The following is a 72,089-nucleotide window of genomic DNA, read 5'->3' on the forward strand; positions in this document are numbered from 1 at the left end:
AGAACTCCTAGTGCTGGTAGGACTCTATGATTTGCTTCCCAACCCTTACCAACGAGCCCAGCACTTGAACCAACCACCTGTGCACTTCCCTAAGACCCTTAGGACTCGCCTAGCCCAGCCCCTGAGCATCAGACCGAGCCCTCCCCTCCCAGCAAGCACAGCTGCCACCCACGCGCAGAAACTGAGTTTGCTCTCGGGTAGGAGTCCTCGTGTATCAGGACTCCTCCCAGCCCTCAAACCCGAGTCCTAGCTTGGCTATGACTCTACCCTAGACTTAACCAAGCCCCTAGCCATCCCTGAACCCAAGCCAAGGCCAGCCCTCCCCCTTGTGCATGAAACCCGACCCCTCATTGCTTGACAGCAACTCACGGCTTTGCTTGTTCCCATGCTTCTGCCGTGAGTTTGGGAGTTGTGTGAGACTCTAATACCATAAAATCTTTGCTTGATCATCATTATATCATGGCAGCCCCCTTTTATGCATGAACAATTGGATGCAAAATCATGAATTTGAAACTCCTAGTGCCCTATTTCGACAATACAGAAAACGTGGGGTTCATGCTTCTTCATGCGTACAATATTTAGAAACAATAATATGATATGAATGGATGAGAAAGGAGATGTATGGCGTACCTTTGCGTTATATACGCATGAAAATATCCGTTGACGACGAAGAACGGGACGCAACCTAGGCTTGAATCTCCCTGTCCTTCTAACTTCCTTCCCCAAGTGTGTTGTGTGTGCCGTGAGCTGTTGAGAAAGAGTTTTCAGATTTTTTAAAAAGTGTGGCCGTGAGAATGTCTAGCTTGAGTAGGGTTTTGGTGATTTAAATATATTAATTACACTAATTACATTACTAAACTAGGCCTTAGGCCTATCAAGCCTTTAAATTAAGCCCATAGTTTTAATTAGGATTTAATAATATAAACAAGTTTTTGTTTAAATAAATTTGTGAATTAAATAGCCAGGTTCGCCAAAAAGCTCGCATTTTGTTGAAAAACCAACTACCGATAAATTTACCGTCTTGGCTTATAAAATCACCTCAAAACCCCTAATTTTCAAAAATAATAAAAAAAACCCACAATCATATTTTAAATAATTAAAAATAATTATTTAATAAAACATTTTCTATTTTTCAGTCATCGGTCTCCGTTCCTCGATCGCAACTTGAATATCCCTAAAAATGCAATTTTATGCATGATGATAATTATAAAATCATATTTAACATGTTAGCATGTATGTCACATAATCAAATAGCAATAAAAATCAGTTAATTACTCATTTTCCATTATTTCCTAGATTTGCATGTAGTTGGATTACGTCGTCTTAATTTTGGACCTTATAACTCCTCCCCCCTTAAATGAAATTTCGTACTCGAAATTAGAACTTACCGAATAGATCAGGATAGCGACTCTTCAAGTCCCTCTCGATTTCCCAAGTAGCTTCCTCTTCCGAGTGATTCAGCCACTTGACCTTGACCAGTGGAATGACTTTGTTTCACATCTTCTTTCTTGCCTTGCTAAGATCTGGACAGGTCTTTCCTCATAGGTCATGTTTTGGAGTTAGTTGGAGTGGTTCATAATTAAGCACATGTGACGGATTCGACATGTACTTTCGCAGCATTGAAATATGGAACACATTGTGAACTCCTGAAAGCGCTGGTGGCAACGCCACTCTATAGGCTAGTGTCCCAATTCTCTCCAAAATCTCGAATGGAAAAATAAATCTTGGACTTAGCTTGTCCTTCTTGCCAAAGCGCATAACACCCTTCATGGGTGCTATTTTCCCGAATACAAGATCACCCACTGCAAACTCTAAGTCCCTTCGTCTTTTATCCGCATAACTCTTTTGTCGGCTTTGTGCAGTCTTCATTCTCTCACGAATTTTGACTACAAGCGCGGCAGTCTCTTCAATCACATCCGACCAATATCTATTCTTTCCCCAACCTCGTCCCAATGAATAGGAGATCTACATTTCCTTCCATAGAGCGCCTCAAAGGAGCCATTCCGATTGATGATTGGAAACTATTATTGTAGGTGAACTCCACTAGAGGTAACTTTGGTTCCCAATTGCCTTGGAATCGATAACACATGCTCGCAGTAGATCTTCCAAAATCTGTATAACCTTTCTGACTGACCATCGGTTGAGGATGGAATGTGTACTGAACAATAACTTGTTCCCCATCGCTGCATGCAGACTTTTCCAAAAAGATGACGTGAATCTCGGATCCCTGTCAGAAACAATAGATACAGGAATCCCATGCAGACGAACTATCTCTCGAATATATAAGTCGGCGTACTGAATCATGGTGAACGTCGTCTTAATAGTTAGAAAATGCGCTGATTTGGTAAGACGATCAACTATCACCCATATAGCATTGAACCCTTTAACTGTCTTTGGCAATCCCACAACAAAGTCTATGGTGACATTTTCCCATTTCCACTCGGGAATAGGGAGTGGCTTCAATTTCCCCGCTGGTCTTTGATGCTCTGCTTTGACTTGCTGACAAGTCAAACACTCAGATCGAATCTCAAGATGTCCCTCTTCATCCCCGGCCACAATATAACAACTGCAAATCTTTGTACATCTTTGTACTTCCCGGATGGATGGAGTAAGGTGTGTCATGGGCTTCCTTCATAATAAGATCTCTCAAAGAGTCGTCACTTGGAACCCATAGACGATCTCGATAGCGAACTAAACCATCCACCACTGAATATAAATTCCGGCCCTTGGCTTCATCCCTAGCTCTCCACTTTTGTAACTGCTCATCAGTGGACTATCCATCTCGAATCCTATCTCTCAAAGTCGACTGGATTGATAATGTGGCAAGATTTTGGACCTCTCCCCTAGCATACACTGTAAGCTCAAACCGCTGTATCTCGGACTGCAACGATTTTTGGAGTGATATTTGAGTGATAACTGTTGTTTTTCTGCTCAACGCGTCTGCTACTACATTAGCTTTTCTCGGATGGTAGCTAATGTCACAATCATAGTCCTTCACTAACTCAAGCCATCTGTGCTGTCTCATATTCAACTCCTTTTGGGTGATGAAGTATTTCAAACTTTTATGATCGGTGAATATCTTGCACTTCTCCCCATAAAGATAGTGTCTCCAGATTTTTAGTGCAATAACTACTGTTGCAAGCTCAAGATCATGAGTAGAGTAGTTCTTTTCGTGAATTTTCAGTTTCCTTGACGCATAGGCAATAACTCGGTCGTTTTGCATCAGAACTGCGCCCAAAACAAGCTTAGAAGCGTCGGTATAAAGAACATACTCCCCTTGCCCAGATGGCATAGATAACACTGGCGCTGTAATCAAGGCCTGCTTCAGCTTATCGAAACTGTCTTTACACTCGGATCCCCAAATGAACTTTGCATTTTTCTTCGTCAAGGATGTCAAGGCACTGCAATAGATGAGAATCCCTTGATGAATTTGCGATAATAGCAGCTAGTCTCAAGAAACTGCGAATCTCGGTAACACTCTTCGATACTGGCCACTCTTTCACTGCCTCAACTTTACTTGGATCGACTTCCACTCCATCACTAGAAATGATGTGGCCTAAGAACGCCACTCTATCGAGCCAAAACTCGCACTTACTGAACTTTGCATAAAGCTTTCTGTCTTGCAGTACCTGCAGTGCTGTCCTCAAATGGCGACCATGCTCCTCTCTGCTCTTGGAATAAATCAATATGTCATCAATGAAGACAATAATAAACTGATCCAGATACGGCTGAAATACGCGATTCATGAGATCCATAATGATCGCTGGCGCATTGGTCAACCCGAAGGGCATGACCATAAACTCATAGTGCCCATATCTCGTGCGAAATGCCGTTTTGTGGACATATGACTCTTTTACTTTCAATTGATGGTATCCAGATCGCAGATCAATCTTAGAAAATACCGATTCTCCTTGCAACTGATCAAATAAATCTTCAATTTTTGGCAGTGGATACTTATTTTTTATAGTAACCCTATTAAGCTCTCGATAATCAATGCAAAGACGCATGCTACTATCTTTCTTTTTCACAAATAATACCGGTGCGCCCCATGGAGAGTAACTAGGGCGAATGAAACCCTTGTCTAGCAATTCTTGGATTTATCTTTTAGTTCTTTCATTTCAGTAGGTGCTAGACGATAAGGTGCTTTCGATATAGCAACTGTGCCCGGCATTAGATCAATAGAGAATTCCACTTCACGATCGGGCGGAATACCAGAAACATCCTCGGGAAAGACGCTAGGAAAATCTCTCACAATATCAACATCTTCTAACTTCTGACTGATAGATTCATGTGCAGTAGTGACACATGCTAGAAAATCTTGGCATCCCCGCTTCATAAGCTTCCTCGCACATAGACAAGAGATAATGTGCGGCATTTGATTGTTTCTTGCAGCCTCAAAGACAAAAGCTTTACCACTAGGTGGCCTAATAGATACTTGAAACGTCTGCTTATTCGTTTTCTTAAAAAGTACTAGAAAATTTTTTTTTAAACCTCACTTAGCATCGGCTGAACCATAAAATATTTTTGATATCATTTTAAAAATAAACATCCAACTGTCATTTAAAAATCCAAAGAAAAATATTTTCAAGCATAAAATCGTCAAACATTTATCAACCTAAAAACATTCTTTGAAAAATATAGCTCATACTATAACCTCTCAAAAATCTCTCATAACATAAATAAAAGACGTAAAAATATCTTTAACATTGCTTAAAATCATAAATAATAACTAGTGCGGAAAACTAGCATCGGTCCTCGGGTTATGTGCACCTTCAGTCCAGTCAAGTCAACCATCAAGACCTCCATAAACATATTCGTAATCACCTACATCAATCACACCTAGTGAGTTTAAAGACTCAACACGTCATATTCTTGATATCGAGTAATACGTAATACAGTTAACATATAACAGTGAAAAATACTTGTACTTAAAATATCGTTTTCATGAAGATGCATAAAAATAAACATTTTCGTAAACATTTTCATGATGCATAAAACATTTTCAAAAGACATAATCATATCACTTAAACATATTCTATTCATGACCATATTCGTATTCATATTCATGTTCGTGTTTGTTGAATTCAGATCGTGATTGTGACTCGTATTCTTAAACGTATTGGGCGATGGATCCATCTAAAGAAACCACAGTACTGGGCGGCGGGGGACACCAGCAACACGCTCACCGGTCAACTGGGCCTTGGCCAACGTATTAACATATTCGTATTCTTATCACGTATTCATATCCGTATCCGTATCCAAGGAAACACGATCGTCGGGCTCCCACTGGAACCATAACACTCACGATATCTCCAACATATTCAGTAGTCACAATCCCTTCACATCCTTCAACATGTCGTATTTCCATCACTTAATAAAAACATGCATATAATATCATTTTATTTTGAAACCAAGCATGCAACATATCTTCTAAATGTCCAATTTAAAACCATAAAATCCATAAACGTTTTTAAAATAACATTTTAACATATACATATCCATGAACATTTAAAAATAACATTTTAACATATAAAATTCATAAACATTCCAATAATCATATTAGCATATAAAACAGCATTCAGGACACTGCCATGACGTATACTAATTTCTAGGTGTAAAATGACCGTTTTACCCCTATACGTACAATTTCACGTTTTTGACATTTTCTTAATTCCATTGACTCTAACATATCCCAATAATTATTTAAGCCTACATGAATTTTTTCATATTTTTATTTCGCTTAAATCGAGGACTTTTAAATTAATCTTTAAATGTGACGTCTTAATGCGTTTTAATCCCGAATTAAATCAAACCTTAATATAAAATTCCCAAATTAAAAAATTAGACTTATAATAAATATTTAAGCTTAAACCTAATTTTTCATAATTTTATGAAGTTTAAAAATAGGCTTTCCAGTTAACTCGTTAATTAGCTTTTCGTGCGGCGATTAAATCCCGAATAAATCCAAAACTCGTTATTTGACCCCAAATTTTAAACATAACATTTCTAATATTTATTCTACCCTTCCAAGTCATGAGCCACTCCCATGGACCCATGGATTTAAGTTTAGTTTTATTATTTTCGTTTTTGACACCTTATCGAACACACCGAGCCATCTCCTAATTTACTCAAGCCATGCCCGAGCCACCTCAAGCCAAAACCAAGCCAACCCATCTAGGGACCCTACCGTGCAAGCCCAGCCCAAAAAACCCCGGCCCTGGCCCGCTCAAAACTTGCTAGACCGAACCCAACATTCTGCAGGTGTGTGTTACCTAGCAATAGTAGGACTCTTAACCCAACTAGGACACTTCCAGCCCTTAACCACTTGACCCCTCATGACCCTAACCACCCTGGACCACGCCCAGGCCAAGTCCAGACCAACCCCAAGCTTCAAAAACTGCACAGCGAGCCACCACACCAAGCACAGCAGCAGCGCTCTAACTTGCTTCTCACACTCCCTGCGTTTGGCTCGAGCCACGTCGAGCCACCACGCACCAACCCACAACCCAACCCTTGGCCAACCTCCCTTGACCCTTATGGACCAGCCTGGCTCGCGCCCAGGCCTGTCGCAAGCCTAACGTTCCCGCTGCGCACAGAAACTCACATGGGGGAGAGTCCTAGTTCACTAGGACTCTTCCCTAGCCACCACCTTGACCCCTAGCCGCCCTAGGACCCAACCCTGCCCTAGACCGAGACCAACACTGCCCCTGGTCGAGCCCTGGACGAGCCCCAACAGCCCATGCCAAGAAACGAGCCACTTGACTCTTGTGCAATCAAAAAACCCACGGTTCCTTCTTAATTGATGCCTACTGTTTTCCAGCTTTTGTTGCTCACGTTTTCAGCTTATTTGGTGTGTGTTTAGGACCCTAAATTTTTTTAAAACACCCTTAATCCATACCCTAACCATGGCAGCCCCTTAACACAAATTAAACATGATTTTTGAATCAACAAACAAGAGTTAAACCCATGCATATGAATAGTTGCGAAAATTATAATTTGAGTGTCTTGTTTTCTTTCAAAACATGTTCAAATAAATATTATGGTGTGATAGATGATTGAAAGAAAGAATATGGCGTGCCTTTGCGTTTTATACGCACGAAAAACCGTTGACAACATCGAAGAACGGAGCAAGACCTTGGCTTTGAATTCCCTTGAGCTTCTCGATTTTTCCCCTCAATTATTGTAGATGTGTGTGTCGTTTGTTGGGGTGGGGGAGAGTTTTCTGAATCTTTAATGAGTGTGGGGCGTGAGTTACGAGAGTTTTAGGGTTTTGGGGTGCTAATCATATATTATATATAGCTTAATTAAATACTAACTAGGCTTTAGGCCTATTAAGCCCCCAAATTAAGCCCATTAGTCTTAGTTAGAATTAAATAAAATATTAGCAAAGTTTTGGGTAAAAATAGTCTGTAAATTAAATAGCCAGTTTTGCTAAAAAGTTCGTATTTTTGTTCAAAAATCAACACCGATAAAAATTACGTCCCGGCGTATAAAATCACCTCAAACCCCTTATTTTCAAAAATAATGAAAAACATCACCCATATTTTAAATAATTAAAAACTATTATTTAATAAAAACATTTTCCGTTTTTCAGCCCTTGGTCTCCGTTCCTCGATCGCAACTCGAATAACCTTTAAAAATACATTTTAATGCAACCATGTAGAAAATATATTTTAAACATGTAAATATGCACAACAAAATTAATTAATTCAATTAAAACATTTAATAAAAATACACAAAGAATTTAATCACTCGTATGCATGTGGTTCGTGTGGATTCTAGAATTTTCTGGGCGTTACAATACTGATCGCTGACGAAAATTTATCGAAGCTCCATTCGCTGATAGCCAATCCATCCCAAGTATAATATCGAATTTGGGCATAGGAAGCACAATAAGATATGCCCGAACAACATCTTTGAATAACCGAAGCTCCAGATTCTTAACAATCTTAGACGTGAGCATCTGATCACCGGATGGAATAGAAATTTTGAAACCCAAACCCATATCTTGAGGAGTAATTTTCAGTTTTTTGATGAAGGTTTCAAATATAAAAGAATGTGTAGCTCCTGAATCTAGTAATGCATAGGTAGCCACACCTAGAATGATGATCCTCCCTGCGGTGAAAATATCTATTAAATCTTTTAAATCTTTTCGCGTTGAATCTTAAGGATTTGCTATCATTAATTCCCAAAGTTATGTGTAAATTGCGAGTCGAACCTAAACATTTCTTGAAAAATTGCTTTTTAGCCCTTGAGGATTTCGAAAATCACATTCATGGCCCTTTAAGAATTCGGTAATTGCGTTTTGGTCCCTTAACTTTCGAAAATTACAATTTAAATCCCAAAATTTCGAAGTTCTCCCAAATCCCTTTTATTATGTTTCTTTAAATTTTGGCCCTAAACCTTTTTATTTGGAATTAAGTCATCCTTTACATAAAATAAGACACAAAATCAATATCATTTTCCATGGTTTCAAAAATCATAACTTAAATTCAACTAAGTAGAACATGCAACCTACTTTCCACTAGGTTAGATCTTGTTCCCAAATCAATCTAATAACCATTTTAACATTTCATGCAATAATAAGCAATATAAAAATGTTAAATGACTTGGTTACCCGTGATGAGTGTAGTGTCTGCCTCTTCCTCAGCTTCCGCGGCATTCATAACATAGGCTCGGGCCGTAGTAGCTGCTTTCTTCTTTGGGCAGTCGATAGCTTTGTGTCCATCCTCCTTGCAGTAGAAACATTTAAATGATCCCCATTCACATGTGGACGGTTGCACTGTTTGCATGGTTGCCTTTCAGCAGGCTTTGGTGCTCCAGGATTCTGTGGCTTTGGTGGTGCTGGCTTCTTGATTGGACCTTGGGGCTTTTGACGCCCTTGAGGTCTAGAAGGACCCGTATATGGTTTCTTATTCGGATGATTATTATTCTGATGTTGTTGCCTCTTACGCTGTAACTCAAAGTCAATGTCCTTCAAGGATTGCTCAGCCTGGTATGCATAGGTAACTGCTGTAGCATGATCCACAGGATGCATCATCATAACCTTATCTCGAATGGTAGGTCGAAGGCCATCCATGAAATGTCTAAGCTTTTCTTCCGCATCCTTGGCAATAAGGGGTACCAAGTGACAACCCCTATCGAATTTCTTCACGAAATCAGCAACAAATACGTCTCCCTGACGGAGAGTCATAAATTCACTCTTTATTCGGTTTCTGACATCAGCAGTAAAGTATTTCTCATAGAATTTTGTCTTGAACTGAGCCCAAATGAGTGTAGCAAGGTCTACACCATGCTCGGCTCCTTCCCACCATAAGGAAGCATCATCCCTAAACAGATAAGTGGTACACCTCACACGATCCGCATCTCCCATATCCAGGTATCGAAAGTGTACCTCAAGTGAACGGATCCAACTTTCAGCAGCAAAGGGATCGGTAGTGCCAGAAAATTACTTCGGCCCTAGCCTCCGGAACTGGTCATATATATCATGCTGTGGCCTAGGTGCCTGCTGCATCTGCTGCTATAGTTGTTGCTGCTGTAATTGCTGTTGTTGTATCTGCTGCTCGAAGAGACGAGCCATCCCCTCAAGAGCACGAGTAGCAGCATCTGGTGGTGGTGGTGGTGGTGGCGCATTTTCTTGATTATTCCCTTGGTTATTCACGCTGTTCTCTGCCTGATTCTCAATAACAGGAGCACTTTTAGGAGGCATTTTATCTTAACGTTTTCCAAATTCTAACGTAACCAACATGCAGTTAAATCTAAGTTCTCTAATCATGCGACATATCATATCCCATAAAGCAATTTAAGCATGCAAAGCATAAATACTTAAAAAGTTCGTAAAAATGTACAATAAGCATAATATTCATGAAGTCATGCAGGTAACATCATACTGAATCATATAAAGCATGTAAAAACTTAAAACTTTGAGGCTTGATGAGTGATCTTTCCGGCGCAGATGGTGGCACAACCCTTTACAGGACCTTTGCTCTGATACCAACTGAAACGTCTACCCTTTTTATTGCTTAAAATGTACTAGAAATTTTTTTTTATATAAACACTCAATTTTTGGCCATACACATAAACCTCATGAAAATATTAAAATATTTTCCCCTTTAAAATAAAACATCATACAACTAGCATTTTAAAAATCAAGTGAAATAGTCATAAAAATGAAATCGTTGCATGTTTTACCAAACCTAAAAAGCAATAAATTTGAAAAGTATAGCCCATACTAAACCTCTCAAAAATCTCTCAAAGCATAAATAAATAGTCTTAAAATCTTTAGCATAAATCATAAGTCATAATCGTAAATGCCGAAAAATAAAAGCGTTGGTCCTCGGGTTGTGTGCAACTTCAGTCCAGTCAAATCACCCATCAAGACCTCCTTCAAACTCACCTGCATCCATCACACCTAGTGAGTCTAAAGACTCAACACACCATCATCTTTATAGCAAGTAATACGTAATATTGTCAACATATAACAGTGAAAAATATTTGTATGCATAAACTTCAAACATGAACATTTTCGTAAACCTTTTATGATGCATGAACTTTAAATATAAACATTTTCAAAATGATGCATCAACTTTAAGCATAAACATTTTCATGACATGCATCACATACACCTTAACATTTTCCTTTTTTTTTCCTCAACATGACATGACATAAAATATTTTTCATGATCATAAACATTTTTCATTTTCCTTTGTTGAATTCAGATCGTTAATTGTGACTTTTCTGACATGACATGAACATGAAAATTTGATGGATCTATCTACATGAAACCGCAGTACTGGGCGGCGGGGGATACCAGCAACACTCTCACCGATCAACTGGGCCCTGGCCTATCCTGATCGAATAGAAATAAGATCGTCGGGGTTCCCTCGAGGGCCTTTTCCCATAAATGGGTTCCCTCTGGGGCCTTTTCCCCTCACGATATTCCCATTCTTACCGTTACCACAAAACCGTTACCACATATTCGTAATGATGAAAATACGATCGTCGGGCTCCCACTGGGACCGTCACCCTCACGACATCCCCAACATTAACGAATTAGTCACAATTACTTCACTTCCTTCAACATTTACATTCTCATAACTTTATAAAAATCATGCATAACATAACATTTTTGTTTTTGAAACCAAGCATGCAACATGTCTTTTAAATGTCAACCTTAAATCATAAAAATTCGTGGACATTTAAAAATCATAATTTAATCATAAACATTACATAAACATTTTAAATGACATTTTAACCTCAAAATATTTAAAATAACAATTTGACATATTAAATCAAAAAATTATAAAATTCCCTAAACATTTAAAATATCATTTTAACATATAAAATCACATAAACATTTAAAATATCATTTTAACATAAAAAATTCCATAAACATCCATCACTATAGGAAATAATCATATTAGCACATAAAACAGCATTCAGGGCACTGCCATGACGTTTACTAATTTTTAGGTGTAAAAAGACCGTTTTACCCCTGAACGTAAAATTCCCCGTTTTTGAATTTTTCTTGAATTCATTGACTCTAACATGTTCAAAATAATTATTTAAGCTTACATGAATTTTCTCATATTTTTATTTGGCATAAATTTATAACTTTTAAATTAATCTTTAAATAAGACGTATTAATGCATTTTAATCCCGAATTAAAACAAACCTTAATATAAAATTCCTAAATTCCTAATTTAGTCTTTTTATATTATTTTAGCCCTTACAAACCATGACTCGACCCCCCGTGAGCCGTTTTTCAATTTTAATTAGTTAAAAACCCTATTTTGACACCTAAACTTCGATCCCGAGCCAACTTTCGATTTTCACGAGTCACCCCAGAACCATATTGATCCAACACTTGACCAACATCCTAAAGTACCCTACTGGACCCTTAGACCACTAAGAAACCCAAGCCAAAGCCAAAAACAAGCCACCCCAAGTCACCCCTATTCTGGCCGAGAACTCCTAGTGTGGTAGGACTCTATGATTTGCTTCCCAACCCTTGCCAACGAGCCCAGCACTTGCACCAACCACCCGTTCACTTCCCTAAGCCCTTAGGACTCGCCCTAGCCCAGCCCCTGAGCCTCGGACCGAGTCCTTCCCTCCCAGCAAGCTGCGCACCCCACGCGCAGAAACTGAATTTGCTCTCGGGTAGGAGTCCTCTTGTATCAGGACTCCTCCCAGCCCTCAAACCCGAGTCCTAGCTTGGCTAGGACTCTACCCTAGACTTAACCAAGCCCCTAGCCAGCCCTGAACCCAAGCCAAGGCCAGCCCTCCCCCTTGTGCATGAAACCCGACCCCTCATCGCTTGACAGCAACTCATGGATTTGCTTGTTCCCATGCTTCTGCCATGAGTTTGGGGGTTGTGTGAGACTCTAATACACATAAAAGCTTTGCTTGATCATCATTTACTATCATGGCAGCCCCCTTTTATGCATGAACAATTTATTGGATGCAAAATCATGAATTCGAAACTCCTATGTTCACTATTTCTAAAATACAGAAAAGTGGGTTCATGTTCTTCATGCGTACAATATTTAAACAATAATATGATATGATGGATGAGAAAAGAGATGTATGGCGTGCCTTTGCGTTATATTCGCACGAAAATCCGTTGACGACGAAGAACGGGACGCAACCTCGGCTTGAATCTCCCTTGCCCTTCTAACTTCCCTTCCCCAAAGTGTGTTGTGTGTGCCGTGAGCTTTGAGAAAGAGTTTTCAGATTTTTGAAAAGTGTGGCCGTGAGAATGTCTAGCTTGAGTAGGGTTTTGGTGATTTAAATATATTAATTACAATAATTAAATTACTAACTAGGCCTTAGGCCTATCAAGTCTTTAAATTAAGCCCATTAGTTTTAATTAGGATTTAATAAAATATAAATAAAGTTTTTGTTTAAATAAATTTGTGAATTAAATAGCCGGGTTGCCAAAAAAGCTCGCATTTTATTGAAAAACCAACACCGATAAAATTTACGTCCCGGCATATAAAATCACCTCAAAACCCCTTATTTTCAAAAATAATTAAAAAAACCCACAATCATATTTTAAATAATTAAAAACAATTATTTAATAAAAATATTTTCTATTTTTCAGCCATCGGTCTCCGTTCCTCGATCGCAACTTTAATATCCCTAAAAATGCAATTTTATGCATGATGATAATTATAAAATCATATTTAACATGTATGCATGTATGTCACATAATCAAATAGCAATTAAAATCAGTTATTACTCATTTTCCATTATTTCCTAGATTTGCATGAAATTGGATTACGTCGTCTTAATTTTGGACCTTACACATATAGATGTATATATATTACTTGTTACTATGATTAAGGCTTGCTGAGTCAATAGAGTCACTAGATGTGAATGATGCATGTGAGGATTTTGATGCTGAGACAGGAAGGTTGAATGACTTAACTGGCTGGGCGGATGGTGCAGTATCCCGAGGACCTATGCATGCAAGTTTTTCCGCACAGTTATAATTTTACATTACTTTAAAGATTTTGATGAATTTTGGAAGTAAAGAGTGGTTTTTGATAAGATTATGACATTATGCTTATATATTGTATAGTCAATAATGTACGTATATGTATGTATATATATATAGACCGTCTCCACCATAAAGTTGCAACAAACAATCAGATTACTGACTTGCTATCACCATTCTACAATGGCGGTGTCTCTCTCCAGAATGGTTCTCGCCTTATCAAACCCCCTTCTCCAGGCCCGGAGACAGCCCGATTACATTCAGAAACAAAATCCCTCGGACCTGGAAACTCGTATCAAACTTTCAGCAACGAGGCCGTTGAGGCCTGCTAGAGCCATATCCATGGACTCTCTAGCATCATCCAGTACTGCAACCGGGCTTCAACAAGAACTAGGATCAGAGGCCAAAACAGATTCTCAGGATACGAGGACAATCGCCGATTCCTGGCGTCAATTACAAGGTGAAAATAATTGGGACGGGTTGCTCGACCCGATGGACCCATTGCTGCGGCACGAGCTGCTCAAATACGGAAGCAAGGTCCAAGCTTGCTACGACTCTTTCGAGTTCGACCCAACTTCGAAATATTTTGGCAGCTCCAGGTACTCCAAGCGTGAGCTTTACAAAACTCTTGGCATGGCGGAGATTGGCTACGACATCACCCGATACCTCTACGTCACATCCAACGTGAAATTGCCCAAATTTTTCTTGAAAACAAGATTTCCTAGAGTCTGGAGTACGGATGCTTCTTGGATGGGCTATATTACTGTTTCGAATGACAAAATGACGAAGAAGCTAGGAAGACGGGACGTGTGTATCGTCTGGCGGGGAACTATCACTAGGCTGGAATGGATTGCCGACCTGTCGAATTACTTGAAACCACTATCTTCTGAAATCCCATGTCCCGACCCTTTAGTGAGAGTCGAAGCAGGTTTTCTCACTATCTACACCGATGCAAAAAAGAACTGCCAGTACTGTAACATTTCCGTCAGGGAACAGGTTCTCGCCGAAATCTACAAGCTGGTTAACGAAACGTACCCTGACGAAGAGCTTAGCATCACCATAGTAGGGCACAGCTTGGGCTCGGCGCTGGCATTGTTAACCGCATACGACGTCGCGGAGACAGTAATCACTAGACGTAAAAATGACAACAGGAAGATACCGGTGACGGCGTTTACCTTCGCCGGGCCGCGCGTTGGGAACAACAGATTCAAGCAGAGGGTGGAACAATTGGGGGTCAAAGTGCTGCGGATTGTCAATGTTCATGATATCGTACCCGATTCTCCAGGCTTCTTGTTCAATGAGAATACGCCCCCTGCCATTATGAATGTCGTGGAGCATTTTCCGTGGGGTGTTTATACGCATCTGGGAGTGGAGCTGGAGCTGGATCACAAGAATTCTCCATTCTTGAGGCCTGACGGGGACGTGGCTTGTGCCCATAACCTGGAAGGTTACCTCCACGTTCTCAATGGGTTAGTCCAGCTCCGAGATCTCAATCTATCACTTAATTTTCTAATCGAAGATATAATATACACACACAATTTGTTGTATATGCAGGTACCACGGTAAGGGCAAGAAATTTGAGCCGGCAATGGACAGGGATCCAGCATTAGTGAACAAATCCAGCGATTTCTTGAAAGATGAACTTGAAGTCATGATAAACTGGATGCAGAATCACAACAAGGGAATGGTGTTGAAGAACGGGCGTTATGTGCAGATTGAACGTAGCATGGAGGATCACATTACTGAAAATAACCATCATCACATCCAACAGATACGCACCCATGGACCATAATTTATATGTCAGAATATAAAAAAAATTCGATGCGCAGTTAAGCATCCATGTCGACTTTTTCGTTCAGAATGGCCATATGTGCTTATTAGTGTAAGTCGGGATTAAGAATACTTATTTTGATTTTGATTATATTTAATATAACTAATAAATAATTCTACTACTGAAAATATAAAAGCTACAGGGGGTCCCGAAAGGATTTATATGGATACTATTTTGGTTTTAAATTTAAGGATGGAGGGTGAATTTCTTTTAATATTCGCAAAAAATTATTGTTCATCTTGTTGAAAATTAATATTTAAAATATGTGTGTTGAATATTTGAATGTTTAAAATAAGAGTTATAAATATTGAAAATTAGTGTGTGATGATGTAGATAATGATGAATTTATTTTTGGATTATTTGTAAAAAAATTCTATAAATAGCCTCACCATTTGTGAAGAAATTCACAATTGAGTTGAGAGAAAAACATTATAAAGTGTGTAGTTTGATATTTTAAGAGTTTGAGATTTTTATTTTTATCATGAATTTTTACTTTTTCATAACATGTTATCAGCATGAAGCTCTAAAAGTACTCCATATTTTTCCGAGCTCCAAAACAGAAGAAAAAGTACCCCCATGACAAACTTGGCAAAGCTCGAATTCATTGATCTTGATATTACGGGGAAAAATTATATGTCATGGACTCTCGATGTAGAAATGCATCTTGAGTAATTGGGTCTAAGTGAGACCATAAAAGAAAATGGCATATCAACATCACAAAAAAAGACAAAAGCCATGATATTTTTGCGTCGACATCTCGACGAGAGATTGAAATGTGAATATCTAATTGAAAAAGATCTCATTGCTTTGTGGAAGGGATTAAAAGAAAGATTCGAACATATAAGGGAAGTTATACTTCCTACCGCCCAAGATGAATGGAATATGTTGAGATTCTAAGATTTTAAAAAAGTCAATGATTACAACTCGGCGATGTATAGAATAATCTCGCAATTGAAATTTTGTGGACACGGGATTACTGAATTGGAAATGCTTGAAAAAACATTTTCCACTTTTCACGCATCAAATATAACTCTACAACAACAATATAGAGTGTGTGGATTTTCGAGATATTCTGAACTTATCGCCTCTCTCCTTGTGGCGGAAAAGAATAATGACCTCTTAATGAGAAATTATCAGGCACGACACACTGGTTCAACGGCATTTCCTGAAGTAATGTCGTAAACAAAAATGAATTTAAATCTGGAAACCAAAATCAAAGTTATATACAACATTTTGGTCGAGGACGAAATCGTGGACGTGGACGTGGAAGTGGTTGTGGTCGTGGACGCGGCCGTGGTTTGAAAATAATCGAGATAGTTACTTCTATAACTCATCTCAAAAGAGTGTCCCAAACCATCCACAGAAGAGGCATCATGAAAATATAAGTGTTAATGAGAATCACTCAAAAAGATTTGAAAGTTCTTGTTTCAGATGTGGTACTCTAGGACATTGGTCCCGTATTTGTCGAGCCCCTGAGCACCTTTGTAAACTTTATAAAGAATCAATAAAGGGGAAAGAAAAGGAGACCAACTTCACTGAACAGAGTGAACCTTTGAGTGATTCAACTCATTTTGATGCTGGAGATTTTCTGATTGATTTCTTAGACAATGATCAATTTGCTGGTGGAATAAATATGTAAAATATTTTATTTTTCCATGTACCCGTATGATAATGTTTTATCGTGTGCTATATTTTTTACATATATATTATATTGTATTTTATTTTTATAAATGTATTTTCAGTAATTTTATTTCATTGCATATTTTTTTTGAAGTTCAAACATGGAAAATTCTATGAACAAAGCTGAAGTTTGCATACCCGATAGTGGTACAACGCACACTAACCTCCGAGATAAAAAATATTTCTTGGAACTAAAACCAACAAAAACAATGGTGAATACAATATCAGGTCCTGTAGACTTGATTAAAGGATGTGGTAAAGCACATTTTTTGTTACCTAATGGTACAAAATTTTTTATCAATGATGCTTTATATTCACCACAATCGAAAAGAAATTTGTTGAGTTTTAATGATATATATTCCCATGGGTATGATACTCAAACAATGAATGAAGGGAATGAGAAATATATGTGTCTTATCACATATAAATCAGGAAAAAAATATGTGATTGAAAAACTACCAATGCTTCCTACTAGATTGCATTATACACATATAAGTCTCATTGAATCAAACATGATAGTTGATAATTCTTCAATATTAACAAATTGGAATGATCGATTGGGACATCCTGGTTCAACAATGATGCGAAGAATTATAGAAAATACACATGGTCATCCACTGAAAGACCTGAAAATCTTTCAGAATAATAAGTTTCAATTAAAAGCATGTTCTCTTGGAAAACTTATTATAAGACCATCACCAGTCAAAATCCAAAATGAATCACCAATGTTTCTTGAACGTATTCAGGGTGATATTTATGGACCAATTCATCCACCATGTGGACCATTCAGATACTTTATGGTATTGATTGATGCCTCCAGCAGATGGTCACATGTATGTTTATTGTCAACTCGAAATGTTGCATTTGCAAGATTACTTGCTCAAATAATAAAATTGAGGAATCAATTTCCCGATTATACAATCAAGAAAATTAGACTTGATAATGCTGGTGAATTTACTTCTCGGACTTTCAATGATTATTGTCTGTCTATGAGAATCATTGTTGAGCATCCTGTTGCTCATGTACATACACAGAATGGATTGGCTGAATCATTGATTAAACATCTGCAAATGATTGCTAGACCAATGATTATGAAAACAAAGCTCCCTATTTCTATATGGGGACATGCAATTCTACATGCTACTGCATTAATTCGCATCAGACCAAGTGCATATCATAAATACTCCTCATTGCAGCTTGCATTTGGTAAAAAAACCAGACATTTCTCATCTGAGAATTTTTGGATGCATGGTGTATGTGTCTATTGCACCACCACAACGAAAGAAAATGGGACCTCAAAGAAAGATTGGAATTTATATCGGTTATGATAGTCCATCAATCATTCGATATCTTGAACCTCAGACAGGTGACGTGTTCACAGCACGTTTTGATGATTGTTATTTTAATGAGAAAATATTCCCAATTTAGGGGGAGATAAGAAACATATCGAAAAAGAAATTACATGGTATGTATCATCATTGTTACATCTGGATCCAAGAACAAAACAATGTGAAAAAGATGTACAGCAAATTGTGCACTTTCAAAGAATAGCAAATCAAATACGAGATGCATTTACAGATGCAAAAGGGGTAACTAAATCATATATACATCTGTAAATGCTCCTGCTCGAATTGAAATTTCGAAGAAACAAATTGAAGATACTCATGATGTCATTAAATGCCTGAAGCGTGGAAGGCCAGTCGGTTTCAATGATAAAAATCCTCGAAAAAGAAAATTCATAGAGAAACACGATGATCACAAAATAGATAATGATGTTCCTGAAGAAACACATGATGATGAAAATGTTCTGTCAGAACCACAAGCTGACGAGAATCGTGAAATCTCTATCAACTATATTAATACTGGAAATATATGGAACCGAAAAGATATAAAAGAAATTGATGATATATTTTCTTATAATGTGGCAATTGACATCATAAATGATAATGAAGATCATGAACTAAAATCTTTTCGTGAATGTAAAAATCGGCAGGATTGGATAAAATGGAAAGATGACATCCAGGTTGAATTGGATTCGCTAAATAAACGTAATGTTTTTGGACCTATAGTCCTTACATCTGAAGTTGTAAAACCTGTTGGATACAAATGGGTTTTTATTCGAAAGCGAAATGAGAAAAATGAAATTGTAAGATATAAAGCTCGACTTGTTGCACAAAGTTTTTCTCAAAGGCCTGGAATTGATTATGAAGAAACGTATTCTCCCGTAATGGATGCAATTACGTTTCGGTATTTGATTAGCTTGGCAGTATCTGGAAATTTAAAAATGCGTCTTTTGGATGTTGTTACAGCTTACTTATATGGATCACTTGATAGTAATATATATATATGAAAATCCCTGAAGGATTTAAGATGCCTGAAGCACAAAGTTCAAAACCCAGAGAATGTTATTCTGTGAAATTACAAAGATCATTATATGGGTTAAAGCAATCTGGCCGAATGTGGTATAATCGGCTAAGTGATCACTTGATGAAAAAGGGATATGTAAATAATTCAATATGCCCTTGTGTTTTCATTAAGAAAACAACATCCGGATGCGTAATTATTGCTGTATATGTTGATGATTTAAACATCATTGGAACGAATAAGGAAATTCAAGAAGTTGTGTCATACTTGAAGGAAGAATTTGAAATGAAGGATCTTGGAAAAACAAAGTATTGTCTGGGTTTACAAATTGAACAAAAAGAATGTGGAATGTTTGTTCACCAGACAAATTATATAGAAAAGATCCTTAAACGTTTTAATATGGATAAATCAAATCCTTTAAGTACTCCAATGGTTGTTAGATCATTAAACATAGAAAATGATCCATTCCGTCTATGTGAAGATGATGAAGATATTCTTGGTCCAGAAGTACCATATCTAAGTGCTATTGGTGCCCTTATGTATCTTACAAATTGTACAAGGCCCGATATATTTTTTGCTGTAAATTTATTGGCAAGATTTAGCACATATCCAACAAAGAGACACTGGAACGGAATTAAACATATATTACGTTATCTACGAGGAACAACAGACTTGGGACTTTTATATTCAAAATATGCTAATCCAAGTATAATTGGTTATGCCGATGCTGGATGTGAGAACCCGATATTTACGATCCCAAGTAAATAAGGTAAAAAATACACGAGCTTAAAACTTAGCTTAATCTAAGATCAGAATACTTTCATTCTAATTATAAACTTAATTATGAACTTAGATTTTCAGCTAGTAACTCGTGGAAGTAACTTCAAAGCTCGGGGATTACCTCAACAGAAGGCCGAGCTGCAAATAACCGCATCCATCGGAGAATTGTCACGGAAGGAGTAAAACCCCAGCTCAAGGACACGATCTGTCAGCTCGAAGCAGCTCAACCAAGTTTGTCCTAACAAAATCAAAAAGGGAGCTATAAGTTGAGCCAAGAGTTCAGACAAATTAAATGTGCAAGAAATGACCTTCGCGTTAACCAATGAAGGAGCTGCGGGAGGAGCTAAGAGCTAGGACATATTGATGATGCAGGAAATGACCTTTAGAAAATCAAGGTGACATTTAAGGATGCATGAACTTTTGAACCCACCATTATAACTAGTCTTGAACTTGAAGAACACATGGAATTTTGGTCTACAATTAATCACACCATTATGTCATTTCTTGTGCTCCAAGTGGTCGACCAAGGCAAGGTGAAGGGGCAAGAATTTTCTATAAATACCACCTAAAGTCACATACAAGAATGCACTTCAAAAATCCCTCAAAAACTCTCCCAAATTTTTGGCCCTCTCCTCACCCCTCAAGTCTCGACCGAAGTCAAGGAAGAAGGAGGAAATATTTTCGTGCAGTCTAGTACGGAAATCTTGTGCCGAAGTGCTGCCCGATCAAAGACAGTGTTTGTTAGAGTTGCGCCGAAGTGCTGCCGAAATTTCAAGAGAAAGCTTCGTACAAGAAATCTGTAAGTGGGCTTTTGATATATATTCGTTTGTATTTTAAAACTTGAATATGTATATCATGACATGCATGTATGTGTGTCTTCATTTTCGAAAATTGCTATCTGTTCTATTTAAAATTTCGTTCGATTATGTGTTCTCTTTTATGCTTCGAAATTCGTTGATTCCGCTGTGTCCGTATGAAAACTCTGAAATATGAAAATCTGAAAAGTTCTGTCTGTTACTTCTGAATTATGTTGCATTGTTACGATTCGAAGTTGAAATGGGACGAGAATTGTGATTCTGTCTGGCCCCAATGGTGGGTATAAAACCATTTCTGTTATGGTGGGTATAAAACCATTTCTGTTTGGCCCCCAATGGTGGGTAGAAAACAATTTCTGTCTGGCCCCCACCGGTGGGTATAAAACCGAGTTCTGGCCTCACCCCTTAGAGGACTAACATATTGGGGACAATTTGACCATGGAAATGAGATGAGTAACAGTGTTTTTGTCTTTTCTGAAATGATCTGAATTATTTCTCTTTTGTTCTGAATCATTTGAAAATTTCAGTCTATTATTCGATTCTTTTTTGTCTTGTCAAGTTAATAATGTTAATTTTGAAAGTATGATAAAGAAAAGTTTTTTTAAGAATTAAGTTCTATATGTATATTTGGAATCGATCGACCCCCACTTGTTGAGTGTTTTCCCAAAACTCTCACCCCTTACAATTTCAGATAAAAATGAAGAGCAAGTAAACGAGGAGGAGCAAGAAGCGTTCTGGGGATGATGATCAGATTTCGAGATCAGGAAATCGAGAATTGTACTCCTTTTCTTTTGTTTAGCTTCTGCAACTCTGATGTAAAAGTTTATTCTTTTGTCATTGTAAGACAATACTCTATTTATGAAAAAGACTGGTTTGATTTGATACGAGGCTTTATTGTTTTTCAAGGTAATTGTTAAACAATGCCGGATGTCACCGACGCTTCGAACTCAGGGCGTGACACTGGATACTTATCTGATCCACACAAGGCACGTTCCCAAACTGGATATGTATTTACTCGTGGAGGCACTTCAATTTCTTGGAGATCCAAGATTTGTATCAAGATTTTGGAAAAGTTTCCAGAAGGCTATGGGAACCAAGGTTACTCTCAGCACGGCCTATCATCCCCAGACTGATGGCCAAACCGAAAGGACAATTCAAACCCTCGAAGATATGCTGAGGGCATGTGCACTGGACTTTTCTGGAAATTGGAGTGAACAGTTACCCCTGATCGAATTCGCTTATAACAACAGCTATAATAGTAGCATTGAGATGGCTCCGTATGAGGCTTTGTATGGAAGAAAGTGTAGGTCGCCCCTATATTGGGACGAGGTCGGAAAAAAGCTGTTACCGGACCAGAACTCATTCAGCTAACCGTTGATAAAGTAGTAATAATCAAGGAAAGACTCAAGGCAGCCCAGGATAGGCAAAAGAGCTGGGCCGACCTGAAGAGAAGACCCTTACAGTTGGAAATTGGTGAGAAAGCTTATGTCAAGGTCTCCCCTATGAAAGGAGTAGTTCGATTCAGTAAATCCGGAAAGTTGAATCCGAGATATGTGGGATCGTTCGAGATACTGGAAAACGTAGGAACCTTAGCCTATCGATTAGCGTTACCACCGGACATGGCCAGAATACATAACGTTTTCCACATCTCACAACTGAGGAAGTATGTCCCAGACCCGAGTCATGTACTCAAAGTTGCACCACTGATGATTGAAGGAAACCTCAACGAAGAACTCAAATACGAAGAAGTCCCTATTCGAATAGTGGACACAAAAGACCAAGTATTGAGGCACAAGACAATACCTTATGTCAAGGTACAGTGGTCAAATCATACTGAAAGAGAGGCAACTTGGGAACTCGAGGAGAAGATGCGGTCACAATACCCTCACCTATTTGAATGATCAAGCTAATGCAAGTTTCAGGGACGAAACTTTTAATAAGGAGGGAGGGATGTGAGAACCCGAGATTTTACGATCCCAAGTAAATAAGGTAAGAAATACATGAGCTTAAAACTTAGCTTAATCTAAGATCAGAATACTTTCATTCTAATTATAAACTTAATTATGAACTTAGATTTTCAGCTAGTAACTCGTGGAAGTAACTTCAAAGCTCGGGGATTAGCTCAACAGAAGGCCGAGCTGCAAATAACCGCATCCATCGGAGAATTGTCACGGAAGGAGTAAAACCCCAGCTCAAGGACACGATCTGTCAGCTCGAAGCAGCTCAACCAAGTTTGTCCTAACAAAACAAAAAAGGGAGCTATAAGTTGAGCCAAGAGTTCGGACAAATTAAATGTGGAAGAAATGATCTTCGCGTTAACCAATGAAGGAGCTGCGGGAGGAGCTAAGAGCTAGGACATATTGATGATGCAGGAAATGACCTTTAGAAAATCAAGGTGACATTTAAGGATGCATGAACTTTTGAACCCACCATTATAACTAGTCTTGAACTTGGAGAACACATGGAATTTTGGTCTACAATTAATCACACCATTATGGCATTTCTTGTGCTCCAAGTGGTCGACCAAGGCAAGGTGAAGGGGCAAGAATTTTCTATAAATACCACTTAAAGTCACATACAAGAATGCACTTCAAAAATCCCTCAAAAACTCTCCCAAATTTTCGGCCCTCTCCATACCCCTCAAGTCTCGACCGAAGTCAAGGAAGAAGGAGGAAATATTTTCGTGCAGTCTAGTACGGAAACCTTGTGCCGAAGTGCTGCCGGATCAAAGACAGTGTTTGTTAGAGTTGCGCCGAAGTGCTGCCGAAATTTCAAGAGAAAGCTTCGTACAAGAAATCTGTAAGTGGGCTTTTGATATATATTCGTTTGTATTTTAAAACTTGAATATGTATATCATGACATGCATGCATGTGTGTCTTCATTTTCAAAAATTGCTATCTGTTCTATTTAAAATTTCGATCGATTATGTGTTCTCTTTTATGCTTCGAAATTCGTTGATTTCGCTGTGTCCGTATGAAAACTCTGAAATCTGAAAAATTTGAAAAGTTCTGTCTGTTACTTCTGAATTCTGTTGTACTGTTACGATTCGAAGTTGAAATGGGACGAGAATTGTGATTCTGTCTGGCCCCAATGGTGGGTATAAAACCATTTCTGTTTGGCCTCCAATGGTGGGTAGAAAACCACTTCTGTCTAGCCCCCACCGGTGGGTATAAAACCGAGTTCTGGCCTCACCCCTTAGAGGACTAACATATTGGGGACAATTTGACCATGGAAATGAGATGAGTAACAGTGTTTTTGTCTGTTCTGAAATGATCTGAATTATTTCTCTTTTGTTCTGAATCATTTGATAACTTCAGTCTATTATGCGATGTTTTTCTGTCTTGTCAAGTTAAGAATGTTAATTTTGAAAGTATGATAAAGAAAAGTTTTTTTAAGAATTAAGTTCTATATGTATATTTGGAATCGATCGACCCCCAGTTGCTGAGTGTTTTCCCAATACACTCACCCCTTACAATTTCAGATAAAAATGAAGAGCAAGTAAACGAGGAGGAGCAAGAATCATTCTGGGGATGGTGATCAGATTTCGAGATCAGAAAATCGAGAATTGTACTCCTTTTCTTTTGTTTAGCTTCTGCAACTCTGATGTAAAAGTTTATTCTTTTGTCATTGTAAGACAATACTCTATTTATGAAAAAGACTGGTTTGATTTGATACGAGGCTTTATTGTTTTTCAATGTAATTGTTAAACAATGCCGGATGTCACCGACGCTTCGAACTCAGGGCGTGACACTGGATACTTATCTGATCCACACAAGACACGTTCCCAAACTGGATATGTATTTACTCGTGGAGGCACTTCAATTTCTTGGCGTTCACAGAAACAAACACTCGTAACAACTTCATCAATTCATGCCGAGATTATTGCACTAATGAAGCAAGCCGTGAATGTGTGTGGTTAAAATCAATGACCCAACATATCCAAATCTCATGCGGATTATCATTCGACGAGAAGCATGTGATACTATATGAAGATAATGCTGCATGTGTTGCTCAAATGAAAGAAGGATACATAAAAAGCGACAGAACTAAAAATATTCTTCCTAAGTTCTTCGCATTCACTAAGGAGCTTGAGAAGAATAAATATATTGATGTTCGTTACATTCAGTCAAGTGAATACTCATCAGATCTCTTCACAAAGGCACTTCCTACGACAATATTCAGAAAGCACATATATAATATTGGGATGCGCAATCTATGAAATTTGTGAAGAATTGTTCGTGTCAACATGAGGGGGAGTTTACGTGACTGCACTCTTTTTCCCTTACTATGGTTTTTATCCCAATGGGTTTTTCCTATTAAGGTTTTTAACGAGGCAGTATAAAAACGCGTAATGAAGACAATCATTATGATCATCATCAAAAGGGGGAGTGTTGAAAATTAATATTTAAAACATGTGTGTTGAATATTTGAATGTTAAATATTTGAATGTTGAAAATAAGAGTTGTAAATATTGAAAATTAGTGTGTGATGATATATGTAATGATGAATTTAATTTTGAATTATTTGTAAAGAAATTCTATAAATAGCCTCACCATTTGTGAAGAAATTCAAAATTGAGTTGAGAGAAAAATATTATAAAGTGTGTAGTTTGATAATTTTGAGAGTCTGAGATTTTTACTTGTAACGCCCCGAAAATTTTAAGGTTCACGTAAACCACATGCGCGCAAGTTATTAAATTCTTTGTATTTTAAATTAATTATTTTAATTGCATGAATTAATTATGTTGTGCATACTTGCATGTTTAAACTATATTTTTCTACATGATTGCATTAAAATGTATTTTTAAAGGTTATTCGAGTTGCGATCGAGGAACGGAGACCGGGGGCTGAAAAATTAGAAAATGTTTTTATTAAATAATTATTTTTAATTATTTCAAATATGGTTGATGGTTTTTCATATTTTTGAAAATAAGGGGTTTTGAGGTGATTTTATACGTCGGGACGTAAATTTTATCGGTGTTGGTTTTTCAACTAAAACTCGAACTTTTTGGTAACCCGGCTATTAAATTCACAAATTTATTTAAACAAAAATTTTGATAATATTTTATTAAATTCTAATTAAAACTAATGGGCCTTAATTGTTGATTTATTAGGCCTAAATCTTATTTAGTGAATTAATTAGTATTTAAAATGTATTTCTCCCAAACCCTTGACACATTGGTCACGCCTACTTTTCTGAAATTTGGCCTCCCCAAAACACTTCATGCACGAACACACACACACACAAATTCTCAAGGCAAATTTTGGTGGTAGCTTGAGGAATAAAGTTCAAAGCCAAGGTCTTGCTCCGTTCTTCGACGTCGTCAACGTATAATCGTGCGTTTAAAACGCAAAGGCACGCCATAATTCTTCTTTTTCTCTTCGATCACACCCTAATATGCATTTAATTATGGTTGACATGAAAAACAAGCATCTCTTTTATTAATTTCGTTTTTATACATACACATGAGTTTAAAGCATGTTTTTGTGTCCCAAAACTTGTGTTATCTTTGCAAGAGGGGGGCTGCCATGGTAGGTAACTTGGAGGGGATGTTTTTACACAATTTAGGGGTCTTAGAACACACGAGACATGCTGCAAACGAAAGAGAAATAAACTGAAACCGTAAGAATAAAATCAGAAGAAGGAACCGTGAGTGGGGTTGGCTTGTGCAAGATGCTTTGGCTCGTTTCTTTGCATGGGCTGGTGGGGCGCAACCAGGACTCGTCCAGGGTCAGGGGTGGTCTCGGTCTAGGGCTGGGTTGGGTCCTAGGGTGGCTAGGGTTCGAGTTTTAGGCTTGGGGAAGGAGTCCACCCGGAGTGGGACTCCTCCCATGTTCACGCGCAGGATTTGTTCAGGAGAGAAGAGGGGCTCGCGGCTCGGTCTGGGGGCGATCTGGGTGGTTCATCAGGGTCCTAGGGTGATGGGTAGGGTTCGATCCAGGGCTTGGTGCAAGTGGGTGCGCTGTAGCTCAAGCCAAACGACAGAAGCGCAAGGGAAGCTCCATGGTGCGCAGGCTGTTGTGCTTGGTTCAGGGGTTTTGTGCGCAGGGCCCAGGGGCTGGGTCGGTCTGGGCTTGGTCTGGTCGTGTTCTAGGGAAGGTTAGGGTCGTGAGGGGCCGAGTGGTTAGGGCTTGGAGGTGTCCTAGTTGACAAGGGAACCTAATACACAAGGGTACTAACTCACGCACACATGCAGAATAATAGAGTCTAGTTTCAGAAGGTTTTGAGCGAGTATGGGCCGGGTTTTTGGGGCTGGTCTTGGTCAGTAGGGTCCCTAGGTGGGTTGGCTAGGTGTTGGCTCAAGGTGGCTCGGGCGTGGCTCGAGTAAATTGGGAGATGGCTCGGTGTGTTCGCCGGTGTGTCAAAAACGAATATAATAAAGCAAAAATTGAATCCATGGGTCCACGGGTGTGGCTCATGACTTGGAAGGGTAGAATAAATCATAAAAAGGTTATGTTAAAAATTTGAGATCAAACTAACGAGTTTTGGATTTATTCGGAATTTAATCGCCGCACGAAACGCTAATTAACGAGTTAATTGAAACACCTAGTTTAAGCTTAATAAAATTATGAAAAATTAGATTTAATCTTAAATAATTATTATAAGTCTAAGTTTTTAATTTGGGAATTTTATATTAAGGTTTGGTTTAATTCGGGATTAAAACACATTAATACGTCATATTTAAAGAATAAATTAAAAGTACTTGATTTAAGCTAAATAAAAATATGAGAAAATTCATGTGAGCTTAAATAATTATTTGGGACATGTTAGAGTCAATGGAATTAAGAAAAAATAAAAAATGTGAAATTTTACGTCCAGGGGTAAAACGGTCTTTTTACACCTAAAAATTAGTAAACGTCATGGCAGTGTCCTAAATGCTATTTTATATGCTAATATGATTATTTTCAATGATTGTGGATGTTTATACGTTAATATGTCAATTCTAAATGTTTATGGATTTTTAAGAGGATATGTTTATTGATTTATGATAATATGCGAAAACGTTTATTTTAAATGTTTATGATTTAAATGTTTATTTTAAACATTTATGATGTAAAAATATTTATTTTAAAAATGTTCATGGATGTTTATGATTTTTAATATGTTAAGTGATGATTTTTAAATGTCTATGATTTTTATGATTTAAATATGGACATTTAAAAGACATGTTGCATGCTTGGTTTCAAAATAAAAATGATATTATATGCATGTTTTTATTAAATGATGATAACATGTTGAAGGACGTGAATGGATTCTGACTACTACAATATGTTGGAAATATCGTGAGGGTTATGGTCCCAGTGGGAGCCCGACGATCGTGTTTCCGTTGATACGAATACGAATATGATGAATATGATTGGAGAAGTCGTGAGGGGAGAAGGCCCCAGAGGGAGCCCCGACGATCGTATTTCCAATGCCATGATATGTTAATACGTAGGCCAGGGCCCAGTTGACCGGTGAGAGTGTTGCCGGTGTCCCCCGCCGCCCAGTACTGTGGTTACATGTAGATGGATCCATCGCCCAATACGTTCAAGAATACGAGTCACAATCACGATCTGAATTTAACAAACACGAACATTAACATGAATATGGATACGAATATGGATACGAATATGGATATGAATATGAATATGTTTATGTGATATGTTTATGTTTATATGAAAACGTTTTTATGAAAATGTTTTTATGCATCATGAAAATGTTTACGAAAATGTTTATGTTTATGCATCTTCATGAAAATGATATTTTAAGTTCAAGTATTTTTCACTGTTATATGTTAACTGTATTACGTATTATTCGTTATCAAGAATATGACGTGTTGAGTCTTTAGACTCACTAGGTGTGATTTATGCAGGTGTTATTGATTATGAATATGATAATGGAGGTTTTGATGGTTGATCTGACTGGACTGAAGGTGCACATAACCCGAGGACCAACGCTAGTTTTCCGCACTAGTTATGATTTATGATTTTGAGTTATGTTAAAGATATTTTTTCGACGTTTTATTTGTGAGTGGTTTTTGAGAGGTTATAGTATGGGCTATACTTTTCAAATGTTAGATGGTTGATTTATTTTAAAATGATGTCAAAAATATTTTATGTAATTTTTGATGGTTCGGCCGATGCTAAGAGAAGTTTAAAAAAAAAAAATTTCTAGTACTTTTTAAGAAAACGAATAGCAGACGTTTCATTATTTTTTACCATAAATTTTACTTTTTCATAACACACCTTTTAATTTAGTTGTAATTTTAATTAGCCAAATATAAGAAATTAACTAAATTTACATTGGTCCAACTGTGAGAAACAGATGAAGTATTTCATTTAAAATTATGGAAGGACGTACAAAACAATAATTAATCATAGTTACGATGACAATTTTTATAACTCGTCCATATTTAACACTCAAATGAACCTATTAAAAGTCTTCAAATGGTGTTTGAGTTGATATAGTAGGTGAACGCTTGATCAATTGTTAGAAGTTCGATTCTCACTATCAATAATTTCTCGAACGAGTTTATCGCACATGGTTCTTGCTCAGTATGCATTGTTTACCTGACTAACGAGATGTGTCCGTTAATGTGCTAGTACGATGGTTTTGATTATTGCGTTGGTTCGAAGATTTACTTTGTGTACATCGATGAGTAGTACCTGCGAGTTCCTAGGTAATAATAAAAAGTAACCACAGAGAAATTATAAGAAGAAATTGTATCTCAATCGATATCTTTCCGAATTTGCATTTAATGTTCAAATTAATTTCAAGAAATGCATTATTCCATGCTCAGACAATGATTCAGTGTATTTTTTTTCCATGACCATATACCTCAATTTGAAACAATTTGAAAATTCTACATATAAAGATAAAAGACAGTCAATGGCTATGCTTTTCGCAATTCTGCCCAACTCTAGCCTAGGATATATGAGTGTTGAATTCTTTTCTTACATTATATATATATATATATATATATATATATATATATATATATAATTTCAAAATGAAATTCTCAATTTTCAGTTATTATACCCCAAAAAATACCTGACGAGTTACCCTCAAAAAATTCAAGTTAATCAATGACGTATAGTCTATTTGACATAAGATCTCAAATACAAGATCTCAAATACAAGAATAAATATCAAACTCTGATCCAAAAATTTGAACATGAATAGAAGCTACCAACGTCATACTATGACCACTAACTAGATGCCACAGCAAGCGGGACCAATGATAATTCAGGTTTCTTTTTTCCTTTTTAAATAAATATCAAACTCTGATCCAAAAAGATGAGAAAAAAATCCAAAAGTTCGCAAATTTTTGGATTATGTTAAAATTAAAAATTTATGATAAAAATAAAAATCTCAAACTCACATAATATATTAAACCTACAAACTTTATAAAATTATATCTACTTAATTGTGTTTTCTTCACAAATTGAAAGACTCATTTATAGAATTTTTTTCGAAATAATCCAAAAATATATACATCATTACATACATCATCACATACTAATTTTCAAAATTTACAACTCTTATTTTCAACACTCAATCTCTTATTTTCAACACTCCCCCTTGTGATGATGATCATGATACAAGGATTTTTTTCATTACGTGTTTTTATACTGCCTCGTTAAAAATATTACTAAGAAAAACTCATTGAGATAAAAACCATGTAAGGAAAAAAGAGTGCAGTCATGTAAACTCCCTCTCATGTTAATACAGACGATTCTTCACAAATTTCGTAGATTGCACATCCCAATATTATATATATGATTTCTAAATATTTTCGTATGAGGTGTTTTTGTGAAGAGATCTGGTGAGTTTTCACTTGACTGAATGTGACGAATATCAATATCTTTATTCTTCTCACGCTCTTGGGTGAATGCGAAGAACTTAGGGGGAATATGTTTAGTTTTGTCGCTTTTTTATGTATCATTCTTTCATTTGACTAACACATGCAGCATTATCTTCATATAGTGTCACAGGCTTCTTGTCGAATGATAATCCGCATGAGATTTGGATATGTTAGGTCATTGATTTTAGCCAGACAAATTCACGACTTACTTCATGTAGTGCAATAATCTCGGCATGATTTGAGGAAGTTGTTACGAGTGTTTGTTTCTTTGAACACCAAGAAATTGCAGTGCCTCCACGAGTAAATATATATCCGGTTTGGGAACGTGCCTTGTGTAGATCAGATAAATACCCAACATCAGCATAACCAATTATGCTTTGATTGGTATCTTTTGAATATAAAAGTCTCAAGTCTGTCGTTAATCTTAGATAACGGAATATATGTTTAATTATGTTCCAGTGTCTATTTGTTGGATTTGAGATAAATCTTGCCAATAAATTTACAGCAAAAGATATATCAGATCTTGTACAATTTTCAATATACATAAGGGTACCAATAGCACTAGATATGATACTTCTGGACCAAAAATAACTTCATCACCTTCACATGGACGGAATGTATCTTTTTCTATATTTAATTATCTAACAACCATTGGAATACTTAAAGTATTTGGTTTATCCATATTAGAACGTTTAAGGACATTTTTTGTATAGTTTGACTGGTGAACAAATATTCAACATTCTTTTTATTCAATTTGCAAACCCAGACAATACTTTGTTTTTCCAAGGTCCTTCATTTCAAATTTTTCCTTCAAGTACAACACAACTTCCAATTATTTTTAAATCATCAACATATACAGCAATAATTACGCATCTGGATGTTGTTTTCTTAATGAAAACGCAATGGCATATTGAATTGTTTATATATCCTTTTTTCAGTAAGTATTCACTTAGCCGATTATACCACATTCGAACGGACTGCTTTAACTCATATAATGATCTTTGCAATTTCACATAATGACATTCTTTAGGTTTTGAACTTTGTGCTTCAGGCATCTTAAAATCTTTCAGGGATTTTCATATATATATTATTATCGAGTGATCTGTATAAGTGAGCTTTGACAACATCGATAAAACGTATTTCTAAATTTTCAGATACCGTAAAACTAATCAAATATTGAAATGTAATTGCATCCATAACATAAGAATATGTTTCTTCATAATCAATTCCAGACCTTTGAGAAAAACCTTGTGCAACAAGTCGAGCTTTATATCTTATTATTTCATTTTTCTCATTTCGCTTTCGAATAAAAACTCATTTATACCGAACAGGTTTTACACCTTCAGGTGTAAGGACTAGAAATGCTTATCGGTCCCATCGAACCGGTTTCGGACCGGTTCCTACCAGTTCTGGGTCCGATGAGTTCGGAATCGTTCTGAACCGGTTCCGGTTCCACGTTGAAATACTTGGAACCAATCCAAACACAAGACCAGTTCTACTATTAATAAATCGGTTCCGGTTCGTTTTGAACCGGTTCCGAAATCTAATTTATTATATTTTAATATATAATTAAAATTAGTAATATTAATGAAAAATTCTATATTTAGTATTTTGATTGAAAATACTTTTGATTACATAAAAAAACTATAACAAAATAACTTACACATTTTTTTTTACAATTGAACATCGAAAATTCATCAGGATTTATTAAAATATATTTTGAATACTCTAGATCTTCGTCGGAGCTTGAGCTTTGAAATTCGTCGATCGCTCCAGCGGTCCTATTCTTTTTTTTTTTTTGCTGCAAATCAATCTTGTAGGCATGTTAGCATGCTAAGTGTTTCTGGCTTTGAATTAGTTCTTTGTTCACCGATGATTCTTCCACATATTGAAAATGCTGATTCAGAAGCAACACTTGAACTTTGAACGGCTATGACATATCTTGCAATTGTCGCTAACACAAGATGTAGTTGAGAATTTACTTTCCACCAATCTAAAACATCAAAATTCTCTGTAGTCTCAATATATTGGCTTAGGAAAATTTGGATCTCATTGTAATTTGTCGTTTTCACTGATTTTTCTTTGAACTTTTGTTGTTTTAAACTTTGAAAAAAGTTTAGTGCTACACTTTTGCCTTTCTCTGTGGGTGTCTCCTCCGGCTGTCGACTTGGTTCACACTGTTCACTAGCATACAAGTCAAACAATTCTTGAAGAGAACGCATTATTGACTTCTTTTAATCGTCAACATTCTTCTCCAAAAATTTAGAGTAATATTCAAAAAACATGTCTAACCCACCTCGACTTTGACTAGGATCAAGTAATGTTGATATACCATGCACAATTGGATTTTCTCCCAATATTTTAAAATTTTTTTTTCCATATTTGAAACAAAGTCATGCATAATAGCATCACCACGAAATTCAATAAATCCATAAAACATATTGAAAATTAAAGGTAGAAACATGGTTGAAGTAGGATAATTAATATTAAAAAAAATTGGTTGCTTCTTTAAAAATTTCTAACAATGAAACATATTTACTCAAAATATTTCAATCATCATCAGTCAACATTAAAGATTCTACCAAACTATTATTGTAATATGGAGTAACTAAATCTTGAAAACGTAACAAAGTGTGATGCAAATGATATAAAGAATTACATCTAGTTTCAAAAGGAAGAGGAAATTTTTTAAATTTAATCTCATTTGTTTCGACTAGTGTTTTCCAATCACGTCCATGTTTTCTTTCACATAATAATTTTCCGCATACTTTGATTTTTTCTATTACAATAATCATTTGTTCATCACATGCACATTTTACACATAAGTTAATAATATGACATGCACATCTAATATGAAGCAAATTACCATCTAAAATTGATTTTAACGAATCTTTAAATATTTAATCGCAAGAGTATTGACGCTAGCATTATCTAATGTGATCGACATTATTTTATTTTGTATCCCACAAATCTTAACAACATTTAACACATATCTAGCTATAGTGTATGCGTTGTGTGTTGATTCTAAATGATCTAACGCTAAAATTCTTTTTTGCATAGTCCAAGTTTCATCTATCCAATGACATGTAACAACAAGAAAAGATTCGTATTTCAAATTAGTCCAAATATCAGTTGTTAAACTAAATCTACAAGAAATATTTGAAATATGTGATATTATTATTTCTTTATATTCCTTATACATATCAAAACAATATTTCTTAAGTGTGTGTCTAGAAATATTATGAAAACCAGGTTGAAAAGTACTAGTAAATTCAACAAAACCTTCTTGTTCAGCTATTATAAAAGGTTGACAACATTTAGTAATAAATTTAACGATAGCTTTTCGAGATATTTCTTTTGAAATCGTGAAAGCTTTACCAGATAAAAGATTAATTTGTTGTTGTGTTGTTTCTCTACCGAATGGTTGTAGAGTATCAGGGTCAAGCTTATGTAACTTGACTAAATGTTTTTTCAAAGTGCCAGTACCACCGGAACCACCACCTGTTTTATAAGTATATCTATTTTTGCAAATTCTACACACAACAAAAGAGTCGTTTGTACCAGTTTTTTTTCAATGTCAAAGTGATCCCAAACTTTGCTTCGCTTTGCTCGACCCGTCGTCGTGCTCGTCAGAATATTGCTTCTTCCGACGGACGATGATGTTGAAGAATATAGGATTAAAGTAGTGTGTATAATGTTGCTGAGAAAAGCTTAAACTCCATTGCTCAACCTACTGAAGTATTTATACAAGGATTTACATCTACAGATCCACATTAATAGGATCTCCAACAAACCTAGTGCTACTAATTAGGAAACTAACTAACTAACACTATCAGATTAGATACAAGCTAACTAACTACACTCCCCCTCAAGCTTAATCAAAGATACTCTGCAGATTAAGCTTGTTACACAATTCCTAGAAGCTTGGATGAGGTAATGCTTTGGTCAGAATATCAGCAACTTGATAGTGTGTTGGAACTTAACTCAAACTGATTGTGCCATCATCCACCTTCTCGCTTATGAAATGCCTGTCAATCTCCACGTGTTTAGTTCGATTATGTTGCACGGGGTTCTTTGCCATACTCAATGCCGACTGATTGTCACAAAAGATACTTACTGACTTATGATTAACAACTCTGAGTTCCTCAAACACTCTTTGATGCCACATTCCTTTACATATCCCTAGAGCAAGAGATCGAAGCTCTGCCTCTGCACTACTCCTCGCTACTACAGACTGTTTCTTACTGCGCCAAGACACGATATTTCCCCAGACGTATGAACAATGTCCTGAGGTAGATCGCCTGTCCGAAGCATCTCCTGCCCAATCAGCATCTGTATATACTTCCACGCTGCGATTGGAGCACTTTCTGAACATAATGCCTTTCACCGGGTTTCCTCTCAAGTACCGCAGAATTCTCAAAACAGCTTCCATATGCACCTCGGATGGATTGCTCATAAACCTACTAACCACACTTACTGAAAATCCAATATCAAGGCGTGTATGAGCAAGATAAATGAGTTTTCCTACAAGCCGCTGGTACTGATCCTTATTACATGCAGGTTCATTCCATCGTGCAACAAGTTTGCTGGTTGAGTCCATAGGGGTATCACTCGCCTTACACCCTATCATCCATGTATCCTTGAGCAGGTCCATAACGTATTTGCGTTGAGATACAGCAATTCTATCTTTGGTTACCCCTACTTCCATACCAAGAAAGTACATTAAGTGACCTAGATCCTTGTTCTCAAATTACTTGGACAACACTTGTTTCATTCTATGAGTCTCCTCCTTATCATCACCTGTGATTACAATGTCATCAACATATACACTCAATATTGAGCACTTCCCTCCTTGTGAATGCTTGACGAAGAGGGTATGATCTGCTTGACACTGTTTGTAGCTATTCTGCTTGAGAACCTTAGAAAAGCGCTCGAACCATGCCCTAGGTGATTGCTTGAGACCGTATAGTGACCGCTTCAATTTACACACTTTATTCTGAGTAGTAATATTACAGAATCCCTCTGGAATTCCCATGCATACTTCCTCTTCCAGTCTCCCATTCAAGAAAGCATTTTTTACGTCCAACTGCATTAAGGGCCAATCAAGATTGACGGCTAGAGAGAGCAATATTCGAATAGTGTTGAGCTTCGCTACTGGTGCAAATGTCTCTTGGTAATCAATTCCGTACGATTGCGTATACCCCTTCGCAACTAATCTGGCCTTCAGTCTCTTAATAGTCCCATCTGGCTGATGTTTTACCGAGAACAACCACCGACACCCTACTGTTCGTTTCCCTGGTGGGAGGTCAGTAATATCCCACGTTCCATTTTGCTCAAGGGCTTGGAACTCCTTGAACGTGGCAGCTCTCCATGCTGGATCTTCTAATGGTTCATGAACTGTGTTAGGCACTCTAACTTCATCGACTTTAGAGAGGAAGGCTCGGAAATTTGCTGACAACTTTCCATAGTACAAGAAGTCTGCCTGTTCATTTGAGCTTCGTGTTCGAGGCTGCTTACGTAGAGCAATTGGCAACTCAATGTCAGATAATGGATCAGAACTATTACCAGGAATATTACCTTCCTCCGTTGAGTCAGTCACTTCATCTGGTGAGAGTTCTTGGCAGTTTGGAGTTTGTGTACCTCTAGGGATTTCTTGAGATGGTTCTGAGGTGGTTGGAGGCTGATCATCTGATGGAGTGGCACCGTCTACTTGAGATAAGGTGGGACCTTTATTGAGTGGTTGAGTGAGTTGCGTGGGAGTTGATGAATGTATAGGAGAAGGCTCTATGATAATGTCCCAGAATTGAGATTGAGACTGAGATTGAGACTGAGATTGCTCCCCCTCAATTTCAGGTCTGGAATAGAATGGCTGAGATTCATTGAATGTTACATCCATGGAAACAAATGTTTTCCTAAGAATCGGGGAATAACACTTGTAACCTTTGTGCCTTGGAGAATATCCTATGAATATGCACTTAAGAGCTCTAGGATCAAGTTTTGATTGATGATACTGATGAACAAACACAGTACAACCGAATACTTTTGGTGTAATGGTATTTATTAGGTGTGTGTTAAGGTGTATACTAAGGAGAGATTGGCATGGTGTTTGAACTTAAATGTGCAGGAAGGCATACGATTAATGAGATATGTGGCCGTTAGTACTGCCTCTCCCCAAAATTGTTTTGGTACCCTATATGAGAACATAAGTGCTCGTGAGACTTCCAAAAGGTGTCTATTCTTACGCTCGGCAATACCATTTTGTTGTGGTGTGTTGGTGCATGAACTCGTTTGGACTATACCCTGAGATGAGAAATATTCTCCTAGTGTAGCATTGAAGTAATCTCGTGCATTATCTGAGTGAAATACTTGGACATGAGCATTGAACTGAGTTTTTATCATACGGTGAAATTCCTTGAATATTTGGCAAGTCTCAGATTTATGTTTCATTAAAAATACCCATGAAAAACGTGTGTGATCATCAACTAAATGCAAGAACCATAGTGCACCTGATATATTTGTGACCCTGGATGCTCCCCAAATATCACTATGGATCATGGAGAAAGGATGTGTTGGTTTATATGGTCTTGGTGCATAGGTGCTGCGAGTATGTTTTGAAAGTTGACAAAGATCACAAGTGAATGAATTGATATCTTTATTAATGAAAAGAGAAGGAAACATGCGTTTGAGATACACGAAGCTCGGGTGTCCAAGACGAGCATGCAACAACATAATGCTTTCGTCTTTATTAACAACTAAACCAGAATTAAAACAAAGATTGAGAGAGGTTGGTTTTATTTCAGCCTGAGGTGGTGTGATGGTTTTGAGGAGATAGAGGCCTCCACAAAGCTCAGCCCTGCCAATCATTCTCCCATAATTCATGTCCTGAAACACATAAGAGTCAGTTAGAAATTTGGTTAAACAGTGATGATCTTTATTGAGTTTCCTGACAGACAGTAGGTTGCAATTAAGTTGAGGCACAAAGAAAACCGACTGCAGAGTCACTTGTGGCAACACGTGAACCGACCCTATGCCTATCACACGTGACCGAGAACCATCCGCAATACTAACATAGATCTCTTGTTTGCAGGGTGTATATGAAGTGAATAAGGAGCAATTACCAGTCATGTGATCCGAGGCACCTGAGTCAACAATCCATGGAGTGGATATTTCTGTATGTAATGCTGTAGCCAAGTTACCTTGTTGAGCAACATGTTCTGAGTTCACTGGTGGAGATGAAGATGTTGATGAGGGGTTGCCTTGGACCCGGTTGATGACAGACTGCAGAATGTTCATCTGATCCGGATTGAACTGAGCTATGGCTGCGACATGTCCACGTGGTTTCCAATCTGCCGGCTTTCCATGCAACTTCCAGCATGTCTCCTTGGTGTGACCAGGTTTGCGACAATGCTCACACCAGGGACGTCCACGGGGATTTTTGTGTTGTTGAGCCTGAGATGCCACATGACCAGTACTCCATAGAGACTATCACCGGTGGGATTATATGTGCCTTCATGAGAAGCCAAGGCACAACTGTCAAGTGGATTCAGGGAGGTCCTTCCGAGCATAACTTTGCGACGACTTTCTTCACGCCTTACTTCAGAAACTCCCTCGCGAATGGTAGGCAATGGCTTGGTTGACAGAATCCTGCTCCTTACTTCATCTAGTGATTTGTCAAGTCCAAACAAGAATTTAAAAACTCGCTTGGTCTCAACAATTTTCCTGTGATTTTCTCCATCATCTTGACACTTCCAGCAATGTGACTCAAGGAGATCAACCTTCTGCCAGTAGCGATTCAGATTAGTAAAGTATGTTGTGACTGATTTCTCACCTTGTCGGAGGTCATGGAGCATGCCCTCAATCTCCAAGAGTTCAGCCGTATTGTCTTTGCACGAGAAGGTGTCTTGAAATGCCTCCCATATTTCCTTGGCGGTCTGGAATAGTAAGAAATTCTCACTTATCTCCTGAGTCATATAGTTGATCAGCCACGCCATTATCATTGAATCATTTGCCTTCCAAGCTTTGATCTGATCTGCTGAACTTTCGAGGATGGACACACTGTCTGAGAGGTGATCTTCTTTCCCTTTCCCTTGGATAAACATGAGAACCGAGCTAGATCACTGCAAGTAATTGTGGTCTGAGAGTTTGTGAGAAGTAATTGAGAGGAGGGATAGATCTTGAATGCTGTTTCGAGGTTCACATGGGTTTGATGAGTCTGATATTGATGATGAAGGAGGAATGCCTTCAATCTTCCCATGCTCTGATACCATGTTGAAGAATATAGGATTATAGTAGTGTGTATAATGTTGCTGAGAAAAGCTTAAACTCCATTGCTCAACCTACTGAAGCATTTATTCAACGATTTACATCTACAGATCCACATTAATAGGATCTCCAACAAACCTAGTGCTACTAATTAGGAAACTAACTAACTAACACTATCAGATTAGATACAAGCTAACTAACTACAGATGATGATCGAAAATTCCCACCACCTTCGTTGGAAAGTTCTGCAACATGTTCTTCCTCGTGACTGGGTTCAAAGTCTTCATAATCGGGAATGTAGGCAAAATCTTCACCAAAATCTAAATTGCGGTTTGAAGACGACGTCATTGAAAATATATTTTGTAAATATGTATAATGAATAATATCAAATAACAATTGTGTAGAAAATATTAATATTTCGAGATTGAGTGCAAAAAAATAGAATGAGATTGTTGGGTGAATTAGGGATGAAAAACAAGCACATATTATAGTGATGGAAAAAAATTACAATTTTACCGCAAAATTAATTGTTATTTGACCCCCTAAATTAGGGGCGAAATTGCAATTATTTAAAAAAAATCCATTGGGCAACGTTTGCCCAACGGATATGTCAATATTTTATTATTTTTTATTTTTTCATTATTTTTTTAGCTAACAGATATAACATTTATCATTTTTTTCGTTTTTTATTTTTTTAAAAAAAAATTGAACCAAAACCGGATTCGGATTCGGATCTGGTTCCGGTTCGGATTTTCGGATCCGGATCCAGAACCTAATTTCGAAAATCCAAACCGGAACCGGATCCAAAACCAAATTTGGTCGGTTATTTTATTGAACGGTTCACTCCATAAAACATTACGTTTATTTAACGAATCCAATTCAACCTGGATGACGTCTTTCCATTTTATCCAGTCCTGTCAATTTTTACATTCACTAAAAGATTTTGGTCCATGATCTTCATTGTCATTTATGATGTCAGATGCCGCATTGTAAGAAAATATCTCATCAATTTCTTTTATATCTTTTTGGTTCCATATTTTTCTTGTATTAATATAATTGATAGAGATTTTCACAAATCTCATCAGTTTGTGGTTCTAACAGAACATTTTCATCATCATGTATTTCTGCCGGAATATCATTCTCTATTTTGTGATCAATGTGTTTCTCTATGTTTTTTCTTTTTCGAGGATTTTTATCCTTGGAACCGATTGGTCTTCCACGCTTCAAGCGTTTCATGACTTCATGAGTGTCTTCAATTTGTTTTTTTGGAATTTCAATTAGAGTAGGGGCATTTTTACAGCATGTATATATGATTTAGTTACGCCTTTTGTGTTTGCAAATGCATCTGGTATTTAATTTTCTTTTTTTTTTTTCAAGTGCACAATTTGTTTTACATCCTTTTCACATTGTTTTGGAATCATAATTTCGGAGTTTAACAAATTAAGTGATTGAAGAGTGCAGAACTGATCGGTTTAACTGAATCTACTCAAATTGAAAACACCTGAACTAAAGTTACCCGAACTGATAATTAATGTGTTAAATAATCAAAGGCAAACCGAACTGATCAAAGCCGATTGAATGAATGAAGACAAATAAACTATCAGTTATGAGAGCTCAGTTGTACAATCAGTACATCTAATCGGTCATATACTCAATTGATATTCAGTTGAACACGTCATCAGCTGAAACATATCAAACAACCGACAATTTGTACATAGCATATTGTATCCTTTAGTGGGAGCGCCTCATATCCAAACGCTATAGTGTACTATTGTCAAAAGAATGTTGACACAATCAGAAAAGACAAATCAATGGATATAAATCATTCAAATGCATTCAATATTACTGTTGGGAGAAAATTCTATAAATAGCAGAGGAGTTCAGCTGAGAAAAGAACTTTTGCGCACATTCATTCTGAGTAAACTTTAAAGTTAAAGATTTCAAAGATCAGTTACGAAAAAGCTCACTTATCAGATATATTCATAGCTTTCAGGCTATCTTTTGAGCAAAAGTACTAGCACATCTCCTTATTGTATTCGATCTTTTGAGATCAGTTGTGCTACGAAAAGAATATCAGTAGTTTACTGATAAGTTTGTAAAGATACTAAGAGTGTGACCATCTGCTGAAGGCATTGATCAATATCATAAAATATCTAAATGGTCCACATGGTGGATGAATTGGCCCACAAATATCACCCTGAATATGGTCAAAAAACATAGGTGATTCAGTTTGTATTTTAGCTGGTGATGGTCTTATAATAAGTTTTCCAAGAGAACATGCTTTGCATTGAAACTTATTATTTTGAAAGATCTTCTGGTCTTTCAAAGGATGACCATGTGTATTTTCTATAATTTTTCACATCATTGTTCAATCAGGATGTCCTAATTGATCATGCCAATTGATTAATATTGAAGAATTATCAACTACCGAATTTGATTCAATAAATTACATATGTATTATCAGTAATTTTTTTCATTACATATTTTTTTGAAGTTCAAATATGGAAACTACTATGAAAAAAGCTAAACAAGAAACTAATCATATGGAAGTTTGCATACCTGATAGTGGTACAACACACACAATTATCCGAGACAAAAAATATTTCTTGGAACTAAAACTAACAAAAACAATAGTGAATTCAATATCAGGTCCTGTAGACTTGATTAAAGGTTGTGGTAAAGCACTTTTTTTGTTATCTAATAGTACAAAATTTCTGATAAATGATGATTTGTATTCACCACAATCGAAAAGAAAGTTGTTAAGTTTTAATGACATATATTCCCATGGGTATGATACTCAGATAATAAATGAAGGAAATGAGAAATAAATACCCAAAACAACCCCTAAAGTGCATTCGGACGCATACGACTCCTGAATTAAATAGAACAACTTAGGACCTACCAATTGACTCGGAACTCAACACATACGTAAAACACATCCCAACCTACTGTCCAAGACTCTGAACCAGCCCCGAACCATGTCCGAACCCCGTACCATGCACAACGAAACATGAAGACACAAGCTGCCACAAAGAGTGACATGGCACTTGTGCATTTTTTACAACATCCTATCGATTCTCACTTGAACCAAGCCCAAACCAAGCCCTAGAGTCGACCCATAGACACCGCTTAAGACTTTGGTTTGACCCTTTCCAACCGACGACACATGCACAACCACTAAACTACACAAGTCGTACCCTAGTCGCGTGAGCCTCCTTCATGTGTGCAACTTGGAAATCACGACTCCAGCCCTTATGCTAGCCAACCAGACCCTAACCAACCCATACCAGGCTTACTCCGTGACCCTAAGACCCCGCCTAGACCCTAGCCATGAACCCTGGTCCAGCAATTCAAACATCCGTGCACTCCAAAGCTGCGATCAGATCACCCCCATGTGCACGTTGTGCGACTCTTTCAACTACTGATACACCAGCGGCCTGTCGGTCCCTCCCGGACCACCTAATGACACCTAAACACATCCTATAATATAACCATATGTAGCAGCAAGCCTTAGGATCGGTCCAGCAAAGCCGGCGATCGAAACTCGAGAAAATGGAGAAGTTCATAGCATAATATATATCGAAAATGATTTTAATAACGTTATAGCATTCATATAATCAAACCAACAAGTTTTAATGCATAATTTGTATCAAAATACAGTATATAACATGATCAATGTGTCAAAGAAAGGTTTAGACATGCCTTTTCTTTTTAAACGCACGAAATATAAAAAAAGTACGCGAGGGAAAAACAAAAGTCGAACAGAGACGGTTTACTGCGTTTTGTTGCTTCAAAAGTGACTAAAATATTCAGAAAATGCAGTGTGATGATCGGCTAAAGCTTATGTTGGAAGAAGAATAGAAAATATCCTCCAACCCTAGGCTGGGTTTCGGTAGATTGTGTGTGAGTGTGTGTGTTTAGTGTGTGGTCTTGGTGTATGTTTACTATGTGTGTTTAGTGTGTGGTCTTGGTGTATGTTTTGTGAGAGCCGTGAGAATGAGGATTCTAGCGTAGGACTCTCCTCTAATATTTAATAAAAATATTAACTAGGGTTTTAGGTCAATTACTCAAAGTTTTTAATTACTGATTAAGCCCTGAAACTTTTAAAATTTTACAATTTAAGAGTCTTACAAACCCTAAATTTTACCCATAATTAAATACTAATTAATTTAATTAATTATGACATAAATTAATTATTAAATATTGTATCCCGAGTGAAAGGATTTAAATCTCTTACTTTCGAATTTTGCTATTCAAAATGCTTAACATACTTTTATTTCACTTGATTAAATTTAACTCTTAAATGCTTAAATTCGTAAATCCTTTAAAATACCTAATTTCTCGGCTTAATAAAAATATGACATTAAATTTTAACATCTCAACCGTCTGTGGTCTCCATTCCCGGTTCGGCATTGAATATTCGCATGAAGAACTAAAACTCGAAAAAACATTTTAATTTGCATAAAATAAAATATATACATTTAAAAATAATTTAACACATAGCATGCATTACATAAATTATTAATTAATAAATTATTTTGATCATGTATAGGGTTTACGTGTACTATTTTTTGGGCCCTACATTTGCCATATCCTTTTAGACTTAAAGGTTGCGATCAGCCGGGAACCCGTTCTAGCCTTGCCCGATTTCAGCAAGGAACCTAGGTACACACAGATGGCTTTGATTTTTTTATTGGAGGGGTGATGATTCAATAGGGCACCCCATAGCCTATGAAAGCTGGAAGCTCAACAAGAGAAAGAGATGATAAACCGTTCAAGAAAAAGAGATGACATCCATCATATATTGTCTAAGGGTGTGGCTCCAATAACCGATTATCCATCAAGACCAAAAAGGTTGTCACAAGCTACTTTCAATGTCAAAAGAAGTTTACTCCCAAATAAGCTAGGTGGCAGGACTTCTTGGTAGAGTTTGACTTTGTGTTTGAGTACCGACCAGGCAAAGCCAATGTTCTAGCCGATGCACTAAATCAAAAATCAAAGTTATCTTCCATTAGAATTGCCTCGGAAGACCTACAGACGTATCAAGGAAGGACCAGAACATGATCTCATGTCCAAGCTTGGCGATCAAGGAAGACTCGACAATTTTTGCTTGAAGATGGTCTTCTATATGGAAAATGTCACCGACTCTATGTGCCAAAGTATGGGTACTTGAGAAGAGACCTAATCCATGAATTTCATGACACGAAATGGGCGGGACATCCTAGGCAAAGATGAACAAGGTCCTTATTGGAGTCTTCTTAATTTTGGCCCCAAATGAGAGACCAACTGGAACTCTATGTCAAGAATTGCTTGGTTTGCCAATAGGACAAGGTGGAGAATAGACAACATGTTGGTTTACTTGAGTCATTGTTAGTTGTGGAGCGTCCATGGGATTCCGTCCCTATGGATTTCATTAATGCCTTACGCAAGTCTGATGGGTTTGGATCAATCATGTTGGTGATTGACCAATTTTTTAAGTATGGAACTTTCATTCCATGCCTGAAAGATTACTCTTCTCGATGAAGCCGCAAGGTTGTTATTCAAGAATGTTGTCAAGTATTTGGGGTTGCCAAGACACATCATAAACGATAGGGATCCTCGTTTCATAGGTCGGCTGTGGATGGAACACTTCAAATTTCTTGGGTCAGAGCTACATTTCTCTACAAGCCTTCATCCCAAACTGATGGTCAAACCGAGCGGATGAATGGCTTGTTGGAATGCTACTTAAGGCACTTTGTTAGTGTTAACCAGTGAGATTGGGCAAAAATTTTGGATGTGGCACAATTAGCATACTATTTACAACAAAGCGAAGCCACGGGGAAGAGACCATTTGAGCTTGTTATGTGGAAACAACCAAATAATCCCCAAAGTACAACAATATCTTAGCAAATGACAAAGTCCCGCAGCCATGAAGATGGTCAAGTCTTGGAGCGAGCACATGGGCTTGGCACAAGCACAATTAGAGAAAGCATGCGTATGAAGAAAAGGGCGAATGCTAAACGAAGGAAACATGAGTACTCCATCGGAGACAAACTGTTCATCAACACCAATTCAAAGATATACGTGGAGTGCATAAGGGTCTAACCTGAAAGCATGAGGGACCTTTCCCAGTTTCCCTATAATTGCGAGAGTCGAGAAGGTATCATACCGTCTTGACCTCCCCGAAAGAGGATCGGTTTTAGGTGTTCTAAAGCGTAACGGAAGTTCAAAATTTATTTTGTAACAAGAAAACCGAACACCTCATGTACTAGGATGTGTAGCAAATACAAAAACACGAAATATGACATTCATAGGGTGTTATGAAATTTATCTATCAATCACAATGGATTGATGATGGCTCCAACTAGGGTGTAAACACCTTGGCTCTTGATGGGATGACCTTCTACAAGCTCTCATTGCTTCAAATTAGGCCCACCACTTGCAAGCTAGAACCCTTCTTATTTTGTACTAGAAAAATAAGAAGATTTTTCAAGGACAAGTATTTTCTATCCTCAACAATTGAAGAAGAAAAATGGAGAGAAAAATGAGGAGAGAATCCTTCAAGAATTTCGGCCAAGTCTAGTTAGAATGGGAGAGGATGAGTTGTCTTGGTGTGTGAAAAAATAGAGACCAACTTTTGCATGCCATGCAATTTTTTAATAAAAAGTATTCTCCAACTCTTCACCTCCCAAGCATGCATTCTTATTTGGGCTTGTAACAATTACAAGGCCCATGAACTTTAATTTAATTGTCTCAAACATATTTGAGCCCAATTAAACTTTACTTGATTTTACTCAAGCCCACTAGTTAAATAATTATTTCCAATTGGGCTTTACAAGGCCCAATATTATTTAATTAATTCAACACTTGAATTAATTTAATTATTCCACTAGTGTTTAATTAATTCAACACTTGAATTAATTTAATTTAGTCCATAATAATGTTTATGAAAATCACAATTTTCAAATACATTATTTATTTGGCCAACTTTTAATTTAGTAACACATTCATAAATTAAAAGTTATATTTCTCTCGTAGAAGTCATACTTCTATTTTCCTTACGCTTATAAACTCATTTATAAGCCGTTCAACACATTGAACTATTTTAACTTCTCAACGGGATCTAGAAAGCTAGTACTTGTGTGGCCCTCAATAGTTCATTGATACAACTAGCCGTGGGTTCACATCTCCATGTGATTCGGACTAAACATGTCCTTATACGAGCATACCCCAACTGCTCCATTCTTACTTACCAACTCCTTGATAACAAGAATGTCAGAACTCAAGTCTGATAGTACCCAACCAATCATGTTAAACGCCTAGTATCATCGCTTACATGATTCCCTAGGTATCAAATGATAGTGTCTGCAAGAACCATTCAATTATGGTTAGCGTACAGTACGGTCCCTTCAACTCATATATTCCGACCGATTCGACAACCATTGGTATATCGAGAATTGTCAATGAATCGATACTATGTGTCATATCGTAGTTGCATCGATGGTGTAATCTATGAAAACCCTTTCATAATTACCACCATACTCTGATCAGAGATTTCATACTACACATACATGAGAACACATAGGATATCCATACCCGAAGGTAAGCGGTGAATCCCCGACTACAATGCATCGACTCCTATATGTTTTGACAGAACACCCAACCTTGCCACCTGATGACCCCATGAGAGTCGGTAAACAAGTCAAAGTGTAATTCTAGCACATAGAGTCTCAATGTTGTCCCGGGTCATAAGGACTAATGGTGTACAACCATAAACTAGCACGTTTCCACTCGATAAGTGAGAACCACTTGGAAAGTCCTTTATGGAGGGTTGTTCAGTGTACTCTACAAGGAGCACCTATCTGCATGCTCGGACATCACAATGTCCCCTACCAATGAAGCATGGTACTCACATCGCATATACTAGTCTCGAACTCGAGCGGCCTATATCCTTCTTAGCGGGGGCTGAATCGACTAGGAACTGTTTAGAATATACAGTATTCCAAATATGAGTTTCATGATACTCATCATATGAGCATCTCATATTCTTTCTACTATTTGTATATTCAAGGGCTTTATCTATGCAACTAGCATGTGTATACAGATAAAGAAGTGCCAAAATAATAAATTCAAATATTATTAAAATAAAGATTGTTCATACATAGAGTTTAAACATGAACCCTCGGCCAACACTTGGCTCGACGGGTACCTACTCTAACACTCCGAAACACTTTACCAAAAATTAAAGCGAAAAAATTTACTCTAAATCAAAACTAAAATCGTATAACAGATAAAAATTTTAAGTGTGCGAAGTGGTAAAATTGTGTAAGACAGAAAAAATTTTAAGTGTTATGAAGTGGGTGGAAGAAAATGGATCGAAAATGCAGGTATTTATAGAAATTTTGCGACGGTTATTGGTAAAACCGTCGCTAATTATGGCGGTATTTTCAAAATTTAAATTTTGCGACGGTTTGGCTTATGACAGTCGCTATATTTAGCAACGGTACATGCGACGGTTTTTCTTTAAACCGTCGATAAATTTAGCGACGGTTATAAGTCAAACCGTCGCAATTGTGAAATAGCGACGGTTTTAAATATGGCAACAGCTTACACAAAACGTTGTTGTTTGTTCAAAAATCATGCTAATCGACAACGGTTTTCTTGTTGATTGTCAAAAAAAACACGCTAATAAACAACAATTCATAAAACCGTTGTCATAAACGCTCAAAGACAACAGTTTTATAGAACCGTTGTCATTGACTCTAAAAATAGACACGGTTTTATAAAACCGTTGTCTTTTACGTAAAAAAAGCTCCACGACAACGATTTTAACTAAAATCGTTGTTAAAACCCCTTTGGGCCTAAACCAGTACTGAACATTGGTACCAATACCATGATGGAGTTAGAACTTCAAGTGAAGAGGCCTAGCTACATGGATTTCTCCATAATTTTGGGGGGAAAATTATTTTTGTAACTTCTGTTTTATGAATTTATAAATCATGATCATGTGATTCATATCAATTTTTAAAAATTATAAAAAAATTAATTCTACTTTTTTTCTGGAAGAATAATTTATAGTGTGTGTGGATTTGATTGTCCGAGTGTCTGGGTTTGAGAATAATCAAGAGAGAACCGAATTTACGACTCGCTTAATTTCTTTTTCAAATTTCTATTTCGTAATCGGTGTAAAGTTTTATCAGAAATAGTATTTGAGCAAACAAGTAATCCTAGAATTTAACATAAAATTTTGGTACTTTTTCCTGTTTCGATTGATAAAAGACTACTTTTTAACCGTGTCCATAAACTTCTGGAATTAACCATTTCTTTGAGTGATTATAGACCAGTCGTCATGGTACATGTGTGCGTTTGTATAATATTTGTGTATCGATAAAATAATATTTTTTACCCGTGCATGTACACTTGTATAATAGACCATTTTTCTAAACAACTTGTTGACTAGTCGGCAACGCACAGTAATATGTAAAATAATATTTTTATTATAGTTTTTTAATCATATATATTTAATTAAATTTAAAAAACATATATATAGAAACATTTATATATGTTTTAATTATTAAATAATCTTTATAATTATTAAATAATATGTATATTTGATTATTTTATTAAAAAATTAAAAAGAGAGAATTTTTTAAAAAGAGAAAATTAGAGAGATATTTATGGAATTTATAAAAAATGTTTCACCATGATATCAGTGAGAGTTTAATTAATACCATACGCATTGTTTGGTATGCATGATATTGGATGATTGATTTTTAATCTTTCACTTATCATGTATTTGATGTGCATAATTAAGATTGAGATAGGCTCGTTCAACCCCACCCAACTCGCATTGTATGGATTATTATTCTCTTGTTAGTGGTTATATAATCCTTTGGGGAAGAAGGAATGATGTTTGATTAATTTAAATTTTTCTTTAATATCTTAAATTTTAAAATAATTATAAATTCAACAAATTTAATAATATTTAAATATAAATTTTAATTTGCCTAATATTATAACGAATTTAATTATTATTGATCATATTTTTATTATTATTATATTATTTTTAACTGTAATATTATAATTGTTACTAACTATTATTTAATACTCGAATTTGTATTACTATTTTAATTATCACAATAAATACATATTTATGTCATGATCAAATTCTAATTATTTTATATAATAATAATCGATATTTTAGTTTTTCCGGAAATCGAAACTAGTGAAAATTTAATAATTAATATAACATTTTAATTTTATTTGTAATATTTTCAATAAATTAATTCTAAAAAAATTATTTATGCAATTATTTTACGAATATATTACTAATTAATATATATGATGAGAGCATTTTACTAATAATAATATAATTAACAAAATAATTAAACAATACATTATACAATTTATCACAATGTTTTATTGATCCTTATTTTTCATCTTATAATTATTTTTATTATATATCATTTATTTATTATATCATGTCAACAGAACAATGTCTAAAAATATAAATATTAATATAGTCCACCATCTTGTCAATCCCATTGGATATGGATATGATCAAAATTTCAAAAATAAAAAAATGATGATATGGGTGATTTTATTAGTCATGGATTGATATAAACTTTTGTGGACGAGAAATTTTGAATCTTGGACCATTACATTATTCATTACCACCGTGGAAATTTCATAAAATGTATAGATTCTCCCAACAATTTGAATTATTGTTTGTTTGTTTTCAGTACAAACACAATTGCTAGAATGGAACAGAAAAAAATCTCTCTATCATGTTATGGTGAGTAGTCTGTTTCAAGGCGTGAATTATTAGCAGAAAACGTTGGATTTTCAGAAACAATACAAGTAGGAAATTGTGTAAATATTATATTTGTACCAAGTTTAGTCCCAATTACCAGATGATGAATTATACAATTTATCATCCAGTTCTTGGTTTGTAATAAACACAGATCCCCAAACACAAATTCCACAGAAGACCTAATTTCCATGTACATACACTCAACAAGTGCAGGCCGCACGCTCCTTTCCACAAGAGAAGACGAATCCTTCAAGGAAAAGAATCGAGGCCCCTCGTGCTGCAAACTTCAAGTATGTGCAGTTTAAAACCTGAGAACTTCATATGATTATTTTACAATCAAATTAGATGTATATTTGCTACCATAGCAAGATGATTGCATGTATAAAATTTTAGGTTATGAGAGAATTATGCACATTGGAGATTGTGACTTTTTTCAAAGAAGCAAATATGAAGTTGACTCCAACCAAATATAAAATAAAGAACACATCAAGGTAATGCCAAGGCTTATTTCAAACTCAATGATAAGTTATTGGATTAATGTACACAAAGCACCAACAAATCAACTCAATAAAATAAAGCCAATAAAAAATTTTAAAAAAATATTGGAGAGAGATACCTAAGCAGCTGAAGTTCAGCAATAAATTTATTGCTTCATCTATAACCTCAAACTTTAGCTGCAGCTTTGGCCTGAGAATCTTCCATTTCCTGAGAGTAGATAAATTGTCAACTTTTAGATGAAATCATGATGTAACTAACAGAATTATATAAGCTGAATATATCGATTGTACTATTGCATTCATTAACAACTTGTTTATACAAAATTCTATATACATGGAAGAAAATAAGTAGAGACATTCAAAATCCAATCAGTTGTTATAACAGCTTTCGAGAGAGAATGGGAGCTGATAATCTTGCTGCTGACCTAATGTTGAATTTAACTTTGTAGGGAGATCTGTTGACATTGAGGCGAATTCTTTTACAGTGACAAATGTAGATAACGAGTACGGTTCACTACAATGAAAAAAATGGCCTTTTTTTTTGCATTCAACTCTCATGTATTTAATATATTTGGCACTTGCCTCCATTAGATATCATCATTTTTACACTTAAAAGAGGTAAATGTAACACACGATGGTGAATGCACCCCAAAATAATAAAAAAATTAAAATAAAAAATCATATCAGTGTTTAGAGCCACCAATTTCACACTGCACCCTAACAATTAAAACTTCATTTTGTCACTCTTCTTTTACAACAATTGTTAAAATTCAAAAGGGTCCTGTGTATCCTCTAAGTGATTTGTTACCATTCAACAAGGGTCATTTTTCCCATCAACGGCTAAAGAACTAGTTTGACATAGATTCAAACACTCGAGTAACAAGGAGTGTGAGGAGTCAGATTCATGTCATCGCTTCATACTCATAATTTATTGTCATATTCCTTCTTCGCTTGTTTCAAGCTAATATTGTGTCTTGAAGAAGTTTTCATTACGTGCAGGTCGATTTTAGTTAAAAAATGGCAAAATTACAAAGAAAAATAAAAGATATTCGTCCCATGCAGAATTGAGCCAAAGGATGCTCCAAAAGGTACAGGGCGATGACCAAAAGTTGGAAACTTTGACCAAAGAGAGACCATGGATCACAGGACATCTACATGGCAAGGTCTGTGCACAGCCCTGCAGGTATGCCCTATGAGCTTACACACCAAAAGTTCGGACCACAGGTCCGTGTCACTCAAGAAGGTAATTTTGCTGGAAATCAATATTCAAAAGGAAAGAGTACCATCTGATTCAACTTCAGCTTTACAATTTTTAGGCCATAAACCTACATTTCACGAAAGTAGGAATAGGAATAATAGATTCATTCTTATGGTTCAACATTTAGACTTAGGGAGCAAGGATTTTCAAGGTTTATCGGGCATTCAAGAGGGAGAATTACAAGCGAGATTTTGGAAAACTTAATGCCTCAACACTACAATCTCTCTTAATTATTTTACTTATCTAATATTATTGTCATTTATCGAACTTTACACTTCTTGTTCATTTTGTGCATTTCAGTAGATTAAGATCCTATTAAGGGATATTTGATAACATTTTTCAATTATAATTCTTTTCTTGCTCAATTTGTTATCCAACAATCAATTAATGTTGTTTGGCCAATCATTTATATTTATTTGTTTTGTGATCTTGAGTACGCTTGCAGATTGATTATGACATTAAAACATCAAATAACACTTTGTAAAATCAACTAGAGATCGAATTTGGTATTGATAAGTCCTAGAGATTTTAGGGATTTTATTTTATCATATTCGTGCTTATCTGGAATTGTTATACCTTATTTATGTTTATTTAGATTAATTTTATATTTGTAGATTTGACCAAAAGATGAAAAAACTTATTTTTTGAGATGAGATCAAAGAATATTAATATTTTAGTAAATAATCGATGGAGAGTTTTTCAGTATTTTCCAACGTGATTGTACAAGACTTCAAAGACAATCAAATATTAAAAGATGAAATTCTCTTATTTAACAATTCCTTGTCATTCACGTGAAATAAGAAAACGGACAGAAAGTTTGGGCTTTTGAGATATTGGCTCATTAAGATGAGAGGAAATAAAAGGTGAACACACACATCAAGGACATAACAGACAAGAGATCACAGAACATATACAGCACTACACGTGAATAGAGGACAAGAGAGAGAAGAAGACAAAACTTGGAGGAAGACAACAGACAACTTTCTCTCCGAACTTGGTGGAAGGAAAAATCTAAAGTTTGAGAGAGAGGAGGATAACAACTTCAAGAGGAGAATCACGCCAACCGCGCTGAGATTTTCTTATTCTTTCCTAAATTTTATTCTTATGAATTCAAACATTGTATTTATGCATTATTTTGATTTTATGAAATAAATTTATTTAGAATAAAACCACGATAGGATCAAACAATACTTTGTTTGATATTTAGTTTATTTTATATATTATTCTTTTGATTTTAATTATTGATTGATGTTGGTTTAATATTTCTTGTTAATAATATAATCACCTATTTACATGTTTGTATATTAATCACAAATCGAAAGATGATTGTTTAATTATAGCAACAAAGAAGTCGATCAATGCATGGTTAAACTAATTACAAATAGTACTCGATTTCAATGTGCGGTTATAGATGAAAACTGAAATTCCACAAAGATTTAATGCATTTAGATCTAATTAAATTCAATTAGGAATAATTGGATTGGTAGATCTAAATACATTTATTAACTGGAGGAATCGTTTAATAAATAAATTGGGATTTCACCATAATTGTCAAGAATTTAATAATTAATTGAATGTTAACACGTGTCAACATAGTAGAAGTGGCTCTGTTGTGTGTCTTAGTTCTTTATTCGAAGTTAAATCCATCATTGATCATTGAACCCGTCATTTTTAATTGCAATTGTCTAGTTCAGATTAATAATTCATGTATCTTCTTATTTATTTTGTCTAGTTTAAATTAAGTGATAAAAATTCTAGTAATTAATTATTAATCTCAATAGGATAGATACTTGGACTCATCATCCATTTACTATAACTTGACCTAGTCCGCTTGTTATATTTATTCCCAACCAAAATCGTCAGTCGGGTATCTTTATGAGGCTAAGATAAAAGCTAAAAGTTCAGGGGTCTTAATGCGCTTTTGTCTAACCATAACCTAATAGAAATATATGAACTCTTAGAAATAAATTCACAGGTCCCAAAGAAAGGATGATAATTAACCTAGAAATTTTTGCCTTAGATTACATAGAATCCTTTGACGTGATTGTTTAGAATTCTGTGATAGACATAGCAAAGTTAGATATTATATGTGCTTGGTCAAATGTTGATAATTGCTTGAGTTCATTCACAAATCACAACAGCTACTTTCTTTGTCACACTTTCTCTAAAAGTGCATTATATTTTATTGGTTTTACATTGGTTTAACTATTCACCTGTCTAATTTCATTTTTTGTCACATTTTTTTCTAAAAGTGCATTATATCTGATTGGTTTTTAATTGGTTTAACTATTCACTTGTCTAATTTAATTTTTTGTCTGATTTGGATAATTAAGTTCATAAGTTATAATATAATACTACTAATTAGTAAATAGGTGAAAGTATAAGAGAGAACTTGAACTCAAATCCAATTTTATTTCTCAACAATCTACTGCACTTGTTAGGCACAACGTGTTTCTTCGATCAGAGGGCATAATATGCTATTGAGAAATGTTAGTGTCAATGCCCAATAGTAAGTAGGTGGCCGCAATACATTCTTCACGCATTAAAGAGAAATTGGCCATGAATTCCATCAATCATCAAGTTTAATAATCCCGAGTGTTATGGTACGATAAGTGGATTTACCTCCGATGAAGAACTTCGGATCTTCCGTGTAGGTGTCCTCATGGTAACAAGCTCCTCGGCTGCTGTAGGGTGGATACCTACGGTGGTATCAAAATCTGCTTTTGTCAAGCTAGCTTTGACAGCTACTGCAAATCCCTGAAAATCCAGATTCAATGATAAAAGACCTTAAAATCACATAAACCATATCGGAAGAAAAACAAATCTGCACAACTCAAAAAATAGGCCAAGGTGGCAACCTGGACAATCTCTGGCGAATCTTCGCCACACATGTGCAAACCAAGAACTTTATTTGTCTTTGCACATACTATAAGTTTCATGAAAACTCGGTCAGGAAGACCTGAAATAGTAGCCTTCAGAGGCCTAAAGTTCGAAGTATAAACATCAACATCGCCATATTCCTTTGTTGCCTGCAAGATTTGCAATTAAAAACTCTCCCATTCAATTTGTTGCAGGAAAAATTTCCTCACAATCACCTGCTCTTCTGTAAGACCAACTTGACCAATAGGTGGCTGAGAAAAAACAGCAGACGGTACTTCCCTGAATAAAGCAAGGATATATATGGTCATTAAAAGCTAAAATGACATCAGAAAGAGTTCCATCATCACACATGCAAACCAAAAAATGCTCATTTGCAGGTTAACTGTTTGGTAGTTCACTTAGATTCAGAAACACTAAATTTCTAGCGCAATTGAGATTGCACCTGTGATCTGGTTTTGTTGGTTCGTTGGCAAAAAGCGTTTTTGCCAACGCTCCTCCTTCCATCAAGGCCACTGGGGTCAAATTTATTCTGTCAGTAACATCTCCAACTGCCCATATTGATGGAACAGAAGTCTGAGAGTATTCATCAACCTAAACAAACAAATTAAAACGACAACAATTGTGTTCAGATACAGATTCCCATTAAAATAGATCTTTGGTAAGGAGGGGATACAAAAGAGCATACCTCTATGGCTCCTTTCTTGGACAATTTCACTCCTACTGTTTCCAAACCCAAATTCTGCCATTAATACGAAGCATTAATAACAAAAGAACCAACATTTGTGGCACAAGCAGGGAACTTCTTGCTGAATGAGGAAACTAACATCTAAACCAGACTAAAAGCAACACAAAACAATACGCGCACTTTACAACAAAAACATGGTCTTAAAACTTACCCGTATCACCTATAAATCATGAATCAGTTAACGCAGCCCAAAATATTCACCTTTGTATTGGGTTTGCGTCCTGTTGCAAACATGACATGAGAAAAGCCATCAACTGTTCCTTTGTTAGTTTTCAAAGATAATGAACCATCCGATGACTTGACAATGGATTGTCCCGTCTCCTCAGGATAGAACTTAACTCCCCTCAATGCCATTTGTTCCCCAACAATGTCTCTGATCTACAATTAAAGAACATTTCCTTCCATTTTACGGACAAAAAAATTAATAAAGTATCACATAAGCTAATGGATGAGGTTTCTTAGATTCTGACCTCTTCATCAAAACCTCTCAACACCTTCTTCTGCCTCAAAAACACATGCACATCACTTTTCAATCCATTGAAGATTCCAGCGAACTCGACTGCAATATAACCTCCTCCAACGATAGCAATTTTTGTAGGTTTTGAAGGTAAATCTAGGGCTGCATCGGAGTCTATCGCATATTCGCTCCCAGGAATATCAGGAATGACAGGACGCCCACCAACAGAAATAAGAATGTTTTTTGCTGAGAAAAGTTTTCCACCCACATCCACTGTATGTGGGTCCACAATCTGCATTTAAAGTCAAGAATATCCTCATATACTAACACAAATTCAGTGCTACAAAATCTATGAATTAGCAAGAGAAAAGACAACGTAAACTGAATGATACCTTGCCACGACCTTCAATCAGCTTGACACCAGCATTTTGCAGTATATTTTTGTAAATACCAGTAAGGCGCAGCAATTCGGCATTCTTATTAGCTATTAAGGTACTCCAATCATGCTTAGGTTCTGCTTCATAATTCCATCCAAATCCACCACTCTCTTCAAATTCATGAGAAAATTTGGATGCATATACAAGGAGTTTTTTTGGTACACATCCGCGCAGCACGCACCTTCACAGGATTCATATTTTATTAGATATATAATTGAGAGAATCTCCCAAGCTAGTTGCTCTCATGAAATGCCAAATGCATCAATTTTGAGATCAAAAACCTCTTTCATTTTCATTTGCTACAAAAAGCATGATTTTGTCTAGAGATGTTTGAAAAAAATGAAACAACACATGAAATACAGAAAGAATTGAAGAATATTGAATAAAACACACACTTTGATCCGAACCTGGCTCTGCAGAATGTGTCAGATGTCATTCAACAACGAAGATAGAACTTAACATAATCATGGTTTAGTTGAGCACAGAAATTCATAGTTAAGTTGAGTAATAATACCTAATAATATTCAGAACATGACATTTGCATTTTCATTTCTCGCCAAAACAAAAAGCTTAAAGACCCACTAAATACGACCAATATCACAAGGAGAGACTGAATAGCACGCAAAACAAATATTTTGTATAAGCATAATAATATATAGTTCAATCTTGCCCCCCTGTGTTTTTCTTTAGCCTTTTTTAACACAGGAATTCGACATCCAAGCATGGCATCAAAGAATCATCAGGGAAAAATGAAAGCAAAAAACGCAGAAGTAAACATACGTGCCGCCGAAGCCGCCAGCGGTGTCGGAAGAAATGGTAGCGAAAGGCAGCTCGCAGATAGCAACTGAAGCCCCAAAATTAGCGGCAAATCGAGAAGCTCTGACGCCGCCGCTGCCAGCACCGATAGTAAAAAGGTCGAAGTCGTACTTCCGAGGCGGCTCAGCTCCGTTTGTGGACTCCGAGCGAATCGCTGTCGAGAATCGGCGATTCAGAGGAGAGAGTGCGTGGAAGTTTCTGGAAGTGACTTGTTTATGGGAGCGAGGGAAGGAAAGGAAAGGAATCGCAAATCTGTAGGTGCGAAGAGTTTGCAGCGCCGGAGAAGAGAGGGAGGAGCCGAGACGAGGCGTACTGAGAGACGTCGCCGCCATGGAATTTGTGCTTCCGACGAGTTATCCAAGCAATCAATATATATATATATACCTCTGGACGGGAGAGTTGCCAGTTGAAGTTTGATTCCCCGACTATGTACCATTTAATATAGCTGCCACATGCCTTCTCGGTGTTGCTTCTGTAATCTTCCTTTTCTTTCTCACAATATTTAACAATTGTTATTTATTTTGAGTGTATTCCAATAAGAAATTTTTTTTATTTTTAATTATTTTAAAAGTTTACATGCATTGAATTAATTAATATTTTTGAATATTTTGTAGAAGTTTAGTGGTATTAAAAATTTATTTTTATAGAGTTTTTAAAAATCAAGTGGCATTAAACATTGACTTTTAAAAACTCTATATAAAAATCTAGGCAAAAACTTGTGTGAGACGGTCTCACGGGTTGTATTTTGTTAGACGGATCTCTTATTTAGGTCATCCATGAAAAATATTATTTCTTATGCTAAGAGTATTACTTTTTATTGTGAATATCGATAGGGTTGACCCGTCTCACAGATAAAGATTCGCGAGACCGTCTCACAAGAGACCTATTCAAAAATCTAAATGTATTCAAATTTTCAATAAACTTTTAACAACTTCATAAAATTCGTTAAAATACAAATATTAAATCTTGAGAGTCAACTATAAATTGTCAAAAATTGTTTTTTTGTTAAACCAAAGATTTGGATGAATTTTTAAGACTCCTTGACTTATATGAATGATATTTTTCTTTTTCTCTCTCACTTTGCATCAATTCTCTTCTATCATCTTATCTATTTATATCATTCTCTCTAATTTTAAAAATATATCTCTATATACATTTTATTTTTCCTTTTCATATTTTTTATTTTTTGATTGATTGCTCATTTAGTAATTTTTTTATTTTAATATCATATGAAAATTTGAATTCTATAATTGGTTTTGTGATTTTTAATTAATGATTTATATAAATGAATATAATATTCAATATAATAAAAGACGATCCAAATAAATAACGTCACTTAATTTTTAATAGTTGAATATTCTCCCAACAAGTATGAAAAAAAAAATTAAGATTTTGAACTATAATTTATAAAGAATATTTATGATATAATTGATAAAACGATTTATTTTCTTTGTTAATTAAAAATTACATTTTATTTCTTTATTTTATGACTTCTAATTTAAACTTCGAAAAAATTTATTAAATTAGAATTATGAATTTTTTAATAAAATTATTGCAATAGATATAAGAAAATCATAAAATTTTATTAACTCGTATAAGTGAAAGTGATAGTAATTTTTTTAATAAATTAAATTAAATTTTTTAACTATAAATTAATTTTTTAATTTTTTTTAGCATTTTCAATTAATCTGTAAACTATCATATTTTTATAAAAAATTGTATTCACACAATGATAAATATTATTATTTTCACATGAATATATATATATATATATATATATATATATATATATATCAGTTCAAACACAATGTTAGAGATTAATACAGTGATGCATTTTAAAAAATTTACAAACATACTTACAAATCCACATATATACATCTATACATGTAAGGATTAAATTATTTAATTTTTAAATAAGTAAATTTATTTACTAATATGAGTATTTTTTAAATATTTCAAACTGAATATGTTATCTATGTCAATTAATTATTAGTTCAAAAAATTAATAAAAATAATATGTTATCACGTAAAAAAATATAAAGAATTCTATTTAAAAAAAATTTACAAAAATTTATAAAAATCTTGTAAAATAGTTTAAAGAAATCAATAGAAATATTTTTTTAAATCTGTGATATTTTATAAAAATCAATAAAAATCTATCAAATTCACAAAAGTTCAGCATTTAAAAAAAACATTAAAAGTTATCAAAACTCTGGATTGGATACGTCTCACCTAATTTTTATGAAAATTCTGGCATCTGACAAGTACGTAGATCATAAATCTATCGGGTCGGAATTGAAAGAACATTCTCAAATTTCAACTTATCATCTACGTCTTCTGCAATCTCCACTCTCATTATACATGTCTGACCCAAATTATGTTGACCCAAATAAAGTTGGAGCTCAATAGGCGAAAGTCCATTAAGTCGGAAAACATTGGGCGGTTTGAGAGACTGGTCTGCACATGTGTTGGAAACTAAATTTCGGTGTTTGATAAAATATGAACCAACTGAAAATACGAACCAACTGATCGAGTAAACTGAACTCAGCAACTGGACTTAACAACTGAAATCAGCTGATCTAATAAAGAAGACTGATCAGTTGGAAACTGATCAATTGATATATTCAGCCGTATGCTAAGCACCCTTCAACTGAACATGTCTCGGGAAAGAACATTCAACCGTCAAGAGACATAGAAGATTGCAACGCCGCACTTCAATCAATACAGCTTAGAAAAACACATTTCAGCAAAAGCAATTAAGACGTCGCATCACAATAAATGAAGCAAACAATGTCCAAGGAATAATCAAGTAGAAATCAACGGATACAAAGATTCAAATTCATCTCAAGTTACCGTTGGAGAAAAGAAGCTTATAAATATGACAGAAGAACAGCTAAAGGAAAGGGGAGTCAACACTATTCAAAAGCTTGCTGTCACTCTTACTTGATATATTCGTAGCAGTTAAGGCTACAATTTGAGCTCACTAGCAAGTTGTAATAATCGTTGAAATTCGATAGTGCTAAGATCAGTTACGCACTAAGAACATTCTGTTAAACTAAGAGTTTCAGTTTTTGGCAGTGTTAAGTCCAAACTGAAGTGGGTCAGTACAATTCTTGTATTTGATCAAAGTCTTTTAGTGGATATCCTATCTTTGAGATAGAAGGGGTGACGTAGGAGTAATTAAATTCTCCGAACATCCAGAAACAACCCTTGCCTATTTTATTTCAGTTTCGTATTATATCTTTCAGTCAGTTATTTTCCGCAACTACTTTAGTTTAACTGATTGTCATTGACCAACAAGATTTCGAGAATCAGTTTGTCACCAAACTGAACTCAAAATTAGAAAAGACCAGTTTTAACTGTGAGTGTTTATTCAACCCCCCTTCTAAACACTCTTGATACGTTAATCGATCCTATCAAGTGGTATCAGAGCGGTTGAATCTTTTCTTGAATACTTTTGATCTAAAAACTTGCCAGCATGACTTCATTCAACAAAATTCTCATGTTCTCCAGAGAAGAATTTGAGGATTGGAAAATCAGAATGCAGGCTCATTTGGCTGCACAAGATGATGACATGTGGTATGTCATAACTGATGGACCCATGAAGATTCTAAAAACAAATACAGCAGTTGCCATTACGGAAGGAGCACCACAAAGAACAGAAAAGCCCAGAGATGAATGGACAACTGAAGATAAAAGAAAAGCAAATCTTGATAATGTGGCTAAAGACATTCTGTACAAAACGCTGGAGAAAGTAATCTTCAGCAAAATAAAAATGTGTAAGACAGCCAAAGAAATTTGGGAAAAGGTGATCCAGCTGTGTGAAGGAAATGATCAAACCAAAGAAATTAAACTTTCTGTTGCAGTGCAAAAGTTTGATAACATCAAAATGAAAGCAGGAGAATCGATGCACGAGTGTGATGAAAGAGTAAGCAGTATCATCAATGAGCTAAATGCACTTGGAAAAGTGTATACCAACAAAGAGATTGCACTGAAGGTAATAAGAGGTCTTCCTAAGGAATGAGATGTCAAGACCATGGCAATGAGGGAGTCTAAAGATCTGAACCAAATCGAACTTCATGATCTGTTTGCTGATTTAAAGGCCTATGAATTTGAGCTGCAGACCAGAGAAGGAGAATCATCTACCTCTGCAGCCACAACTGCTCTAGGTGCTGTCAGAACTGAACCAATCAGTTCAGTCGAAAAATCTGCTGATCAGTTGAGTAATGATGCTATGTCATTGTTCATCAAAAAATTTGGAAGGTTCATGAGAAAGAATCAAGGGAACTTCCAGAAGCCATACCAAAGGAACAATTCCAAAGATGAACCAAATGCCTGCTATAACTGTGGCAAATCAGGTCACTTCATTGCTGATTGTCCTAAACCCAAGAAGGACAGTCAAGGCTCAACTGATAGAAGAAAGAAATCATATGAACGCAAAAGAAGACCCAAGGAAGATAAGAAGGTCTTCAGAAAGAAACATGAGGTACTCTTAGTTGAAAAAAACAAATCTAAATGGGCAGAAACTGACAGTGAAGAGTCGGAACCAGAAGGCTCATGCAGTTCTAGTGATGATGAGGAAGTAAAGTGCTTGATGGCTAATGATGCAGCAGAAGAATCATCTAGCCAACAGGTATTTGATTTCAGCTCAACTGATTTCACACGAGAAGAACTCATTCTAACACTACATGACATGGTAAATGAGTATCAAAAGCTTGCATCATCATTTGAAGAAATCGAAGCAAAGCAAACTGATCCCACAGACAATAAAACCAAAACCGATGAATTAGTCGATGGGTTGAGTCTAAAAAGGGAAATTGCTGAGTTAAAAGCAGAAAGAAACAAAAATCAATCATTAATACAGAAGTTGATGCTTGAAAACTCAAAACAAACTGAGCTTATTCAGTCTTGGAACAAATCATCTACTGCACTAAATGAGATGCAGATTTCACAAAAATCAGTTTCTGATAAAACTGGTTTAGGGTACAACACTCAAGGAGAAATGTATCCAAATGATACACAACCAAAGCTAACAATAGACAAAGGGAAATACATTCACTTTGTCAAATCAGCAGTGGTACAAGAACAAATTGAGCCCAGTAAACTGATTGAGCAACCTACTGGGAATATGAACAAGGCTAGAAGATATGAGATTGGTTATAGTAAAAAATTCTCAACTGATTCACAAAGTCAGTCATCAAAGAGATTTTACAAAAACTATTCGAATGGCTATTCCAATTACTATAACTGCAAGCCAGTTCAGAAGAGATATAGACTGAACAATCAGTTGAATAAAGCTAAAACACATATTGTATCATTCGTACACTACACAAGCACACAAAAGCCGAGAAAAACCATTTGGAATACAGTTACTGGAAAGTCTGTTATACTAATCCAAGTATGGGTTCCTAAAGGACTAATCAATTCAGGACCCAAATAGATATGGGTACCAAATTATATTATGTGTGTGACTGCAGGTAACAGGTACAAACAAGAACTCAATATGGTATTTGGACAGTGGATGTTCGCGACATATGACAGAAGATGCAAGTGTGCTATCTCAACTGATCAAATACAGTGGTCCAACTATCAGTTTTGGGGACAATTCCAAAGGTAGAACTGTGGGTAAGGCTAAGCTTATCCATGGTAACTTTACTTTTAAAGATGTTCTATTAGTAGAAAACCTGAAGTATAACTTGATCAGCATCAGTCAGTTATGCGACAGTGGATTCTCAGTTCATTTTGACAAAAACTCATGTTCAGTCAAAACTTCAACTAATGAAATCATACTAACTGGCAAACGTTGTGAAAACACATATAAAATCAGTTGGAATGATCAAACTTTTGCACCAGTTTGTTTTATTGCTTCCAAATCATCTAAAAACTGGTTGTGGCACAAGAGACTAAACCATTTAAACTTTAAAACCATTGCCTATCTGAGTAAACATGAACTTGTAACTGATTTGCCCAAAATAGACTTTTCAAAAGAAAAACTTTGCTCAGCATGTCAGTATGGTAAACAAGTACGATCTTCTTTTAAAAACAAGGGTTGTAAATCTTCATCCCGATGCTTAGAACTGTTGCACATGGATCTCTTTGGTCCTCTACCAGTCATGAGCTTAGGGGGAATGAAATACAACTTGGTAGTCGTAGATGATTTTTCAAGATTTACATGGGTTATTTTTCTCAAATCTAAAGACCATACTGCTTCATAACTGATAAAGCTCTTCAAAAGACTTTTAAATGAAAAATCAGTTGGAATTGATCGAATCAGATCAGATCGAGGAACTGAATTCATCAATCAAACTCTTTCAAATTTTCTAGAGAATGCTGGAATTAAGCATGAGCTCTCAGAAGCCAGAACTCTTCAGCAAAATGGTGTAGCTGAGAGAAGAAATCGAACCCTTAAAGAAGCTGCTAGAACAATGCTTGCTGATTCTGGTATTTCTCAAAGGTTTTGGGCAGAGGCAGTAAACACTACGTGTTATACTCAGAACAGATCAATGATTAATAAGAATTATATGAAAACACCATATGAGATTTGGCATGGAAGAAAAAGTATAATTACTTATTTCAAAATATTCGGTTGTAGATGTTTTATCCTTGATAATGGTAAAAATTATTTAAAAGCGTTTGATGCTAAATCTGCAGAGGGAATATTTCTTGGATACTCATCAGTTAGTATAGCTTATAGAGTCTTCAACAAGAAAACCCTAAATGTTGAAGAATCTGCTCATGTTGATTTCGATGAAACTGAACTAACTGATAAGCCAACTGATCAAGTTGAGCTAGTTGATCGATTTACAGATATCAGTTTGGAAGATGATGACAAAAATGAATGTCATAATAATCAAAACATACTTCAAACACCTGAACTAGAAGTACTGGACCAATCAGATGTGCAGGAAGTTGTTGCTGATGATCAGTTGATAGAGCATAATGATAACAATCAAATACCAGTTGACGAAGCACCAACTGAGACTGAAAATTGTATTCAGTTACCAACTGAAGGAATTGCTGATACAAAAAATACTGAGTACAGATGGAAAAAATCACATCCACCTGAACTGGTAATAGGAAATCCATCAGATCCAGTAAGAACTCGAAATCAAATGCTAAACTTATTTATCCATTTAGCTTTTGTTTCACAACTAGAACCGAAGAAAACTGATGAAGCTCTTGCTGATCCTAACTGGGTAAATGCAATGCAAGAAGAGCTAAATCAGTTTACTCATAACAATATCTGGAACTTAGTTCCAAGACCGATTTCAAAAATTGTCATAGGTACAAAATGGGTTTTCAGGAACAAACTGAACGAAGATGGTTCAGTTGGACGCAACAAAGCAAGATTAGTAGCACAAGGATACAGACAAGAAGAAGGAATTGACTATGATGAGACATATGCTCCAGTTGCAAGACTGGAAGCAATCAGAATGTTTCTTGCTTATGCATCATACAAGAATTTCAAGATCTTTCAGATGGATGTAAAGAGTGCATTCCTGAACGGTCAACTACAAGAGGAAGTATATGTTGAACAACCCCCAGGTTTTGTAAATCACAATTTTCCTGATCATGTATATCATTTGAGCAAAGCCTTATATGGTCTTAAACAAGCTCCCAGAGCTTGGTACGAAACTCTTTCAAAATTTCTAACTGATCATGATTTTTCTATTGGATCAGTTGATAAAACCTTGTTCAAATTTACTAAGAATAATCACATTTTATTAGTTCAAATTTATGTTGATGATATCATATTTGGGTCAATAAACCCCAAATTATGCGAGAAATTTGCTAAGCTAATGCAGGATAAGTTTGAAATGAGCATGATGGGTGAACTGACATTCTTTCTTGGACTACAAGTGAAGCAACTGGAAACTGGCATATTCATCAGTCAGACTAAATATACAAAGGAGCTGCTGAAGAAATTTGGCATGGAATCATGTTTAGCTGCAAATACTCCCATGAGCTTATCAGTAAAATTGGACACTGATCAAGGGGGAATATCAGTTGAGGCGACATTATATCGAGGTTTAATAGGCTCATTGTTATACCTAACTGCCAGTCATCCTGATATTGTATTTCCTGTCTGTATGTGTGCTAGATTTCAAGCAAATCCTAAGCAATCACATTTCTCAGCTGCTAAAAGAATTTTGAGATATCTTAACGGTACACAAAATGTTGGGTTATGGTATTCTAAAGACTCTACTTTCAATTTAGTTGGATATTCAGATGCATATTATGCAGGATGTAAGCTTGATCGTAAAAGTACAAGTGGATCTTGTCAGTTTCTAGGAGACAGGCTGATCTCTTGGTTCAGCAAGAAGCAGACATCTATAGCTACCTCAACAACTGAAGCAGAATACCTTGCTGCTGGTAGTTGCTGTGCACAACTGATCTGGATCCAGTAACAACTGAGAGATTATGGAGTAATTACAAATAATTCGCCCATATTTTGTGACAATACGAGTACAATTGCCATCACCTATAATCCAGTTCTTCACTCAAGGACAAAGCATATAGATGTCAGACACCACTTCATTAGAGATCATGCTTTGAAGAAGGACATTAGACTGGAGTATATATCAACTGAGCAACAAACAGCTGACATCTTCACCAAACCATTACCCGAGACTAAGTTTTCTTACTTTCGCAATATTCTTGGTTTAATTGATCTGTCTTAAAATTATTACTAATGTTGCTTTACTAATAGAATTATCTGCAGAAAATAAGAACACAAAAAATTGAAAATAATACTTTATTAAGAATACCATCGATCCCAGTTTACAGAAGATATCATAGAACCAACTGAATCCTGCCATTCTCTAATCCAATTATTCAACTCATAAATTTGGATTCTAGAAAATGACCTAGTTGTAGAAATCTTCTCAACCACATGCCATTCCTTCCATAACATTGCTTCTAACAGACATTTGTCATCAATCAGATCTGTAACATGCCTAACTTCAAAACGATCAATGTATTTTCTTGCTGTTGTTGCTTGAGCACGAGTAGGAACAGCACCACTACTACTTAACCTTTGCAAATCATGAATCTTGAACCATGTTGACATCACTTTCATCAAGACATATTCTTCCATTGTCTTCTTCAATTCTTCTAAATAAGGACTTAATTGCTCATTAACTTGAATATGCGAACTACTGCATGCATCAGAGTTACTTGAATCCAACATATTGAACTGTTATTGTCTCACATTCTATCATCTTATTTATGGACAGATGAAATTTCAATGTTGAAGAAACTGAAGAGACTCAAATCAACCGAAGCGTCTTTCTCATTTACCGAGGCTTCTTAACTATCAGTTGTTCATTATCAACTGATATCAGTTTGACATTTATTACTTAACGCTTAACCAGTCATCAGTTCATCTGTTTATGATCGTAATTCATATATAATAACTAATGAAACTTATTATTTGCAGGAAAAAGAAAAACAAATTTAAGCCAAAATAAATGTTTCATTCAACCATAAATATTTGCTTGGATTACATCATCATATTTCTCTTCTACAACAATTATCCACATCTTCAACCAAGCAGATAAAGGTCCAGTAGATGTCTTGGAAAAGCTGTGAGAACCAGCTATGTGCCTAAGGATCTTCAGCTCCTTTCGAAGCATCAGCTGATAGATATGACCAACTGTGAAGATATCCACCCACACAGCTATGTGCAAGTGCTCCCGCACTTTTCTCAACTCTGCCATCAGCTCGGGAGTGGTAGCCTCGCCAGTATTATACAGAACTCAAGCTTCTGAAGCTTCTCCCAGTAGTGAAGACTCTCATAGAAGACTTCATCTTCTATCACAGCCTTCCTATTCTCCAAAGAAAATGGCGAAGCACTCGAGCTACTAGCATCTGCCATTCTTTTTACTTTGAATATGTTTTTCAATATGACTGAAACTAACCATGTCACTTCTACTTATAGCCAAGAGTCATGGAAGATGAAGGGTCTTCAACGTTTCAGCAAACGATAATCTTTCTGACATTTAAATTTATTTTATATTGTCGCTTTAATTATTTTATGCATCGATTAAGGGGGAATATCAGTTTTGAAGAGGTTAACTGAGAAGACAATTGTTTGTGAACTCTCAACTGAAATGAATCAGTTTCCCAACTGATCGTTCAGCTGGATATTTTATAAATCTTCTCACATAAGTTAACAAATTTAAAACTTATTATATTCCAAATCAACTGACGTGACTGCAGATTCATAACGTGGCCTATTTTAAACCGTTCATCTTTTTCACAAACGCCCACATCACACGTACACATAGTTTTACTCAAAATTTTTAATGGACTGACACGTGTCCCGAATTTGAACAGTCACGAACAATTGTACTAAGCCCGATTCAATTCAGTTTTCTTCTTTCAGATCATTTTATCTGTCGAAATTGCGAATCAAATCCCAGCTCACGTGTTGAACGCTATGGCCATCGATTTTGACTTAGTTTTATCAGTTCAAGAAGCAGAAGTTAAGAACGTTTTTCTGAAGATTGAATCTGCTGATCTCAGGATGTTTTTGGGACAATCTTCGCAGGAGATATACCCCAAGGAAGTAAATGAATTCTATCTGAAGGGGTTCGTCACTACTGATGGAAGTATCTCTGTAACCTTCAATAATCAGCTGTTGATCCTATCTGAAGAGGACTTTGGAGAAATTTTCTCTTTGCCAACCGATGGGTACGTCAGTTTTTCTGAAGTCAAAACATCTGATATTGAGGAAATGCAATCTTTGCTGTCTGCTGATGGGCGGAAAATCAAAGTTTCCGATCCAAAGAAAGAGCTGAAATCAGAAATTCAATTATTAGCCGACATTGTGGCAAAAGGCATATTGGCTAAGGCTGGCTCCTATGCTGCCCTTACTCTTGAAAAATTCCAAGTGATGACCATCATCATGGGAGAAAAGAAAGATAACTGGAGGCATATTATTTTCAATATTCTGAGGAATATGCTTCAATCTACCAAACAGTCAAGAGGCTTTGCTATTCCAATCAGTTATCTTCTGAAACTAAAAGGATTGGTAGCTGACAATGCTGGAAAATCATCAAAGTTCAAGGTATTCAATGCCAAGAACATCTTACCGCCAAAGACCAAACTAGACATTTCTCCCAAACAGTTTTTGAAAACCAAACAGGAGGTTGGAATGCAACCACCTGCTCCAACACCAATCAAGAAGACCAAAACTTTAGCCCAACTGAAGACTGCAAAACGAAAACTGATTATCAGTGAATCAGATTCGGAGAAAACTCATTATCCTAAACTTTTCAAGAGACCAAGAACGCAAAGAACTAAACCAATAACAGCGGTGGAATTTATTCCAACTGAGAGATTGACTCAATCACCTGCCCAACAGCCTATTCATGCTATCCCTTTGCAAGTTGTTTCAACTGATGATTCAGTTACTGAAGAAAAGGCACCTGCTAAAGCAAGAGCTCCTTTGACTCATGTAAATCGACCTACCATTTTGCCTCGGGCCAGATCTAAAGGTGTTATATTGAAGGAACCAGTGGAAACCACTCACTCTCGTTTGGATATTCCTCACATTCTCACAACTGAAAAAGGAAAGGGCAAGCTAGTTGAAGAACCAAGGCCATCTAATACCATCCAAACACACATTGACCTGGTTTGGGAACAGGTAAATGCATTTGTCACATCGAAACTAAAATCTTTTGATAGCTGGAAGAGTTTTAGGACTGAGATTTTTGCCAAAGAGCTGAAGCATTCCCCAACTGAAAAAGTTTATTAAACTTGAAGCGATTGTGTTGAATATAGTGAAAGCTGCTACTATTGCGCAGGCATTGGAGAGACAAAAATATTTCTTTGATCAAATTCGAGCCAAAAAGCTGACTAGAATGGTTGAAAAGCTGAAATCCAACTAAAATCCCATAGGTCCAACTGCATATCATGATAGAGCTGTGTTCACCCAACTGGACTCAGATCTTAGTGGCCTATTAATGGAAATCAGATTTTGGGAACAAGATCAGGAATTGGTTCTTCCTGACAAATCCTCCAATTCAAATGCAGAAAAAGATTCATCCTCCTCCCAATAGAACGAGCCATCTCCACAACCGGCTGCTGAAGAGCCAGTTCAGGATATGCCTCAATCTTCTCAGGTTGAACATCAGCTGTATTCTGAAACTGAACTATCTTTTGCAAACATTGATGAAATCATTCAAGCTGTAGCTCTGGAAGCTCAGCTAGAAGAAATACATTCTGAATCAGTTGCTCCTTCAACTGAACAACCAGAACAAGAAGTTCAGATACCATCTGAAGAACTAGTGGAACCACTTGCTGCTGAAGAGCCAGTCCCAGATTCAATGCAAGAACAACAAGAAGCACCAGTTCAGCCAGAAATCTCTGCTGAACAAGTCACTCAAACTGATGAACTAGAAAAATCTCCAGGTCAAGCAGTTGCTGAAAATGTGGTGAGTCGATTGCTCATTCAAACAAAGGAGCCAGAACCAAGTTCAGTAAACTCTCAACAAGAGGCACCAGTGGAAACTGACCAAGTGTTATCTGTTGATCAAAATCCACTTTCACCACCTCAAATTCACGAAGAAATTGCTGCAACAGACATTCTAGCACAGACTGTTTCCGAAACGATATTATCTGATAGGACCATGGTGGTCTTTGATCAAGTCTCACATGAACCAAGAACATCTAATCAGTCACCTCCTCTTCAATCCACAGAAATGGATCTTGTTCTTGAAGAAATCCAGAATATGCAGCACAATATGCAGCAGATAATTACTGAAATCAAGAAAATTCAATCCACACAATTCTCTCATACTGTCAAATTGGATTCTTCAATTGAATATGACTCCGCAAAACTGAAAGTCATTCAAGCAAACATGGAGTCTCTTACTCGAACTGTACTTGAGATGAAGAATAACAGAGGTCTAGCTCAAAGTCTCTATACAACTCAGGATATAATCAGTCAACGAGTTGAGCGATTGGAAACTTCTGTTTCTAATAAAATGGAATTACTGCAGACTTGTTTACAAACTGCTGTCTCAAGTATCTCCGCAGATGTCAAAATTCTTTCCACTGATGTTCGAAAATTATCTGAGAAGATGGATTTGTTTGACAAAAAGGGGGAAGAAATCAAAGATCAAAGAGCATCTTGAGAAACAGCAGAAACAGTTAATCAGATTATTAGATTCAGCTGTTATTAAATCAAGATCCCTTTCAGTTCAAGAAATTCAATCTCTTATTTTATCTACAATGAGCTCAGATGTTCAGTTATTATTTACTTAGTTTTGTCAAACACCATAAAGGGGGAAATTGTTGGAAACTAAATTCCGGCGTTTGACAAAATATGAACCAACTGAAAATACGAACCAACTGATCGAGTAAACTGAACTTAGCAACTGGACTTAACAACTGAAATCAGCTGATCTAATAAAGAAGACTGATCAGTTGGAAACTGATCAGTTGATATATTCAGCCGTATGCTAAGCACCCTTCAACTGAACATGTCTCGGGAAAGAACATTCAACCGTCAAGAGACATAGAAGATTGCAACGCCGCACTTCAATCAATACAACTTAGAAAAAGGCATTTCGGCGAAAGCAATTAAGATGCCGCATCACAATAAATGAAGCAAACAATGTCCAAGGAATAATCAAGTAGAAATCAACGGATACAAAGATTCAAATTCATCTCAAGTTACCGTTGGAGAAAAGAAGCTTATAAATATGACAGAAGAACAGCTGAAGGAAAGGGGAGTCAACACTATTCAAAAGCTTGCTGTCACTCTGTCAAAATCTTAGCTCACTCTTACTTGATATATTCGTAGCAGTTAAGGCTACAATTTGAGCTCACTAGCAAGTTGTAATAATCGTTGAAATTCGATAGTGCTAAGATCAGTTACGCACTGAGAACATTCTGTTAAACTAAGAGTTTTAGTTTTTGGCAGTTTTAAGTCCAAACTGAAGTGGGTCAGTACAATTCTTGTATTTGATCAAAGTCTTTTAGTGGATATCCTATCCTTGAGATAGAAGGGGTGACGTAGGAGTAATTAAATTCTCCGAACATCCAGAAACAACCCTTGCCTACTTTATTTCAGTTTCGTATTCTATCTTTCAGTCAGTTATTTTCCGCAACTACTTTAGTTTAACTGATTGTCATTGACCAACAAGATTTCGAGAATCAGTTTGTCACCAAACTGAACTCAAAATTAGAAAAGACCAGTTTTAACTGTGAGTGTTTCTTCAACCCCCCCTTCTAAAAACTCTTGATACGTTAATCGATCCTAACAACATGATCACTGGTCGTGGAAGATGGGTGAAATCGGTTTGACGAATGGACAAAAAAACAGACATAATAATAAGAAAAAATCTCGCGACTATTTCATCAACAATCAACTCGAAATTATAGCAAAAAGTTTTCTGCAAATTTCATGAATTTTAGCTTAATTATGTTGCATGTTTTCCACTAGATTTTCTTTTGTTTCCTTCAAGTCTTAGCATATTTCTCTAGCTTTTCCAATTATATTTGTAAAAATTTATTTTGATTCATAACATCATAATTAATCAGATGTTTTTCATGGATTTCTTCAGCTAATTTCATCAGATTCCTTATTTAAATTCATAAGTTTGTGGTTTATCGAATGATTTAAAAATAACAATCGAAACAGGATCCATGTTGTTTGATCGTTGAAGTCAAATTATTTCAAAAATTTGGTACGATCTCGTCTTGACATGCCCGCATTTTTCTGTACAAACATATTTTGGCACGTCCGGTAGGACACAATGTCTCCAAAGCGTACTGAGAATCATGAAGGAATTATTCAATTACAGCGAAAGGACCATGCTTCCAAGGAAGCAAGGAAACACCGAGAATGATGAAAGGATGCTGCAAATTCTAGTAGGTTTTATGAACCATTAGAATAAAATGCACTCAGAGGATACTTGGAATGAATAACATATGGATGAAAATTTTCCATATTCACATTATTATGTTTCACAAAATAAAACATGGATTTCTATGGCAACTTTTTCCAAGAAAAGATTGAAAGAATTAGGTGATGAATATTATTGGGAGAGCTCGCTTCATCAACTGAGTGCACAAATAAATTATTAGGGACATGGAAAATGTTATAATCCTAAATTTTA

General features: G+C 36.0%; 2 protein-coding genes and 2 long non-coding RNA genes across 5 annotated transcripts; 2 read left to right on the plus strand and 2 right to left on the minus strand.

Annotated features, from left to right (window-relative positions):
- The first annotated feature begins 13,635 nt into the window (after positions 1-13,635).
- LOC142553866 (phospholipase A1-Igamma2, chloroplastic-like) lies at positions 13,636-15,543 on the plus strand. The gene is made up of 2 exons (XM_075664385.1): positions 13,636-14,967; positions 15,053-15,543. The coding sequence occupies exons 1-2, from the start codon at positions 13,682-13,684 to the stop codon at positions 15,288-15,290; spliced, it is 1,524 nt and encodes a 507-aa protein (XP_075520500.1). The 5' UTR covers positions 13,636-13,681; the 3' UTR covers positions 15,291-15,543.
- On the minus strand, positions 15,254-29,928 carry LOC142553868 (uncharacterized). The gene is made up of 2 exons (XR_012822023.1): positions 29,197-29,928; positions 15,254-15,567 (listed from the first exon to the last, which is right to left on the minus strand). It is a non-coding gene; the product is annotated as an uncharacterized LOC142553868 (long non-coding RNA).
- Positions 29,929-49,914: 19,986 nt separating this feature from the next.
- Positions 49,915-57,388, minus strand: LOC142553869 (glutathione reductase, chloroplastic-like). Of its 2 annotated transcripts, none has more exons than XM_075664388.1 (11): positions 56,923-57,388; positions 56,098-56,323; positions 55,719-55,997; positions 55,450-55,626; positions 55,189-55,242; positions 54,946-55,094; positions 54,719-54,782; positions 54,482-54,652; positions 54,246-54,380; positions 50,485-50,573; positions 49,915-50,176 (listed from the first exon to the last, which is right to left on the minus strand). In XM_075664388.1, the coding sequence occupies exons 1-10, from the start codon at positions 57,288-57,290 to the stop codon at positions 50,532-50,534; spliced, it is 1,665 nt and encodes a 554-aa protein (XP_075520503.1). In that variant the 5' UTR covers positions 57,291-57,388; the 3' UTR covers positions 49,915-50,176; positions 50,485-50,531. The 2 variants fall into 2 exon arrangements, with proteins under 2 accessions (XP_075520503.1, XP_075520504.1); XM_075664389.1 differs by having other exon boundaries at positions 49,915-50,183.
- Positions 50,022-52,251, plus strand: LOC142553870 (uncharacterized). Its single transcript, XR_012822024.1, has 3 exons — positions 50,022-50,158; positions 50,815-50,869; positions 51,365-52,251. It is a non-coding gene; the product is annotated as an uncharacterized LOC142553870 (long non-coding RNA).
- Positions 57,389-72,089: the final 14,701 nt, after the last annotated feature.

Source organism: Primulina tabacum, chromosome 8 (assembly GCF_025594145.1).
Source record: "Primulina tabacum isolate GXHZ01 chromosome 8, ASM2559414v2, whole genome shotgun sequence".
In the NCBI taxonomy this organism is placed as follows: domain Eukaryota; kingdom Viridiplantae; phylum Streptophyta; class Magnoliopsida; order Lamiales; family Gesneriaceae; genus Primulina; species Primulina tabacum.

Excerpts from the sequence above, each read along its gene's own strand:
- LOC142553866 (XM_075664385.1), top strand. The coding sequence starts at position 13,682 with ATGGCGGTGTCTCTCTCCAGAATGGTTCTCGCCTTATCAAACCCCCTT. Across the intron at positions 14,968-15,052 it reads TACCTCCACGTTCTCAATGG|GTACCACGGTAAGGGCAAGA; the intron begins GTTAGTCCAGCT and ends TTGTATATGCAG.
- LOC142553869 (XM_075664388.1), bottom strand. The coding sequence starts at position 57,290 with ATGGCGGCGACGTCTCTCAGTACGCCTCGTCTCGGCTCCTCCCTCTCT. Across the intron at positions 55,095-55,188 it reads CCAAGAAAGGAGCCATAGAG|GTTGATGAATACTCTCAGAC; the intron begins GTATGCTCTTTT and ends TTGTTTGTTTAG. Across the intron at positions 54,653-54,718 it reads TTGGTCTTACAGAAGAGCAG|GCAACAAAGGAATATGGCGA; the intron begins GTGATTGTGAGG and ends CAAATCTTGCAG.